Source organism: Coffea arabica, chromosome 8c, assembly GCF_036785885.1.
Source record: "Coffea arabica cultivar ET-39 chromosome 8c, Coffea Arabica ET-39 HiFi, whole genome shotgun sequence".
In the NCBI taxonomy this organism is placed as follows: domain Eukaryota; kingdom Viridiplantae; phylum Streptophyta; class Magnoliopsida; order Gentianales; family Rubiaceae; genus Coffea; species Coffea arabica.
In genome coordinates, this window is record NC_092325.1 from 4,241,117 (window position 1) to 4,311,724 (window position 70,608).

Sequence of the window (70,608 nt, forward strand, 5' to 3'; positions counted from 1 at the left end):
AGGAAAGCTATAAATTGACTATGTGATTTGCTTATTTGTAAAATTAAGTTAGGGTAAGAGATTAAGTTTAATTTGTTGAATTTAGGGTATAATTATCTTTCCTTTACTTGATATTATGAGTATTTAGTGTAAATTGAATAATTGTATAATGATTATTTTCCAAATCTTGAGGAATTAAATTGGACAAAGTGCATATATTGTTTCACCTCTTGAATCATTGCATTTGATTATATGTGGATTGCTTGAGGACAAGCAATGATTTAAGTGTGGGGGAGTTTGATAAGTGATTAATTTACGTAATTATTGTATGATATTTTATATTATTTTTGGTCACTTTGGTTATATTATTGGAAGAATATGAATCATTTTGGCTATAATTGGTAAAAAATGCTTTTAAGTGGTTAAATGAGGTTTTTATCACTTTTTACTTGGATTTTGTGTATTTTGACAGTTTTGACACATTTTCGTATTTCGGCTATAACTTGAGCTACAATGATCGGATTGGGATGATTCTTGAACCCATTTGAAGATAAGAGATAGATCTACAACTTTGGTGAAGACATCCGAATCCAGTTTGAAGGTTTTCCAGGTCAAAAAGCCGAAGTACAAAGTCAATTGCTATTGGTCGAAACTGAAACAGGGCAATGAGCAGACAAGGGTATTTCAGTCATATCTCAGCCTACACAGATCCAAATGAGGTGATTCTTGATGCATTGGAAAGATAACTCAAAAGGCTACAACTTTCGTGTTTTACACATGAGCTGGTTCAGCCTCTAACATCAAGAAAAGATCGGTTGAAGTTGGGCCAAAAACAGAGCAAGTGATCCACACTCGGATCCACTATTCATCCGAACCCTCGGCTGTTTCTGGGTTAGTGGATCCGAGGCACTGTAGCAGCTCGGATCACTGGTCAGAAAAGGCTGCTTTATACGCGTAAAACTCAATTTCACCTCCACCAACTCACATGTGATGCTAGACATGTGAGAGACATTACCAGCTGTAAGGAGAAAGTGTAAAGCTTCATTTCTTGACCACCTTTCATCATTAAATAGCCAAATTCATTGCAAGAGATTAGGATCCAAGAAGAGATAGGAGAGATTGGAGTTCATAGCAGAAAAATAGAGTGAGCTACGGGAGAAAGCTTGAAACTGCAGAAATGTAGCTCTTTCATCTTCCTAGTGTTAGTTTAGCTTAGTATAGAGTAGTGTAGCTTTTCCATTCTTGTTTATTATCTAGATTAGGATGAAGATGGAGGATGAAGAAGGCAAGGAAGAAAGCTCATGTGACAAGGGTTGTATTCCTTCTAAACTCTTTATCTTTTGTATTTGATTCCAAGTTTAGTTAATATACAAGTTCTGGATTTTGTGTTCATTATGTGTTTCTAAAGTTTATACCTTGGGTTTGGTTGAACTTTCTATGATTGTTAGTGTTAATTGTTTGGTTATTTGATTGTTACGATTTGAGCAAGTTATTTAGCACTTTGGCTCTTTAAATCATGATTAATCTGGTACCATTGATTGTGATTATCTAAGGTGTTGTTTCTGCAATGAAAATTGAGATTTAACACTAGTTCAAGAAGTGCTAAACATAGGGAGTACACTCACGAAAGTAGAGGTGCACTTATGTGGTTTTTAGTGATTCATTTCATGTAATTTCATTGAAGAAATGAACTTGTAGCTAATTTCATAACCATGAAAATAGGTATGAATTAGTTATGAGTATAGTTGATTCACTACGAAAGTAGGTTTCACATGTTTAAGGAAATTACACCATAACTAGCCTAGATGTAGTATTCAATGATCCAAATATAGCACTTGCATGAGTAGTTAGGGATACTACAACCTAAGGAGCTTTTATTTGTTATTTTGTATAATTTCAGTAGGTTAAATTTCTTATAATTCATTGATAGTCTAAATAATAGAGAAGCTTTAGTAATACCGGTAATTGTTCACTCTTCCTTGTGGGATCGACCCGATATATACCCTAAACTACTAGTTGACCTGTATACTTGCAGTGAACGGGTGTAATTCGGTTTTTTTTTAACTTGCACGTATGTAAAATACCCGTCAAGTTTTTGGCGCCGTTGCCGGGGAAGATTTGGCAATATCGGTGTGAAGAGCAACTTTATTAGTTTAGACATAATATTAGTTATAATGTGAATGTTATTTTCTGTTATTTTTGTATTTTATGTGTATGTGTTTCATTACCTATTTTTCTTACTAATTTTGCTTTTGAGGTTGTTTAAAAGCAATTTTAGGTGATGAGAAGGGTAGGTCAATTTGGAGGACAAAGCTTGAGAAGTGGAAGATTGGCAATGGATGGTTACCAAGTGCAAAAATCCTTCAACAGAGGTAACCAAGAATTTACTGAATGTATGTCTTTTGAAGATGGTTTAAGGTGCTTAAAGGCAAAATTTGATGTAATTAAGTTACAAGTTCAAATGGACACCATGATGCATGAAATTGAGCAGAGGAGGAATGTTAATGTTTTTAATTCTTATCATGTGATTTGTGACTTGTGTGGAGGTTATCATGCTACTAATACATGTATGCAAGCACAAAATGTGGATTATTATGATGAATTAGAGCATTACAATCCTTGTTTTGATCAATATAGTGCTAATTGGAGCAATTCTCCTGCTTATGGTTGGAATAATCAATGTACTTATAGTGATAATTCATGTTTTTATGATTACCAACCTGAAAGTGTCCAATATGAATCAAAACCATCTTGGGAGTTGGCAATAGAGAAGTTAGCTAATACACCTCTACCTTGGGAGTTAGAAAGTGAACCATTAGCTAATGATTCTAATGCATCTTGGGAGCTAGCTGTAGAAAATTTTTCTAATCAATTTGATTTAGCCATAGAAAAGCTAGCAAATGCAACCTCTGACCGTTTTGATAGGATTGAGGAAATGTTAGATGAATTAGCTTCTCACTTTGGTGATATACATGAGCAATTGAATGTATTGTGTGAAGTTATTTCCTCTAATAATGTGCAAAATGATCCTAGCATGAATGGTGGGAATGTTGTATGTGAAAATGGGTTGCATTTTGATGAAAATGATGAATCTCAAGAGTGTTTTAATAAGCAAATATCCATTTCACATGATAATATCTTTGGAACTAACTTTGAACCTCAAGAGGTGAGTTTTAATGACTCAATTTTCACCCCTCTTGAGGAGTGCATTGAAAGTATAGGTTCTAAAGGTATTCCTGCTCAAAATACTCTCATGACATTTCCTTTGGTAAGTTCTCAAGTGGTGCATATTCAAGGTAATATCTATGAAACACTTGGAATATGTAAGTCACTTTCATTTCTCACATCATTAGATTATGTGGCTTTTTCTATGAAGTCACCTTTTAATGATCCACCACGGCCTAAAATGGTGGATTATTCGTTAACTAAACCTCCTTGAAAAATGAGGTGATATAGTCAAGCTAATGACTATAAAGAAGCGCTTGTTGGGAGGCAACCCAACGATTTCTTGTTTTTAGTAAGTTTTGGTTGTTTGATTAATGTTTTTGTGTGTTTTGTAGGTAGCAATGACAAGGAATCATGCGAATTATTTCAAGTGCAAAGGAGTTTATAAGGAGTGGAGACTAATGCGAAAAAGGGAAGCTTAACCTTTATTTTTTTTGAGTTTTACAATGCTTAATTTTATGTTATGAGGTTAAGTTAGTCATTTGAATGAAGTTGAAGTGCATTCAAGTGTTTAAATGTGTTCATGACCTATTTGCACTCTTTTGAACCATTTGAGCACCATCATGTGCTTTGGAAGTGTCGAGGGGACTATTCGATCCAAGAACTTCAACCCTCAATTTGGATTCTACATGCTTTTGATTTGATTTGAGGTGTTGAGATTCATGTTTAAGTCACTTTCCATGTGTGTAAAGTGTTGAATTGTTCAAAATTTCATTGTAGAGCACGAATTAGAGAGTGTGTTTCAAGTTGGGGCCAAACTGAAAATTGCAGAAAAATCTGCAATAAATGCAGAATCCACGGATCCGAGCTCGGATCCATATGGATCCAAGGCCTCGGATCCACTTCTGCAATCAGAGAAAACTTCGTGCCACGGATCCGAGCTCGGATCCATATGGATCCGAGGCCTTATTTTTTTTTTTTTTTCAACTTACACACGCACTCACACCTAAAACACACACTACTCACTAAACTCACTCTTTTCACCATCCAATCTTCAAACCAAGTATACCAAAACACTCCTTTTTCACTTGAGAGATGATTTCATAGCTAAAAATTCTTCAAAAACAAGTCTAAATTCGGATTTGAGCTTAGCAAGAACAAGGGTTTCAAATTTTTGAACTATCCATTTGAGGCCGAATTGGAGTGAAATTTTTGGGGGTTTCTTCACCATTTGCATCCATAATCATCAACCAACAAGTTTGAGGTAACAAATCTTCACCAAATGTTGTCATTTGAATTTTGCCAATTTTTATTTTTTTTATTTTTGGGGCAATTTCGAATTTTTTTTTTCTCATTTTGTGAAGTTTGGTGCTTTACATTGTGCTTATTGAACTTATTGATGATTATTGGTGATGTTTAACTCATGAGTTTTTAATTATTTGGTGAATTTTTGCTAAATTTATGCCTAATTTGGCTTGGTGACAAAGTTGCATATTAAGTGGCCAATGTAGTATTTTAATTAGCTTTGTGGGAGTTTATGATATTCATGTGAGTAATTTAGATTACCTAATGAATGAAAAGGGGCTTGGTTGAATAATTTCTTGAATTCTTAGGTAATTCTAAAAGAAAAGGTGAATTGAAGATGACCTTAATTGATGAAATTCATAAATGCGCTTATAATCCTTGTGGTTCAATGGTTTCTAGTATTTCATGAATTCTCAAGAAGGTCATTTATATTTTGGCTTGGTGTGTTCGCCTCCATTTTGAGATTGCTTTTGTACTTGCGGGGATTTGATCATTGATGACAAAATGTATAAATGGAACTTATTTTGTTCATGATTGTGGATTTTTTGTGTGAAATTAGCTTCCCTTTGCTTTGGATACTAATGCATATATTTGATTAGCAAAGATTAGCTCATTTCATGTTTTTATCCCTTGAACATTGTATGGTTCCACATGCTTGATCATTTTTCCTTTTTCCTTGAATTGCATGATTTTGTTGATTGCAACCTTTTATTTTTAAGAAATTTATTTGTTTTGATTTTGTCTTTTTCAGGGTGCAATAAGTGAACTCTCCATTCTTTCTCAAATACGGTTGGAAATTCGTCACTTGGCCATGGATTCTGATTACGCAAGTTCAATTGAGCAGTATTTTCTTTTACTCTTTATTTATTTTCCTTTTCTCACATTGAGGACAATGTGAAGCTTAAGTGTGGGGGAGGAAATTATTGAACTTGCATTTTAAGCCTATGTGATGATATTTTGTGGATTTAAATGTTTAGAAATGTTGGAATTGTGTTTGAAATGTTTGCCATGTGGATAATTTGCTTGAAATTGGGTTTGTTGGCAGGGAGTTTTCATCCATTTATAAGGAGAAACTCTGTAAAAAATTTTCTAAAATCTTTTTCAATATTTCACTATGGCCCAAAAGTTCTTCAAATTTTTGCATTTTCATTCAAAAAGGGCTAATTGTTCCAACCTTATTCTTCCAATTGTTGAAATGTTACATGTATTTTGGAAGGTTTAGTCCTCTTTTAACTTGAAAATAGTATTATGCAATTAGAATTTTTACATTTTAGAAAGTATATTTGGTAAAGTAAGGAAAATTATGCCTATAATTTTACATGTTTAATGAGATTTTTTCTCTTTACTTAATTTTGCAAGTAAGTGATTGATATAGTCGATAAAGGTTATACTCCTCCTTTGATTATTTCTATAAATATTTTTTTTCTATGAGGGAAAAATAAAGAAAAAAAAAAGAGAAAAATATAAGAGAAAAAAAAAAGAGAAAAGAAAAGAAAGTAAAAATTGTTCTACTCCAATGATTCTCGTACCGAGTAACCGGGCGTTGGCATCTACAAATGTCGACATTCGCATAAAAAGGTACTTGAATTAAGAGTATGCATTAGCAACTTGAATAAGTGAAATGTTGAGTAACCGGGGATCTTCACCTAAAAGTGTCGATTTTCGCGTAAAAAGACATTCTCACTATTTAAGTAAAATTTGTATGAATAAATCCCTCTTAGTTATAGAATTTTGAGAAAAAGATGATTATAGGAGGAGGAAAGCTATAAATTGACTATGTGATTTGCTTATTTGTAAAATTAAGTTAGGGTAAGAGATTAAGTTTAATTTGTTGAATTTAGGGTATAATTATCTTTCCTTTACTTGATATTATGAGTATTTAGTGTAAATTGAATAATTGTATAATGATTATTTTCCAAATCTTGAGGAATTAAATTGGACAAAGTGCATATATTGTTTCACCTCTTGAATCATTGCATTTGATTATATGTGGATTGCTTGAGGACAAGCAATGATTTAAGTGTGGGGGAGTTTGATAAGTGATTAATTTACGTAATTATTGTATGATATTTTATATTATTTTTGGTCACTTTGGTTATATTATTGGAAGAATATGAATCATTTTGGCTATAATTGGTAAAAAATGCTTTTAAGTGGTTAAATGAGGTTTTTATCACTTTTTACTTGGATTTTGTGTATTTTGACAGTTTTGACACATTTTCGTATTTCGGCTATAACTTGAGCTACAATGATCGGATTGGGATGATTCTTGAACCCATTTGAAGATAAGAGATAGATCTACAACTTTGGTGAAGACATCCGAATCCAGTTTGAAGGTTTTCCAGGTCAAAAAGCCGAAGTACAAAGTCAATTGCTATTGGTCGAAACTGAAACAGGGCAATGAGCAGACAAGGGTATTTCAGTCATATCTCAGCCTACACAGATCCAAATGAGGTGATTCTTGATGCATTGGAAAGATAACTCAAAAGGCTACAACTTTCGTGTTTTACACATGAGCTGGTTCAGCCTCTAACATCAAGAAAAGATCGGTTGAAGTTGGGCCAAAAACAGAGCAAGTGATCCACACTCGGATCCACTATTCATCCGAACCCTCGGCTGTTTCTGGGTTAGTGGATCCGAGGCACTGTAGCAGCTCGGATCACTGGTCAGAAAAGGCTGCTTTATACGCGTAAAACTCAATTTCACCTCCACCAACTCACATGTGATGCTAGACATGTGAGAGACATTACCAGCTGTAAGGAGAAAGTGTAAAGCTTCATTTCTTGACCACCTTTCATCATTAAATAGCCAAATTCATTGCAAGAGATTAGGATCCAAGAAGAGATAGGAGAGATTGGAGTTCATAGCAGAAAAATAGAGTGAGCTACGGGAGAAAGCTTGAAACTGCAGAAATGTAGCTCTTTCATCTTCCTAGTGTTAGTTTAGCTTAGTATAGAGTAGTGTAGCTTTTCCATTCTTGTTTATTATCTAGATTAGGATGAAGATGGAGGATGAAGAAGGCAAGGAAGAAAGCTCATGTGACAAGGGTTGTATTCCTTCTAAACTCTTTATCTTTTGTATTTGATTCCAAGTTTAGTTAATATACAAGTTCTGGATTTTGTGTTCATTATGTGTTTCTAAAGTTTATACCTTGGGTTTGGTTGAACTTTCTATGATTGTTAGTGTTAATTGTTTGGTTATTTGATTGTTACGATTTGAGCAAGTTATTTAGCACTTTGGCTCTTTAAATCATGATTAATCTGGTACCATTGATTGTGATTATCTAAGGTGTTGTTTCTGCAATGAAAATTGAGATTTAACACTAGTTCAAGAAGTGCTAAACATAGGGAGTACACTCACGAAAGTAGAGGTGCACTTATGTGGTTTTTAGTGATTCATTTCATGTAATTTCATTGAAGAAATGAACTTGTAGCTAATTTCATAACCATGAAAATAGGTATGAATTAGTTATGAGTATAGTTGATTCACTACGAAAGTAGGTTTCACATGTTTAAGGAAATTACACCATAACTAGCCTAGATGTAGTATTCAATGATCCAAATATAGCACTTGCATGAGTAGTTAGGGATACCACAACCTAAGGAGCTTTTATTTGTTATTTTGTATAATTTCAGTAGGTTAAATTTCTTATAATTCATTGATAGTCTAAATAATAGAGAAGCTTTAGTAATACCGGTAATTGTTCACTCTTCCTTGTGGGATCGACCCGATATATACCCTAAACTACTAGTTGACCTGTATACTTGCAGTGAACGGGTGTAATTCGGTTTTTTTTTAACTTGCACGTATGTAAAATACCCGTCAGCTCTTCTCCATAAAAGACTTTTTTTAAATACTTTCTTTGAATTAATTAAATTTAACTGGCGTACATAAGTCAGTGCTGCTCTTTCAGTGCGTAGTTCATCATAGTTAATATATTAGCAGGGCATAAATTTTTTTTAAGGCAAATTGTAAATCTTTATTGATATACTAAGGGAAATTACACGAGCAGAAGGTTGGCATTGCAAGTGCAATCCGACACAGTGGCACAAAGACAACTACCTAGATTCCGTGTGTAATGATTTTGTTTTTATTTAGAATTTGATGTATTTTTCCTCGAAAATTTTGTTTTGATTCTCACAGTATCCTTCAATCGAGATAATAACCGTGAATTTTATCTTTTCAATTTGTTGTCCATTCACTTTCTCAGAATATTATTTTTCCTATGAAAATAAATTTTGAAAACATGCATATTTTGTAGCTCAAAGACAATATCACATTATATTTAATTGGTAAAATGTACTTCTACCAATAGGCAAAAGATATTTAATTTGTAACTATAAAATTACGAGAAGGTCTTTTGTAAGGTCAGCATTCATGTGCAGATAAATTACTCAATTGTTCTACTATCTGGAAAGTAAAAGTGTTCGTGTTCATACTTAAAAAAATGTTCATTTTTAAATATGCCATTGACATATATATGCATCAAAGTAAAGGCAAATAATTTAATTTCTAAGAATAGCCAAACCACAACTTTAATAACATCTATGATTAGTGGAAGATGGCTTGAGATAGCGTAGTTATAAGAAATTAAGAAGTTTAGGAATTATGAGTGACTCAGTGCAATAATAACTAAAACTTCAACTATCTATTATGCCAAGGGAGATGGTCTCTCCAAAATTAGAAAGGAAATATAGAAAAATAAAATTTCGGGAGATGTAAATTTTCATCTTTCTAGATACATGTTTTTTTTGGAGCCAAATTGTAATAGTATTTTACAGATCGGGAAAGGAAAGTTTGTACAAAACTAATGGCCTCTTAAACCGTTGACCACCACAAAGACCTTTAAGTGTCTTTGTGGGGTGGGAGGTCAAGGTTTGACCCTTGCCTCCCATCACTTGCCACTAATATGTAGCTTCTCCAAATCCAAACGGGTGTGTATTGCACCTGTTTGATGTGATGATAGTTCAGTTCTAATCAATTTTCCTTGATTCAAATGAATCCTCACTTTAATAGATTAGTGTGAGTGTAGGAGTAGTGCCAATTGACAAAAAAAAAAAAAGAAAAAGAAAGGAAAGTTTGTGCAGGAAACACATAGAGTTACTTAACTCTATAGCAATAACTCTATGTTAGGGTTTTATTTTTTTTTTTGGGGTAATTAGCAATAACTCTATGTTAGGGTTCAGTATCTGCCCCATTTGAGCCATTTATTGCATTGGGTTTTATTTTTTTTTTTTTGGGGTAATTAGCAATAACTCTATGTTAGGGTTCAGTATCTGCCCCATTTGAGCCATTTATTGCACCATATGGTTACTAGTAGCAACCGGTGCCCGGTGTCAAAATCAATTGATCATTAGTGGAATAGTTCAAGATCTTATTAATGTTATTGGAAGCCATCTATTGCACCATGTGGTTACTGGTAGCAACCGGAGGTGCCCTTGGTCTAAAATTATGTGTGATAAAGAATTTGGATTTCTATCTCAAAATCAATTGTCCATGAGTGGAATAATTCGAGATCTTATTAATGTTACTGGAAATTCTTAAAACATTGAGGCAGGATATTTAGTTCCTTAACACCCCCTCAGATGTAACTTGACAAATGGACTTAAGCCAATATAGAAAGAACCAAGTTCCAGTGAAACTATAAACGAGGGTAATATTACCCTGTTTTGTCCTTGCGTCTGTTTGTTGGGTATTGCATTCGTCTGTTACCCCATTTATAGTTGCGTTTGTTTCTTTCGCCATACACTTTTCCTTTTATCTAAATTTGAGTTTCGCTTTTGTATTGTCTCTTTCTTGTTTTGGGACTTTAGGAATTTTGTCCTAAACTTTGTGTTCTTCTTTGTTATAGTGGAATTTGCTCACATCCTCCCTTGAAGGTAGGTCTAATTGACCAAACCACATAAATCTTTGTATCATTGTCTTTTATTATTTTTCTCCACATTTTATTATAGCCTTCGTTATTACCAATTTGATGGAGTCTCATGTTGCGAGACTGAGCTACTCTCTCGAGATGTTTCTCCATATTATTCTCTTCTTGATGGTGAATCGAAATGTCAAGGAGTTTGGTTAGTGTCGGATCAAGTGAGCCATGGATTTGGCAGGGGTCTAGTTGGTGTTATTAGACTAAGGAGCCAAGGGTTAGCAGGGATCCAGAATTCAATTTGAATGTTGAAGAAGAGTGGATCCGTGTTGTTATAACAGATGCAGCGGAACAGAAGAACAAACAAGAATAGACAGGAATAACTTGGGGGAAATCAGATTTTATTAGGGTTGTAATCAGAATAGTTTACAGACTAAAATAAGGTGTATATATATACAACCAAACAGACTGGACCCAAAATAGGCCCAAAACAAGACCCAAAATAAAACAGACACGGTAACTAATATATACCGTAAGCTTCGGGGGCGTTGCCCCCGAACCCCCACCAGGGGCAACGCTGCCCCCCGGGCCCCCCCAGCCGGGGCGCGTCGCCCCCTGGACCACCGACTCGCTGACCGGGCAGCGAGATCCCCGTACAGCTCAGCGGGGGTTGAAGATCTAATTCAAGGCATCTCAACAATCTCCACCTTGACTTGAATTTTTCCCGAAAAATGTAACAGACGCACTAATGAAGTGCCAGAAGTACTCAGAGAATTATCTCTAAGTACCATCAGAATGCCCATAAGGGCCATCAGAAACTTAGGACATTTAGCAAATCCAAACAATGTTTGAATTTGCTATGAGGGACCGGCTTGGTGAACATATCAGCAGGATTGTCAGCAGTGCCAATTTTCTTCACCTTGATCCTTGTCTCAGATCTCAAGAAATGATATCGGACATCAATGTGTTTAGTCCTCTCATGATGAACTTGATCCTTGGCTAAACATATTGCACTGAGACTATCACAATATATATTAGCCTGATCCTGATGTAGGCCAAGATCTCCAACCAGCCCCTTTAACCAAATTCCCTCTTTAGCAGCCTCCGTCAGTGCCATATACTCTGCCTCAGTAGTGGACAGAGTCACTGTAGGTTGTAGAGTTGCTTTCCAACTAACTACAGAATGCCCAAGAGTGAAAACATAACCAGTCATCGACCTCCTACTATCAACATCTCCAGCATAATCAGAATCTGAATAGCCTGTAACCAAACACTCTGTATCACCTCCATAGATGAGACCAACATCAGATGTACCCCTCAAGTACCGAAAAATTCGCTTCACTGCCAGCCAGTGCTCCTTCCCAGGATTAGCCATAAATCTGCTAACAACACTGACTGCATGTGCCAGATCAGGTCTAGTGCAGACCATGGCATACATCAAACTACCCACTGCACTAGAATAGGGAACCTTAGCCATATACTCCATCTCAGATTCTGACTGTGGTGCAAGTGTAACTGATAGTTGAGCATTCGTTGCACTCGGAGTATTCAAGGGTTTTGCTGTAGACATGCCAAATCTGGATAGTACCTTCTCAATATAGCTCTTCTGTGATAAGAAAAGCTTTTTCTGACTTCTATCCCTGAAAATCTCCATTCCCAAAATTTTCTGTGCTGCACCCAAGTCTTTCATCTCAAACTCTGCACTGAGAAGACTTTTCAACTTCTGTATATCAGCTTTATTCCTCGCAGCTATGAGCATATCATCTACATACAGAATCAAATAGATCATCGAACCATCTTCAAGTTTGTTGTGATATACACAACAATCATACTGACTTCTGTTGTAACCTAGCTCAATCATGTAGCCGTCAAATTTTTTGTACCACTGCCTTGGGGACTGCTTTAATCCATACAAAGATTTCTTCAACTTGCATACATAATCTTCTTTTCCCGGAACATGAAATCCATCTGGCTGAGTCATATAAATCTCTTCATCTAACTCTCCATGTAGGAAAGCTGTCTTCACGTCTAGCTGCTCAAGTTCTAAGTCCTGATGTGCAACCATTGCTAGTAGCACCCTGATAGAAGTGTGTCTGACCACTGGTGAGAAAATCTCATTGTAGTCTACTCCTTCTCTTTGAGTGAACCCTCTTGCAACAACACGTGCTTTATACTTGATGCCCTCAGCTGGAGAAATTCCTACCTTCCTTTTAAAGACCCATTTGCAAGTCACAACATTTCTCTCTGCTGGCCGTTTGACCAATTCCCAAGTGCCATTCTTGTGTAACGACTCCATTTCATCACCCATTGCAGCAAGCCATTGAGCTGACTCACTGTCTGAAATAGCTTCTCTATAGGTAGAGGGCTCGGGAGAATCCACCTCCTCAGCAACCTGAAATGCATAACCTACAAAATCCCGATACCTGCTGGGAGCTTGTACTCCCACTCTCCTTGCACGATCATAAGCAATACCATGCTGCTGAGTTTCTGACGCAGTATGGGATATAGGTGTCAACCTTTCTGCTGATGTAGGTTCTGGAGACTCTACTTCTGCAGGAGGTTCAGTTTCATAGGATAGCTGTTGATAATCACTAAATTGCTGCTGTGATTCAAAACCATTTTGAATGATTTTTAGCTCCACCTGTTTATCAACACCTGCACTTTCTTCATCACCTGCACTTTCTTCAACAACAGCCTTCACAGAGGGGTTAAGTATAGAGTTTTCATCAAAAATTACACTTCTACTAAGTATAACTTTCCTTTCTGAGGGTGACCAGATTCTATACCCTTTAACCCCATCTCCATATCCTAGAAACACTCCCTTTTTAGCCCTTGGTTCTAGTTTACCCTCACTGACATGATAATACGCAGTACAACCAAAAGCCTTCAAATTTGAGTAAGTAGGGGACATACCAGACCACACTTCATAAGGTATCTTGCAGTCTATACCTGTATGAGGTGCACGATTGATCAAGAAGCAGGCCGTGCTCACTGCTTCCGCCCAGAACCTCCTTGGCAAACCAGCATTGAAGAGCATACACCGTGCTCTCTCTAGAAGTGTCTGATTCATGCGTTCTGCTACACCATTTTGTTGTGGTGTGTGTCGAACTGTGTGATGCCGGGCAATTCCTTCATCTTTGTAAAATTCATCGAACTCCTTTGAACAGAATTCCAGACCATTATCAGTTCTCAGCCTTTTGATCTTCTTTCCAGTTTGATTCTCCACTAAGGCCTTCCACTGCTTGAAATTCTTGAAAGCTTCACCTTTTTCCTTCATAACGATTACCCAAGTCATCCTTGAATAATCATCAATTATGGATAAAAAATACCGACAGCCTCCTAAGGACTCAACTCGTGAAGGACCCCAACAGTCAGAATGGATGTAATCCAGTGGGCCTTTTGTCCTGTGAATCGCCTTCCCAAACTTTCTGCGATGTAATTTACCGAAAGTACAATGTTCACAGAATCCAAGATCAGTGACCTTGTGGCCTTCTAGAAGATCACGTTTAGACAGAATCTGCATCCCTCTTTCGCTCATATGACCAAGCCTAATGTGCCACAACTTGGTCATATCAGACCTGCGATCTTCAGAAGATGCAACAGCAGCAGCAGCAGCAGAACCTGTTAGCGTAGAACCTTGTAAGATGTACAGGGTGCCATGCTTAACTCCTTTGAGAACCACTAATGAACCTTTACTGATGCACAACTCTCCACTTCCTCCGCTGAACCTGAAACCCTTACTGTCAAGAGTACTAAGTGATATCAGATTCTTCGTCATTTTAGGGACGTGCCTGACTTCGTTCAGTGTGGCAATTTTTCCAGTATGTGTCCTGAGCTTAATCGAACCGATTCCAACAGCCTTGCAGACAACGCTATTAGCCATCACAACATTTCCGCCATCTATCTGCTCATATGTTGTAAACCATTCCCTATTTGGACATATGTGATAGGACGCCCCAGAATCAAGAACCCACACATCAGAGTGATGTGTTGGTTCATTTGCAATTAGGGCTAGGTCTTCTTCTGAATTTTTCGCTTCCTTTTCTGCAACTGAAGCTGAAGCGTGTTGTTTTTCTTGCTGTTTCTTCTTCTTGGGACAATCAGATTTCCAATGACCCTTTTCCTTGCAATAGTTACAGACATCATCCGGCTTGGGACCTTTAGAGAACTGCTTCTTATTTCCGGATTTCTTTTTTTCCAATTTTCCTTTACCACTACTGACAACTAATCCAGCAGCCTGATTATCTGTAACATTACCAGCCGCCTTATGGCGCAACTCTCTACTATGCAGTGCTGATCTTACTTCTTCTAAAGTCACTGTATCTTTACCGCCAATAAAAGACTGAACAAAATTCTCATACGATAACGGTAAAGACACTAACAGAATCAACGCGGCATCCTCATCCTCAATTTAACATCAATATTACGCAATTCAAGAAGAATTGTATTTAATTGATCTAAATGTTCTCGAAGAGGAGTACCTTCCTGCATACGCAGACCGAACAGACGTTGCTTTAGGAGCAACTTGTTGGTTAAAGACTTCGTCATATAGAGACTTTCAAGTTTAACCCACAAACCCGCAGCAGTTTCTTCACCGGCGACCTCAGTGATGACATCATCTGCCAGACACAGCATGATTGTCGAGTGAGCCTTTTCCTCCAGACTCATCGACTCTTCATCAACGGAATCCGATTTCTTCTTCGTCAGCGGATTCCACAGGCCTGCTGCTTTAACAGAGCCCGCATCTTGATCTGCCATAAACTGAAACTATTTCTCCCGGTGAACTTGTCGATCTTGATGTTCAAAGCAGACATGTTGTTGCGTGATCCGAGCCCTAGGACAAACCTAGAGCTTTGATACCAGCTTGTTATAACAGATGCAGCGGAACAGAAGTACAAACAAGAATAGACAGGAACAACTTGGGGGAAATCAGATTTTATTAGGGTTGTAATCGAAATAGTTTACAGACTAAAATAAGGTGTATATATATACAACCAAACAGACTGGACCCAAAATAGGCCCAAAACAAAACCCAAAATAAAACAGACACGGTAACTAATATATATCGTAAGCTTCGGGGGCGTTGCCCCCGAACCCCCACCAGGGGCAACACTGCCCCCCGGGCCCCCCCAGCCGAGGCGCGTCGCCCCTGTACAGCTTAGCGGGGGTTGAAGATCTAATTCAAGGCATCTCAACACGTGTATGGGAGAAGAGGTGACCTTAGGTGATAAGATGGAATTCTGTTGAGTATTAAAGTAGGTTCGAAGAAGGGCTTATAAATTTGGGTTTAATGTTGGAGTTACTCATGAAGGGGGAGATTTGTTAGGTTCATGAGTAAAAAGATTACGTCCCATATTGGTTCGAAAAATAGAGAAAGAGTGATTAATATGTAAGTAAGGGTCCAAGACCTAATGACTTAAGTTGTTGGGTCAAAATTGATTTCCTAACTTATATATTGAACTCTTTGATAGATTCTTTTGAGATATTTTTCCCTATCAATTGATACTTTTGTGATATTAGCTCGTTAGGACTCCTAAGAAAAAAAGGCGGAACAAGTTTACTAGTATTTTTTTTTTATTTTTTCATATATCGAATGCAAAATCAAGGTGGAGAGGTGTTAGCATTAAATAACATGCAAGTGGCTTTCCATCCTCCGTGTCTTTTGGTCAGATGCAATGGGCTAAGAAGCTAAATTTCTACCGTCCTACAGTCGTACTAATATGAAGGCCAAGTTTTGTTTTCCTTTGAAGTCGAAAATCAGCAATAATCTTGGTTCATATACTGTACAAATTTCAGTCGCAATTTTGCCTATAAAAAGAGGGACTTCAAAAGCCTTGGATTGCACCACACTACATTGCTTAAACCCCGAGAGACAGAGAGCTCAGGGAGATTTTTCCATTTGTCTCAATTTATATTTCTTTTTTGTATTGTGTCTTTCCTGTTTTGGAATATGTTTTAAACTTTGTATACTTCTTTATTGGAATTTGCTCACCTCCTGCTGTAGACATAGATTTAATTGACTGAACCACGTAAATTTTTATGTTATCATCTTTTATTATTTTCTTCACATTTTATTATAATTCTCGTTATTGTTTTTGTGGGTTATCAAATTAATTTTTCGTAACAATCCAGGCTGGATTCTAACACGTGAAATGTCGAATACCCGTAAAATGATATCTTCAACTGAAGTGGAGCAAAAAGATGATCACTTTAAAGAGTTTTTCCAGAGGTTGCAACCAAAGAAGCTTGTAGAAGGGGAGCTGCTGGCTAATTACCAAGGGGTTTGGTTTGCTGCAGATTTACTTCGAGCTACACTAACCTTTCAAAAGCACTTCAAAGCCAATGACTCTGACATTATTTTGGCCACCATGCCGAAATCAGGAACCACATGGCTGAAAGCCCTCGCCTTCAGTATTGTTAACCGTAACAATCATTCAGTTGATGAGAGCCCTATGCCCTCCTCCAACCCTCATTATCTGGTTCCTTTTCTCGAGATGTATCTGTACAAAGATGGTAATATTCCTAATATAGATGCTATGCCTTGCCCGCGAATCCTTGCGACTCACCTACCTTATCAATTCCTTCCAAGCACCATTTTGGATTGTTCCAACCGTCGAATCATCTACCTTTGCCGAAACCCTTTGGATGTATTCACCTCTTGGCTGCACTTTGTGCTGCAAAATGGTTTTGCATCAAGGCCATCGGCGTCTCTTGATGTACCTTTTGAAACATTTTGTCAGGGCATATACCCGTATGGTCCACTCTGGGACCATTGTTTGGGATATTGGAATGCAAGCTTGAAGGACCCTCAAAAAGTGTTGTTTTTGAAGTATAATGATAGCTGACTTCTTAGGTCATCCATTTTCAGCTGAGGAAGAGGAAGCAGGTTTGGTTGAAGAGATAGCAACGCTTTGCAGCTTCGAAAATCTTAAGAATTTTAACTGTAACAAAGAGGGGGAGATACAAACTGTTTTTAGAGCTAAGCATAATTCCTTTTTCAGGAAAGGAGAAGTCGGTGATTGGGTGAGTTTGGTTCCTCCATCCATGGCGAAACGACTCGAAAAACTGATGCAAGAAAAGTTGGGTGAATCAGGGTTGACACTGGATATCCATGGCAATTCTGTCTGAAGAAGATGAATGTTGGATAGGACGGATCCATGTTTCAACAGTTTTTCCTCAAAAAACAAAGAAAACAAAATAAAAGGCCTAACTCATTTACGTTCAAATTCCTAACTTTTGGATGTGTGATCTCACTTAATCCAAACAAGGATGTTTGTTTACACCACCCATTCGACTAATTCTTAATCATTAATTGTATTGGTTCACTGCAGACTAAAACCCCCAAAAAAAAAAAAACTTAATTCTTTTTTTTCCCCCTAAAGTGAGAAGGGTACTACTATCGGCAAACAAAAATTTGCGCACAATTCTATGAGCAAAATCATTATTTGATTGGTCCTCTCTCGAGGGTAGGAATAGTGGCTCCCACTTCTTCTAGACTTTTTCAATTTACGTAGAATTCAAACACAATTTACAAAACCATCTCCAGACTAGAAACCCCCAACAAGACTTAATGAGAAGAGTACTACCAGCATACAAAAGTTTGAGCACAATTCTAAGAGAAAATCATTAGCTCCATTTGAAGAAGTAAGAAAAAGAGTTAAACGAGTCAAAGTGGGAGTGAAATTTTTTATTGTACTCTAAATTGCTCAATTCCTTAGTTTGGAAAAGGCAATGCAAGTAATCTCAATTGGTCCACAAACTTTGCCATGAGTTAAAATTCTTCCCAAATAACTGGTACAATTTTGTAGCACCCACCATGTATTAACTTATTACAACTACAATAGAAAGTACATGTTAGTTTTTTCAAATTTGTACGTCTAGACATTATTATATTTTGAATTTTTGTGCTGTTGGCCGAATGTTGACTGTTAATAGCCACCGACATTGTAGCTGTCCCTGCCTCTTATCCGTAATGTGTCAGCTAGAAATGTTGGAAATGTTACATGTGCACAGATGTGTATGGTAAACATGGTGCAAAACAGAACATTTCCATCAAATTTAATGAAAGGTAAAGGATACTAACGCACAGCAATAAGCAACAATAACTTAAAGATCTTGAGGGTGGGAGCTTCAATCTTGATCTGTATTAGGGCATTTGTTTTATATTCTTAATTTTGCAGTTAGAACTTTTGAGCTTGAATTTCCAAAGGTGGCGGGATGGCAGAGAGAAATGCCCAGATGAAAAAACATGCATAACAGTCTAGTGCTCATCTTTACGAGATACATTTGCCATGGAATTCCATCGTCAACCCTGATTCACCGGAATTTTCTTAGGCCAGATCTTTAAGTTGGTTGGCCATGGAAGGAGTAAAGTGCCATTGACTGAATCTTAAGTTCGCTGAACAGTGTCACTGATTGGACCTAATCGAAATAAACTTGAAGATTTAGGCTATAAACTTTTTAAAATTAAGAGTTTAAAGTACAAAGTATCCGGAATACAAATTTAAGATACAAAGTGAAAAAATGATAAAAGTTTAAGGGTATAAAGAGAAATTAGTCCAATTAGGATTAACCCTTAAGCAAGGACCAACGCTCATCAGATTAATGACTTCCTTGGATCTTGTTTCATTTTCCTTGTCATTTTACGCACCAAGCCTGGCAAATTTTAGTAAAAGAATTTTTTTATATGAAATTCGTTTAAACCGTTTTAGTATTTTGTTAAATAAATTTTTTCATCCTTTAATTTTTAAATAATAACTTTATATCTCTTGAAGTATTGAAAGGTAGCCTCTAACTAGCATCTATTATCGTTCCTCTAACTTCTATGCCTTGCTACCTGATACGGATAGTACGGCGTATAATGATAATAATAATAACTACTCCTATTAATTTTTACTGCACCAATTTTAAAATTTTTTGTAATGTAAAACTTTACATCGAGATGCACATTAAAGACATACATTTTATGATCACCTGACTTGTGGTACCTCGCACATTAAAGCACCTACTTTATTATCTGTAGCCAGCTATGATCCAATGGAATTAATATAGAATCCTTTTCCACCAATTAAATATCACAAGACTTCAAGTATGGTTAGCCTCTCACTCTCATCGACTGTGTGATTGATGCACACAGATATTTGACATATGAAAGAGGGGTCTCTCTTAGTAGTAATATTTATTTTGTAACTTTTATTGATGATTTTGTCAGAAAAATTTTGTGTTTTGTTTTGAAATCTAAATATCAGGTTTCATATATGTTCAAAGATTTTCGTAGCAAAGTTGAGAGGGGCACTAACAATTTCTTGAGATATTTTTCCCTATCAATTGATAGTTATGTGATATTCAATGATGGAGCCAAGGGGGGCAGAGGGGGCCATGGCCCCCCCTAAGTTTTGAGAATTTTAATTCATAATATGTAAATATATGTGTAAAATAAAATTGGCCCCCCCAAATTTTTACAATTTTAGTGAGAGTTGATATATATATATATATATATATATATATGAATTAGTCATCTTTGAATGGAATGGCTTGCAAGCTTTTAATTTGACATGAATGTCCATTTGCCTATTACATTCATTGTTTGGCTCATAGGTTTCAACTTGCTTTATTTGCAGCTTCTAGAGAAGTAGCTTCTGTTCACCAATTCTTCTCCAATTTAGTTTTCATTATCAGCATTGTTACTGCATCTAGCAAACGTAATGACGAATTAAAGAAGGTTCAAGCAATTGAAGTTGCTACTAAGATTGCTAATGGTGAACTTGAAACTGGAAGGGGGATTAATCAAATTGGCACTTTAAAACGAGTTGGAGATACTCGTTGGGGTTCTCATTTGGATTCTATTTCTAGTTTACTGAAAATGTTCAATGCTACTTGTGTGGTTTTAAGTAACATTGCAGTAGATGAAAATCCATACTCTCAACGTTTGTTTTCACTTTGCATCTTATGAAAGACATTATGGAAGTTACTCATCTTCTTTGTATAGCATTGCAACGTAAATCTCAAGATATTTTGAATGCAATGCATCTTGTCCCAAGCACAACAAAGCTACTGAAGAATTTTCGAGATTCGGGATGGGATGATTTCTTGGTGAAAGTTAAATTATTTTGTAAGCAACATCAAATTGACATCCCATGTATGAATGCTCAATATATTGCAAGATGTGGTAGATCTCGAAGTAATCATGATGAGATTAGTGTGGAGCATTATTATCGAGTGGATATATTTCTTGCAACAATTAATTATCAATTGCAAAAGTTACATAGCAGGTTTAATGATTATATCGTGGAATTGTTTGTTTTGATTACTGCTTTAGATCCTAGAAATGGATTTATGCTATTCAAGATTGATGATATTTGTAAACTTGCAGAGAAGTTCTATCCGAATGATTTTATAGAGTAAGAACTAGTACATCTAAGAATAGAACTTCAACATTTTGAGCTCGACATTCCAAATCATCCTGAATTGCAAGAATTATATTAATGAGTTATGTCAAGACTTGGTGAAGACAAGAAAATTAGTGATATATCCTTTTATTAATAGATTGATTAGACTTGTTCTTACTCTTTCTGTATCAATTACAACTACAGAGCGGGCATTTTCAATTATGAAAATAATCAAGACAAAGCTCCAAAACAATATGGAAGATAATTTCTTCAATGATTGTCTAATTGTGTATATAGAAAAGGAAGTTGCTGAAAAATTTAGCAGTGATTCAATCATAGATGAATTTAGTTCTATGAAAGAGCGTAGAGCTCAATTTACTTCTAAAAAAAGATGTTGAAATTTCAAAGTATGTTAACATAACTTTTATCTTTTTTCAATTGAAAATAGTTACATTTATATTACATGGTTATATATATATATTGCATAGGTGACATATTGGAGAGCAACTTCTTATAATGTGCAAATTGGATGGTTTGTGATGTTATAAAATATTTAATCAAAGGTTATCTTTTTTGTTAATTTTTGTTATGACTGTACCGCATATTTATGAATAGACGTACCTTTATAATTAAATTTAATATTTGATATTTTTAGATGTCATATATTTAAATAGAAGAAAATTATTTTGAACATAATATATTAAGATAATTTTATTAGGAGAAAATTTTGGCCCCCCTAAAAAAAAATCCTGGCTCCGTCACTGGTGATATTAGCTCGTTAGGACTCCTAAGAAAAAAAGGCGGAACAAGTTTACTATTTTTTTTTTTATTTTTTCATATATCGAATGCAAAATCAAGGTGGAGATGTGTTAGCATTAAATAACATGCAAGTGGCTTTCCATCCTCCGTGTCTTTTGGTCAGATGCAATGGGGTAAGAAGCTAAATTTCTACCGTCCTACAGTCGTACTAGTATGAAGGCCAAGTTTTGTTTTCCTTTGAAGTCGAAAATCAGCAATAATCTTGGTTCATATACTGTACAAATTTCAGTCGCAATTTTGCCTATATAAAGAGGGACTTTCAAAAGCCTTGGATTGCACCACACTACATTGCTTAAACGTCGAGAGACAGAGAGCTCAGGGAGATTTTTCCATTTGTCTAAATTTATTTATATTTATTTTTTGTATTGCCTCTTTCCTGTTTTGGAATTGGTCCTAAACTTTGAATGCTTCTTTATTGGAATTTGCTCACCTCCTCCTGCCGTAGACATAGATTTAATTGACTGAACCACGTAAATTTTTATGTCATCATCTTTTATTATTTTCTTCACATTTTATTATAATTCTCGTTATTATTTTTGTGGGTTATCAAATTAACTTTTCGTAACAATCCAGGCTGGATTCTAACACGTGAAATGTCGAATACCCGTAAAATGATATCTTCAACTGAAGCGGAGCAAAAAGATGATCACTTTAAAGAGTTTTTCCAGAGGTTGCAACCAAAGAAGCTTGTAGAAGGGGAGCTGCTGGCTAATTACCAAGGCATTTGGTTTGTTGCAGATTTACTTCGAGCTACACTAACCTTTCAAAAGCACTTCAAAGCCAATGACTCTGACATTTTTTTGGCCACCATGGCAAAATCAGGAACCACATGGCTGAAAGCCCTCGCCTTCAGTATTGTTAACCGTAACAATCATTCAGTTGATGAGAGCCCTTTGCTCTTCTCCAACCCTCATTATCTGGTTCCTTTTCTCGAGATGCATCTGTACAAGGATGGTAATATTCCTGATATAGATGCTATGCCTTGCCCGCGAATCCTTGCGACTCACCTACCTTATCAATTGCTTCCAAGCACCATTTTGGATTGTTCCAACAGTCGAATCATCTACCTTTGCCGAAACCCTTTGGATGTATTCACCTCTACGCGGCACTTTGTGCTGCAAAATGGTTTTGCATCAAGGCCATCGGCGTCTCTTGATGTACCTTTTGAAACATTTTGTCAGGGCATATACCCGTATGGTCCATTCTGGGACCATTGTTTGGGATATTGGAATGCAAGCTTGAAGGACCCTCAAAAAGTGTTGTTTTTGAAGTATGAGGATCTAAAAAAGGATATCAATAGCTCCGTGAAGAAGATAGCTGACTTCTTAGGATATCCACTTTCAGCTGAGGAAGAGGAAGCAGGTTTGGTTGAAGAGATAGCAACGCTTTGTAGCTTCGAAAATCTTATGAATTTGAACTGTAACAAAGAGGGGGAGATACAAACTGTTTTTAGAGCTAAGCATAATTCCTTTTTCAGGAAAGGAGAAGTCGGTGATTGGGTGAATTTGGTTCCTCCATCCATGGCCAACCGACTCGAAAAACTGATGCAAGAAAAGTTTGGTGAATCAGGGTTGACACTGGATATCCATGGCAATTCTGTCTGAAGAAGATGAATGTTGGATAGGACGGATCCAAGTTTCAACAGTTTTTCCTCAAAAAACAAAGAAAACAAAATAAAAGGCCTAATTCAGTTACGTTCAAATTGTTTGTTGCTTCAATTACAATCATAAACCCAAGTTTGTAATAATTCAATGTGTGTGTTTGTTGCTTATTGTAAGACCGAAATTATCAGTTTTGGACAATGTTAGTATATATCTACGCACATGCGAGTTTTTTTCAAGTAGTTATTTACTAAAATGGCTTGCCACCTTTTTTCCGGTTTGTAATATCTCAAATTCCTGATTTAAGGAATTAAATCAGAAATTAATTGAATGTTTACATAATTGGAATTAATTACAATTAATTGACCTAATTATTACCTGAGCAACCATTATCACATTTATGCCCCATGTTCAGCCGATTACCCTAAACAACTATCACCATAGTTGTGCTTCCATGTTCAGCCGATAGCCTTTCTTCGTTTTTTGTTTCACCTCTTTGGTTTTATTATGGCTATTAAATATTATGGGATTTAATAAAAGATTTAGACATGTAGAGATTAGAGTTTGATAAGAAGAATGGCATTTCTTTCCAAGGACACGCGAAAAGAAAGGGATATACCAGCAACTTATTGTTCATAGCTTCATATTGCCCAACTTGCTGGCTTCTCGAACTAGATAATTAATTTGTAGGAGAAGTTATCATAAATGAAAAAAAAAAACATTTACATGTTCTTGTTGAATGGCAGACTTGATTAAGGTAGTTTTGTGATCCAAAAGTTGCACGAAGCCGGTAAAAGCATGGATGATCTTTCTTTTTGACCTTTCAAACAAAAAGCTGGTCCATGATATGGTGACCCAAATTCTTTTGGACGCTAGACATAATGAAAAGTTGAAAACATCCACTTGGAGTTGCTCTGACTGGTGACAGTTGGTGTTCCACCCAATAAAACAATTATCTCAATCCACATTCGATACGAACAAAAAAGTAGACTAATCAAAGGAATTGAAAAAAAGGATTAAATTCTTCATTAAATTGTAGATCGAAAGTTTGAATCTCATTTATAGTGAAAAAAAATTTAAAAATGAGTTAGAACATTTTTTTAATTTAGTCAGGTCTGTAAATTTGTTAATTCAATTTACAGTCTAATAAAATAGATTATGTTGTATAAATAGTATCGTTCAAAAAAAAAAAAGAATTAAAGATGGGGGTGTTAAATAAGTAGTGCTCCCTACTCCATCCTAGTAAGAAATTAAACTTGGCATACAGGGGTATTACATTAATTAGCATTTGATACCTTCCTAGGAAAAAGAGGCAAGCATATATTCTCTTCACATGCTTGTTTCTTGGTGGGAAACCTTTTTTTAGAAAAAAATTTTATTAAATGTCAGATGAATGTGTAAAATATAAAATTAAATTGGTATAAATCATTTTTTTTAAAAAAATTGAATGATAAATGGAGCGGGGTGGGTACCCGGTAACCCGACCTTATCTCAGCAGATACTCGATTATAGGGTACCCGCTGATATGCGGGGCGGGTAAGGGTCAGAAAACGGCTTACCCGCAAGGCGCGGGTCGGATCAGCCAAATGGTGAATGGGTTGGATACCCGACCCGCGTCCACCCCTAACTGCTACTGACGAACTTGAGCAAGAGATGTTGTCAACTTCACCATCACCACCACAAGATGAGTCTAGAAGATCTACCAGAAAGAGGAGACATTCTAGTAGATATAATCCTAATGAGTATGTGTTGCTAATATATGGAGAGGAACCTGAGTTCTACAATGAGGTTCTAGAGTACGAGAGAAAAGAAGATTGGTTGGAAACTATGCAAGAGGAGATAATGTCCTTACATAAGAATCACACCTATGACCTGATGAAATTGGCTACGAGCAAGAGAGCACTAAAAATGGAATAGATTTTTAAGTTGAGGACTCAAGAGCACAACTCACTACTAAAGTAGAAGGCAAGATTGGTTGTGAACAAATTCAGTAAGAAGGGTGATTTGAAACGCGATTGAGATGAAATTTTATCAGTTTGCGCGTACATTGCTTTTGTTTGGGAGGCAAGTTTTTTTGGCCTATTTTTAATACACAAAATTTTTTTATAACTTTGTCTCTAATAACTTTCTAAAACACTCTACGATTTTTCAAAATATACACCCCAAAAAGTCAAAAATACACAAAGTTTTTTCTTTCTTTTTTCTTTTCTTCTTCTTCCTCTGTCGTTTCAACCCATCAATATCGGCTGGCATTCCGCAAGCACCCTTCTTCGCCCTCCCCCCCTCCCCCAACACCATTTTTTTCTCTCGCCCCATCTCTTGTCCTTCCGCTTTTCCTTCCTTCTTTCTTCCTCCCTCACTCCTCCTCTCCTCTCCTTTCCCCCTTCCTTCTCTTCCCTCTCTCCCTCACCTCACCCCTATTTCTCACAAATTCATAGATGCTGTGATTTTTGTCACAGACACAATCTAAATGTCTAAAGTTTTAATAAATCGAGAAAGTTTTCACCCTTTGAGATTTTAAGGGATAATATTATCCAAAATTTAATGATAAACTTAAGATGAAATTGAGAGATTTATTTATATTAGAAGGCTATTAATGATTTGTAGACTTCTATGACCCTTAAAATTACAGTGTATATAATATTTTGATACATAAATGTGCCCTAACTCTTAATACCTCGGCCAAATTACACAAACAATGACGACACAGATAACTTAAAAATAAAGATTTAATATAGAATTTTAGTATATTTAAAAAACTTCAACTTATCTCAGGTCAACTAATTCGTTTCACAATGACTTTTCTTCACTAACCAAATGCCACGAGAAATATCCATCTTTTATCACAAGGATAGTCTTTTGCATAATTGGAATATTGAAAAATCACATAATTTTCAAACCATCCTTAGCATTATTATGGGATCATGTAATTCTAATGCTCGACTCAAACTCGATTAATAGAGCTGTGAAGCTAGTACCACCCATTTGTTGGAATTTTTTTGCTTTGGCACTATTATTAGTTATCCATAAAACTCTATAATGGTGTGTTCCATAGCGAGATAGACACATCCTAGATTACAATTTTTTTAATTTTGATTAAAAGATATTTTCACGAGCACTTCAGGTTTTTTGCCTCTTTTTTCTGAGTTATAGTCCGGCAAATAGCTTCCAAATTCGATTAATTTTCATATGGACTAACCAACGTAGTTCCTTTTCATTTTTCTTGTTCCTTTTTTTTTTTTGAGAGAAGAGGGGGGGGGGGGAGTGTTCGGAAGACCGGGCCATATTTAGACTGACACATTATAAATGGTGTCCAGATGTATAGGTAGCTCAATAATTGACAAAGCAACTGAATGCAAGTCACCTTCTCTTGTCTGCAACAAAGTCGGCAATAAATAATCCTTAAAAAACAGTAAGGATGATTGACAAAAAAGAAACAAAAAAGTGGCTATAAATACTAAATATTGTAGCAGTAACAAGTTTAATTTGATTCAGAGTTTCAGATGATTGAGACATAGGGATGGTAATGAGGCAGGTGGCTCTGTTTTTAAACTCGGTTCGGACCGGCTGATCCGACTAGTTGAATCGGGAATGTGTCAATTGTTCGGTCTGAGTTAATCCTAAAAATTGGACAATAAAAAATTCTGTCAAATCATGTCAAAAATCGAGTTTGACTGGAAAATATAAACCAAGTCTCTTTTTGTTTTGAAATGTCAAAATATTTTTAATATTATGTTTTGACCCCTAAGTTATTAAAAATTTTTAATATACTTCAAATATTTCATATTTTATAAATGTTGTCTTAAATTTTGGTGTTATTTTTCAATTAAATCCATAATTTTAATTCTAAATTTGTTAATGCTCATTAAATAATATAAATTGCTACTTGATTGATCTAATTTATTTGTATTTTTCTGTTAAATATATTTGAGACATCAAATATATATGCAAATGCCCTGCGAGAGAAGCAGGGCGGGGTGGGGAAGGGGCTTGGTGTGATTTCCGAGAACGACAAATAAATTTATTCTTATTCTAGGATTGATCCAACCATCAATGTACATAACAATTGAGTTTTGCTATAAAATCATTAATCCAGAGTTCAAAAAAGTAACCAAACATTGGATTACGCTTTGCTTGCAACCTTACTCCATTTCTTTCTTTTATAAAAAGGTCCAACTTTATTTCATTTGATTGTCCGTGATCCCAAGATTTTCAAAAAGTAGGATTATATTTAGAAATTCGAAGACGAAGCTGATATTGGTCTGTTTGGTTAGCCTGATTTGTTTTAAAAAAAAAAGTCAAATATTAGTTAACTTGTACCATAAACATAATTTTCAATCACATTTTTACCTTACACACGTCATACTATAAAAAGTGTTATAGAGTGTTATTCCAAATAATCTCTTATCCAAACACATTATTTGTCGTGGGATGAGGAATGGATGAGATAATTGATATTATGATTTTTTTAAAAAGTTATTTTGACTTAAATTTTGGTAACCGTAAGATTAAAGTTAAACTTACGAAACATAAAATTAATTTTTTTTTGTATGTAATTTTCAACCTCAAGCATAATACTCAAAAGAGACTATAGCATTTTTACATGAATGATCCAATATGAGCCAAGCCTAACATAATATATATTGCATGGCATTAAATGCAAAGTTAGACATCAATTTATCGTGAGCAGGGAGTAAGTTGGGATCTACTAGAATCTTTATATTGTATAAGATCAAGTTTCCGAAACCTTCACAAGTCCAGCTGGGTACCCTTTCCTTGACTAACTTTTATGTATAGAACTCAGGTATGTAGAAATTTATCAGGAATAGAGGTGTTTGAGGACACTTTCTGATTTGATTGTATTTATTGATTGTCTGGTTTGTAAAGTCCTAGGAAGGCCTTGTTCCTTCAATAGCATGTTTTCTCTATCCTGTCATGAAAAGTATGTACAGCCATTTGCTAGCTATGATTTCTTGCATATCTCTGCTTCTTGTTGGTTTTCTATTACTGTTTTGAGTGTGTGTAAAATGATATCCGATAATTTACTATTCGAGTTAGAGATAATATTCAGTCAAAAAATTCTTTGTTAGCTTTTGGCTCCATGACTTTGTTAGGAAGACATGTTAAGCCACTCCGTCAAAAGCTAGTAATATTTTTGTTTGGCCTTGAGTAGTTTGTTAAAAAGGTATTGACCTCACTAATACTTAACTAGCTAACTTCTAAGCTAATTTGGGATATTGTCCTTGTTATGTTAATTTTCTGCCTTATTTGTTCTCGTCTTGATTAAGATTCTAATCGTGATTGAGTTTTGTTGTAGGTAAATATAAGAGAGTTTATTTTTTTGCTCAAGCTACTTGTTACCTACTAATTATTATACTACTTTATGCAGACTTGTATTGCTTGTTCAAACTCTTTTGGCCTCTAATCCACAGCTACTAATTGATTGAAGAACAATGAAGACAAAGTTGTGTTTTGCTCTTGAAGTGTTTCGGCAGTAGCTGCTAGCTAAGTTTAGGACTTAGATTTATTTTTGTAAAGCTGTAGCAGGATGTTGAACTTAAGTATGATATTTTGGCATTTCGAATGTAATGGATGTCTTCTGTTTTTAATTAACAGGCTTTGTTGTTATTTTTCTCAATTCGTAAATTGAATTGTTGGATTGATTAATTCCAGTATAATTTTCTTTATCAAACTACACGGTTACAGTATATCGTCACTAATTAGACTTCTCCACTGACAATGAAATGTTGTCACTAATTAGTATCTCTAAACTTAAAGCCTACAGTGATGACAAAAAGTTGTCAATATCACGTCTATTTTAGTGACAAGCGTGAACCAAAGTTGTTAGTAATTAGTCAATACAAGCAACAATCATCAAGAAGTTTCAGTGACAATGTTACTGGGGCCATCAAGGGGCCATCAAGAAGTTTCGTTCTTCTAGCTTCTATGCCTCGCTACCTAATACGGATAGTACGGCATATAATAATAATAAAAACAATAATAATAATAACTACTACTATTACTCCGTCCGTCCCACTATGATAGTCATGTTTTTCTTTTTTGTCTGTCCCAACTTGTAGTTCACTTTTCAATTGAAGAATGTAGTTGTCTTTTAATTTCTCTAAAATACCCTTATTTAATGTAAGTTGTCATTACTATGAACTATTTTATTTAATATAGATTGTTAGTATTGAATATAACCTATCCCATTTAATGCATTTAGATTTTCCAAAACATATTGATATATGAAAAGCCAACTTTATTTAATGTAAGGGTATTTTAGGAAAATAGCAATCTAAATTTGTTTTTCAACAAAGTTAACTACTTTTTCTTAAACTGTGTGAAAAAAAAATTAGGACTATCAAAATGGGACAGAGAGTAATTTTTACTGTACCAATTTTAAAATTTTTTGTAAGGTAGAACTTTACATCGGGGTGCACTTGAAAGAGATACACATTATGACTACCTAACTTGGGGTACCTCGCACATTAAAGCACCTACTCTATTATCGAATGGAACTAATATAGAATCCTTTTCCACCAATTAAATATGACAAGACTTCAAGTATGGTTATCCTCTCACTCTCGACTGTATGATTGATGATTACGTGGCAAACTTTTGAGTAACAATATGAATGACACAATTCACAGTTGAGTTGATCTGTCCTAACTTGGATGTCTAGATAGTAATATATTAAAGGACAGTTGATCATCTTTATATAAACTTCAGCATTTCATTACTAATTGGTGCAGCACATAAGTATTGACTCAGAATTTGCAGGTATCAATCCAAAAAAAAAAAAAAAAAAAACACACACACACACACACACACATAGAGATTTTCGTTCAAGTAATCCAGGAGATGTCATCTTCAACTGAAGTGGAGCAAAAAGATGATCACTTTGAAGAGTTTTTCCAAAGGTTGCAACCAAAGAAGCCGATAGAAGGGGGCTTGCTGGCTAATTACCAAGGGGTTTGGTTTGATGCAGATTTACTTCAAGCTACATTAACCTTTCAAAAGAATTTCAAAGCCAATGAGTCTGACATTATTTTGGCCACCATGCCGAAATCAGGCACCACATGGCTTAAAGCCCTCACCATCAGTATTGTTAACCGCAACAATCATTCAGTTGATGAGAGCCCTTTGCTCTTCTCCAACCCTCATTATCTGGTTCCTTTTCTCGAGATGTATCTGTAGAAAGATGGTAATATTCCAGATATAGATGCTATGCCTTGCCCGCGAATCCTTGCAACTCACCTACCTTATCAATTCCTTCCAAGCACCATTTTGGATTGTTCCAACTGTCGAATCATCTACCTTTGCCGAAACCCTTTGGATGTATTCACCTCTACGCTGCACTTTGTGCTGCAAAATCGTTTTGCATCAAGGCCATTGGCGTCTCTTGATGTACCTTTTGAAGAGTTTTGTCAGGGCATATACCCTTATGGTCCATTCTGGGACCATTGTTTGGGATATTGGAATGCAAGCTTGAAGAACCCTCAAAAAGTGTTGTTTTTGAAGTATGAGGATTTTAAAAAAAAAGTATCACTAGCTCCGTGAAGAAGATAGCTAACTTTTTAGGTCATCCATTTTCAGCTGAGGAAGGGGAAGCAGGTTTGGTTGAAGAGATAGCAACGCTTTGTAGCTTCGAAAATCTTAAGAATTTGAACTGTAACAAAGAGGGGGAGATACAAACTGTTTTTAGAGCTAAGCATAATTCCTTTTTCAGGAAAGTGCCATTGACTGAATCTTAAATTCACCAAACATTGTTACTGAATGGACCTAAATGAAATAAACTTGACGATTTAGGCCATAAACTTTTTAAAATTAAGAGTTTAAAGTGCAAAGTATCGAGAATACAAATTTAAGATACAAAGTGAAAAAATGATAAAAGTTTAAGGGTATAAAGTGAAATTAGTCCAATTAGGATTAACCCTTAAGCAAGGGCCAACGCTCATCAGATTAATGACTTCCTTGGATCTTGTTTCATTTTCCTTGTCATTTTACGCACCAAGCCTGGCAAATTTTAGTAAAAGAATTTTTTTATATGAAATTCGTTTAAACCGTTTTAGTATTTTGTTAAATAAATTTTTTCATCCTTTAGTTTTTAAATAATAACTTTATATCTCTTGAAGTATTGAAAGGTAGCCTCAAACTAGCATCTATTATCGTTCCTCTAACTTCTATGCCTTGCTACCTGATACGGATAGTACGGCGTATAACGATAATAATAATAACTACTCCTATTAATTTTTACTGCACCAATTTTAAAATTTTTTGTAATGTAAAACTTTACATCAAGATGCACCTTAAAGACATACATATTATGATCACCTAACTTGTGGTACCTCGCACATTAAAGCACCTACTTTATTATCTGTAGCCAGCTATGATCCAATGGAATTAATATAGAATCCTTTTCCACCAATTAAATGTCACAAGACTTCAAGTATGGTTAGCCTCTCACTCTCATCGACTGTGTGATTGATGCACACTGATATTTGACATATGAAAGAGAGGTCTCTCTTAGTAGTAATATTTATTTTGTAACTTTTATTGATGATTTTATCGGAAAAATTTTGTGTTTTGTTTTGAAATCTAAAGATCAGGTTTCATATGTGTTCAAAGATTTTCGTAGCTAAGTTGAGAGGGACACTAACAAATAGTTAAGTACTGAGGATCATTTGAAAACTAATGCAAGTCTCATGGGATCAAACTAGAAGTATCAATTGATTTTGATCATAGGGGAGCTGAAACAGAGCAGTGAGAGAATATTGATGAAAGTGATACTGCTACTAGGGGCGGGCAAAATTATCCGCTAACCCGAAAACCCGTCATATCCGATCCGATCCGATCCAAAAATTAGGATATCCTATTTTTATTATTTGATTGGGTCGAAAGAGGATCGGATACCCGTTAAGATGCGGGGCGGGTTAGAGTCACATAATTAAAAATCCGCGGGTACCCGATCCGCCCCGAAAATATATATTTTTTATTTTTATACACACACTATAAAATAATAAGTTAGAACTAAATAAGTAATTTTATTGAACAAATTGCATTACAAATATGAGAGACTATAGTTTATTTACAAGATTCATTTGTAAAGGCCATGATCTTATATTTTATAGAAAAAAGTTTAATTAATGTGAAACATATATATATATATTAAAAATTGTGTTACTTATTTCAAACTTTTTATTGATTTTGAATTCTTTTAATTTTTTTCCTTTATCTTATATTCTCTTCACATGCTTGTTTCTTGGTGGGAAATCTTTTTTTTAGAAAAAAATTTTATTAAATGTCAGATGAATGTGTAAAATATACAATTAAATTGGTATAAATCATTTTTTTAAAAAAAAATTGAATGATAAATGGAGCGGGGTGGGTACCAGCTAACCCGACCTTATCTCAGCGGGTACTCGATTATAGGGTACCCGCTAATATGCGGGGCGGGTAAGGGTCAGAAAATGGCTTACCCGCAAGGCGCGGGTCGGATCAGCCAAATGGTGAATGGGTTGGGTACCCGACCCGCGTCCACCCCTAACTGCTACTGACGAACTTGAGCAAGAGACGTTGTCAACTTCACCATCACCACCACAAGATGAGTCTAGAAGATCTACCAGAAAGAGGAGACATTCTAGTAGATATAATCCTAATGAGTATGTGTTGCTAATATATGGAGAGGAACTTGAGTTCTACAGTGAGGTTCTAGAGTACGAGAGAAAAGAAGATTGGTTGGAAACTATGCAAGAGGAGATAATGTCCTTACATAAGAATCACAGCTATGACCTGATGAAATTGCCTAAGAGCAAGAGAGCACTAAAAATGGAATAGATTTTTAAGTTGAGGACTCAAGAGCACAACTCACTACTAAAGTAGAAGGCAAGATTGGTTGTGAACAAATTCAGTAAGAAGGGTGATTTGAAATGCGATTGAGATGAAATTTTAACCATACAATTCTCTTGTCGAGCTCTACGCATCTACTGATTTAGATGTTGAATTTTCTCTTCATTTGGTAATACCTTTCCAAATCCACTTCTTTGACATTTATAGTTTGGGAGATGAATTTGTTATAATTTTACTTGATTGATATTGGTGATATTGTTGTTATCCGGATATTTTTGGTAAACCTGTGTGTTCCCATTACTGTGATATTGGAGATTTTTTAACTGGACTAGGTCCCATGATTTTTTCAAATTGGATTTTCTATGTTAAAAATTTTGGTGTCACGTGTCTTTTGTTTTTTTTTTTTTTTTGCATTTTATTATTATTATTGATATTATTGTTTGGTGATTTAGTTTGTTCCTATCTTAACTGATACTTGAAAAAAGTAATTTGTTCTGAATTAAATATGATATTATATGCCTGCACCAGTACCCTTTTCCATCACTATCTTGGATGTCTAGATAATATATTGACGGACGGTTGATCATCGCTATATAAACTTCAGCATTTCATTATTAATTGGTGCAGCACTTAAGTATTGGCTCAGAATTTTCTGGTATCAATCCAAAAAAAAAAACACACACACACACACACATAGAGATTTTCATTCAAGTAATCCAGGAGATGTCATCTTCAACTGAAGTGGAGCAAAAAGATGATCACTTTGAAGAGCTCTTCCAGAGGTTGCAACCAAAGAAGCCTGTAGCAGGGGGCCTGGTGGCTAATTACCAAGGCGTTTGGTTTTATGCAGACTTGCTTCAAGCCACATTAACCTTTCAAAAGCACTTCAAAGCCATTGACTCTGACATTATTTTGGCCAGCATGCCGAAATCGGGAACCACATGGCTTAAAGCCCTCACCTTCAGTATTGTTAACCGCAACAATCATTCAGTCGATGACAGCCCTTTGCTCTTCTCCAACCCTCATTATCTCGTCCCTTTTCTCGAGATATATCTGTACAAGGATGGTAATATTCCCGATATAGACTCTATGCCTTGCCCACGAATCCTCGCTACTCACCTCCCTTATCAATTCCTTCCTAGCAGCATCTTGGATTGCTCCAATTGTCGAATCATCTACCTGTGCCGAAACCCTTTGGATGTGTTCACTTCGTTGTTGCAATTCTTGCTGCAAAATGGTCTTATTTCAAGCCCATCGATGTCTATTGATGTACCTTTTGAAGAGTTTTGTCAGGGCATACACCCGTATGGTCCATTTTGGGACCATTGTTTGGGATATTGGGATGCAAGCTTGAAAAACCCTCAAAAAGTGTTGTTTTTGAAGTATGAGGATCTAAAAAAGGATGTCAATAGCTCCGTGAAGAAGATAGCCGACTTTTTAGGATATCCATTTTCAGCTGAGGAACAGGAAGCCGGTTTGGTTGAAGAAATAGCAATGCTCTGCAGCTTCGAAAATCTTAAGAATTTGGACTGTAACAAGGAGGGGGAGATACACGGCGCTTTTAGAGTTAAGCATAGTTCCTTTTTCAGGAAGGCAGAAGTTGGTGATTGGGTAAATGTACTAACTCCTTCCATGGCCAACCGACTTGAAAAATTGTTTCAAGAAAAGCTTGGGGAATCCGGGTTGACGCTGGAAATCAAGAGCAAATAGATCACTATGCGTGTTTCATGTGAGATTTCTCATTAGATTGTCATGCATGTTTCATGTGGATATCTCTCTCCCCTCTTGGACTAGTTCAGCAAATCTGATCAACGGTTCAGCTCCAAAAACGAGAAAACAAAAGAGAAGACCTAATACGCTTATCTTCAACTATTTGTTGCTTATTGCTGTGTAATGGTTGTATCAGTTACTTTTCATTCAGTTGTTGTATGACTAAAATATCACATATGCGTGCACCAAAATATCTTTATCATTTTGACTGGGTTCATTCCCTTCCTTGTTTTTTTCAAGCCGAAATGATAAATATGCTCATAGAATCGTGCTCAAAATGTTTCCTGATAGTAGGACTATTCTCATTTGAAACTCCAAGAAAAAAGGACAAAAGAAAATATTTGGGACTTAAGTCACATAATGGATTTTAGTCAGGAGAACTTTTTGTAAATCCTGTTTTGTGTTGTTTTTAATCACTAACGATGAAGTGTATTGTGGTTTTGCTATTTAGAGTTTTTGTTTATCTGAACTACAAGTTTTTTTTTTTTTTTTTTTTTGGCTTTCGTGCTTTGTTGGGGTGCCTTCACAAGCTCATGAATAATCTGTTCAACCATGTTACCATATACATCAACATATGTAAGTGTTCTTGGGGATTAAACCGTTCACCATATGTTTCCAATTTTGACTTTGACTCGATTATCTCCTTTTCTTACTTTTCCAAATGCAAATGACGTCCTCACAGAATTGTAGCTCAAAATTTTGTGTCATAATGGTAAACATCTCATAATGGTGTGTGTGATAATGGTACAGTCGGTTATCTCTCTTTCTTACTCTTTTTTTTTTTTTTTTTGGTGATAGGCTCTCTTTCTTAGTTCTATCAATTAATTTAATGAAAAGGTAGTGCTTTATATCAGTTTGCGCGTACATTGCTTTTGTTTGGGAGGCAAGTTTTTTTTGGCCTATTCTTAATACACAAAATTTTTTTATAACTTTGTCTCTAATAACTTTCTAAAACACACTACGGTTTTTCAAAATATACACCCCAAAAAGTCAAAAATACACAAAGTTTTTTCTTTCTTTTCTCTTTTCTTTTTCTTCCTACGTCGTTTCAACCCACCAATATCGACTGGCGTTCCGTGGCGGAGCTAGAAAAAAGTCTTAGTGGAGGCAAAAATAACACTAAAATTTTTTATCTACTCTTTTTCTAGTTTCTTAAGCAAAAATAAATAAATAAATTCACCAACAAGTACAAATTATACATATATTCCCTTAAAAACATAAAAAGACAAACTCAAAATTATTAATGTAATAATAATTTTATTTCAAAAACAAACTAAACTATTTACAATTGCTCACGACAAGTTTTCATATTTTGATAACGGTTTATAACTTTCTCATTTTGAACTTCACAAAGTATATTTTTCTCAATATAAGTAACTAAACTAAATTTTGTGACTCATTTTTTCACATCTTTTCTAAAAAACCTCTGGGGCACATTTAAAATTATATCAAAATTGTATAAGTATTATAGAAATTTAAGAGTGCAGTGGGGGCCGTGCCCCCACCTTCAATCCGCCCCTGCTGGCGTTCCGCAAGCACCCTTCTTCCCTCTTCCCTCCCTACAACACCATTTTTTTCTCTCTCCCTCTCTCTAGTCCTCCCACTTTCCCCTCCTTTCTCCCACCTTCACTCCTCCTATCTTCTCCTTTCCCCCCTCCTTCTCTTCCCCCTCTCCCTCACCTCACCCCTATTTCTCACAAATTCATAGATACTGTGATTTTTGTCACCGACACAATCTAAATGTCTAAACTTTTAATAAATTGAGAGATTATTCACCCTTTTAGATTTTAAGGGAAAATATTATCTAAAATTTAATGATAAACTTAAGTTGAAATTGAGAGGTTTATTTATGTTAGAAGGCTATTAATGATTTGCAGACTTCTATGACTCTTAAAATTACAGTGTATGTAATATTTCGATACATAAATATGCCCTAACTCTTGATACCTCAGCCAAATTACACAAACAATGACGACACAGATAAGTTAAAAATAAAGACTTAATATAGAATGTTATTATATTTAAAACACTTCAACTTTTATCTCTGGTCAACTAATTCGTTTCACAATGACTTTTCTTCACTAACCAAATGCCACGAGAAATATCCATCTTTTATCACAAGGATAGTCTTTTGCATAATTAGAATCTTGAAAAATCACATAATTTTCAATCCATCCTTAGCATTATTATGGGATCATGTAATTCTAATGCTCGACTCAAACTCGATTAATAGAGCTGTGAAGCTAGTACCACCCATTTGTTGGATTTTTTTTGCTTTGGCACTATTATTAGTTATCCATAAAACTCTATAATGGTGTGTTCCATAGCGAGATAGACACATCCTAGATTACAATTTTTTTAATTTTGATTAAAAGATATTTTCACGAGCACTTCAGGTTTTTTGTCTCTTTTTTCTGAGTTATAGTCCGGCAAATAGCTTCCAAATTCGATTAATTTTCATATGGACTAACCAACGTAGTTCCTTTTCATTTTTCTTGTTCCTTTTTTTTTTGGGAGAAAGGGGGGGTGAGTGTTTGGAAGACTGGCCCATATTTAGACTGACACATTATTAATGGTGTCCAGATGTATTTTTTTTTTCTGGCAACGATAGATGTTGTATAACTTACAACACCTAGTCTAAGGGAAGGGGCAGGGGGATGGTCAACTAAGACCAGCCACATATTGTGGCCAAATTGTGGGAGGCAGGGGTTGATCCCCTAACCTTCAGCATCACCATTATGGTGATGACCACTGGACCAAATGGCCAGTGGCAATGGTGTCCAGATGTATAGGTAGCTCAATAATTGACAAAGCAACTGAATGCAAGTCACTTTCTCTTGTCTGCAACAAAGTCGGCAATAAATAATCCTTAAAAAACAGTAAGGATGATTGACAAAAAAGAAACAAAAAAAGTGGCTATAAATAATAAATATTGTAGCAGTAACAAGTTTAATTTGATTCAGAGTTTTAGATGATTGAGACATAGGGATGGTAATGAGGCAGGTGGCTCTGTTTTTAAACTCGGATCGGACCGGCCGATCCGACTAGTCGAATCGGGAATGTGCCAATTGTTCGGTCTGAGTTAATCCTAAAAATTGGAAAATAAAAAATTCTGTCAAATCAGGTCAAAAATCGAGTTTGATTGGAAAATATGAACCCAGTCTCTTTTTTTTTTTTGAAAGGTCAAAATATTTTTAATATTATGTTTTGACCCCTAAGTTATTAAAAATTATTAATATACTTCAAATATTTCATACTTTATAAATGTTGTCTTAAAGTTTGGTGTTATTTTTCAATTAAATCCATAATTTTAATTCTAAACTTGTTAATGCTCATTAAATAATATAAAAAGCTACTTGATTGTTCTAATTTATTTGTATTTTCCTATTAAATATATTTGAGACATCAAATATATATAAATATACCTTTATTAATATTAACATGTTATTAGGTATTTTATGTGAAGGCCCCCCACTTCTCCCAAGGGCAAACCCAAGGGTATTCGCGGGACGCCTGTCCAACTCTCGCCAGGACTCAAGACAATTCGAATCGAACTTAACGATACATACCAAAATACTACAAGTCAAAATAAAGAAAAGTCACTTCCTTAACTAAATATTCAAATCTTACATCATGTTCACAAAAGGATACATCGAGTCCCAAAATACAACCATTAAAAGTCAACTACACATTTACAGCCCAGATTCCAATCAAAAGTATAATCTAGTCGGCTTTTCCAAAATCTTCCAATCCAACCTGTTAAGGAAAACAAACTAATGGGATGAGCCAATACTTAGTGAGGCCAGGAAACACACATGCAAACATATAATCCAAGTAGCCACAAATTACATAGTAAGTAAAGTTATAAAGTTCGAATAATTCACATTTCGAATAGGAAAAATAAACAGAAACAATTCAAGGATACTGTAGCTCTCAGGAGCTAAATTCCACGTAGTCGAGTCGAAGTCTTGATCACATTTCACGTTGACACTCTGTCAACCACATAAGTATCAAATCCATAGATACACCACTTTTCTTCGAATCCCGTCACCGTTACACCCCTTACTGGGCCCGCTCATCAAAGTTTTTTATAATACTCGAGTATATCATGGCAATATTGCACGAGTAATGCCAAGCAAGATCTCTCCAATAGATCATGCTCTACGAATATCTCATGGTTGGCTAAGCTTATCGACCAAGCCCATGCTGGCTCGATTCGCAAAGTTAACCAACGAGTTTGGGCGTCCCCCGAATACGAATACGAATACGAATATAAATACGAATACGAATATAAGTCAACGAGCAACGCTCAAATCGACGATTCCAAATAGGAATCACAAATACGGATCACATATACGAATCAAAACAAATACGAATCACATCCACATTACCATGTACAAGTCGGATATGAATTCATATAGCAAAATTCGAATATAATTTCATTTGAAAGAGCACGAGTGCGGTAAAGTACACTCTCGTCTCAAAATTTCAAATTTTCATAACGGATAAGAAACAGATAACCACTTAATATCAAATTCATGCACTTGACACTCACCAATCGAAACAAGGGAGTAAGTGCGTAAACGAGCCTTTAGGTGTTCCCCTCGAGATCCTCTTGTAGGTCTCCTTGAGCACCTGAGCAAATAGTAATTGTCTATTACACACTATCGCTTAAAACCCCTAATTATCGAGGAAGATTGCACACTTGTACAATCTAAAAAAATTTCACGAAAATGAGCCTTAATTACTCGTAAATCGAGGCTAAAAAATGAGGTTTTAAAATACAAGTGAAATCTGATTTTCATCTTTGAAATCAAGTGTAAAACGGTTTAGCAATATCGAAGGAAAATAGAGAGTTCGCAACCCTCAATTTCCTTTAAGTTCGGAAATTTCAGATTTGTCACCCATATTTTGAAAAATCGTATCTCATTCTCTACAATTCCAAAGTTGAAAAACTTAGTGCCATTGGAAACTACTTCCAAATTACTAAAAGTTCCTAGAAGACACTTTTCCATGATTCTAATTGGAAAATATTCGAAATTTAGCCCAAAATTGCTGTTTTAGAAAGTCAAGACAGATTTGGGTTGATTTTTGACAAAGTTTGAAAATTCGGCAAAATTCATACAATTAAAGCTAGCCTCTGAAATTTGGAACTCTATTAGAGTTGTAATCCAGGTTTAAAACAAAATAAGTGGAATGAGAATTGAAGTTTCGAGCACCAAGATATGGTAGCTCAAAGTTACCCAAATTTCCTTGTTAAACAAGGGTTTTCCAAAATCACGTCACGAACTTTGGAACTTTAGTTGAGCAATGAAACGGCCTCGGAATAATACCAAAATTAGCAGTATAATACTACCATATAAGGGTTGTTCCTCTACCAAATTTCATGGAGAAATAAGCACAGAAAGTGGGTTAACAAAACCGTTGAAATCACAAGAAATTCTAAGGCTAAGTTGCCTTTGAACTTCCGTTTTGTCGTTTCCAAACATTTGGTCAAGGAACATCTCAAACATGGTTCATTCCATTAGAAAATGTCCAAAATATTTTCAAGGTACATTCGATAGATGATTTACAATAAGAAACTTTGGATAACAAGTCCCAAACCGTAGTTAGTTTCAAATCTGTCCAAAACACTGTTTTCGTTCACAAAGTCAGTTTTGAATTTCAATCATAAATCACTCAATTCAACTTGGAATTGAGAATGGTTGGCGGCGTTAGAAAATAGACTCATAAGGCTATATTTTCTCAGAAGAAACTATTTTCAAAATCTATCCATAACAAGCTCATACGTGAGCATCAAATCACAGTTCATAATCTGCCTCCCAGTGACAAACGAAACAGGACAGCAATTTTTAAACGAATGGTTTGGCTCACTCGAGAGGAACCAGAATGTGTCTTTTATACCAAATGAAAGCTGGGAATGTCTAGTTTCCATTTCCACAAACGGCACTCAAATCTGACATCGGAGAGATGAATTATAGCCGAAACAAGATGACTGTCTGTTAGTGACGGGAATCATTTTCCAGTTTTCAAAACTTTGGAAATCACTTCATTTAACCAACTAAATCATATTATTTTTCCATGAAACTTTTTACACAATCAGTATAACATGTAAAAAACATAAACAAGCCATTAGAACCTCAAAATCTTGCACAAAAGTGGTTGAACAAACCAGGGGCAAAATGGTCACTTTTTCCCTTTGCACCTCATTTGAGTTTCCATCAATAACCCAACATTAATCCACCAATATAAGCACTAAACCAACATTACTTTCATCATCAATCACCAAATCAGTCCATATACCCAAGGTGGGAGTTTATAGAGCCCACACGACCAATTTTCCATCACAAACAAGCTACCCATAAACATGTAAGGGCTTAAACGTGCATTACTACTTCCATGAAGCAAGATTTGGAGAGTTGATCGGGCTCACCTTCTTAGATGCACAAGGACAGAATTTTCGGTCCCCTCTTGGTCCAAGAAATTCGTGAAAACAGCCCCTCCTTCTTAGCTAGATACAAACTCCAAGGGTTAAGCTAGTGTAGTTCAATTTTTGTGTGATTTGGTGATGTTTTGTGCAAGAAATGAAGCGGAAAAATTTGGAAGCTTGGAGTTGTTCTTCCTTCCTCCTTGGCCGCTGGAATGAGAGAGGGAAATGAGAGTGTTTGGCCGGCACTTGAGGTGAGAAGAGAAGGGTTTTGATCTGGTGTGATGCTCCCTTGAGAAGCCTAAGAATGTGTGGCCCAAAATGCTCCAAAAGTCAACTAAGGAGAGTGCGTGTACGCGCGAGTTTCGTGCTCATTTCCTCTTGGATTTGTTTCACTTGTGCATTAAACCTTTAATGCACTTATATTCATACTATTATTATTCACTCTTAATAGTCAAAAAATAAAGCCCTTAAGTCCCTTAATTGATCGCTCGCGTAAAAACGCGTACTTCCAATTATACGCGATAGAGCGAAATTTCTAAGAAATTCTTATAACGATAGTATTACTAACTAATAATTGAGCACTTAAGCATAAAAATACCTATTTTGAAACTAATATACAAGTCTCCAATTTTTCAAACTTTTTGTATCTTCAATTCAATTATTTACTCCAATCACGTATTCACTATTCTCACTTTACGAGTTTTCAAAAATTAAATTTTGAAACAAATCACTTTAAAAATATAATTAAGCTATAGAATCATGTAATTAGGTCTAAATAGACTAGAAAATAATATTCAGAACAAATGGGCAATTAAATATTTAAATAAGCTCGAAATGGAATTTAAAATAATAAATTTTACTAGTCCTCACATGAGTCGAGTTTTAACTCCTCAAATCTCAAATTAACTTTTCTTAATCTACTATTGCTCATTCTTACTTCTCCAAAATTAATATACTCTCGATTCAAATATAGTCTCGAAAAACGTGTACTCGTTGTTCCGAACTAAACGAGTTTTCAAAAAGTAAATTTTCTAACAAAACGTTTTAAAAACATAAGAGAGGTGTTTTTTCATATAAATGGATTTTAAGTAGTCGAATTAAATAATTCGGAGAAATTGAGTAAATAATACTTAAATAAACCAGTAATATATGACAAAAATAAGAAAATTTTCGGATCCTCACATTTTACATATAATATTTTAATTTTTAAATAATTTTTATTTATGACATCATCCGATTCAATCCCAATAGAATCTGGTTGAACCCATTAACCCCTAACCTCTGAGCTCGATCGAGTCGATATTCAGTCCAGTTCTGAAAACATAGGCTACAGGCACCCATCTCGCTGGGGGCTAATGGAGCAAGGGGATGGAGCACCCCACTTAGAAATGGGGCGGGGGGGCGGGGACATGCTCCCTCGCTCCGCCACCTCGCCCTGCCACCCACTAAAAAAAATAAATGTATAAATAAATATATATGTATATAATCATATATATAATATTTAATTTAATTAGTTACAAACTTATGATGATGATATTATTAGTTATATGTATTATATAATGCATATTAGTATATATAATATAATTGATATTATTAATTATACTAATAATTATATATGTCTACTAATAGAAATTATTAATTAATTATACTAAATTTACTAATACATTTATACTAAATTCTTAATTACACTTAATACAATAACACTTTTTTCTCAAAAAAAAAAATACACAAGTACAATAATGAATTAGTGATTGTATTTGCGCTAAAAGTGAAAACTTGACTACTTTAGTTATATTTATTCCATTATTGTATTCAAATAGCTTTTGTTTGATTGTTTTTATAAGTTTAAATTGTGAAATTACAATAAATAACAACTTGATGATATGTTAATATTTTAATATTTTAATATTTATTTGCTAAAATTTGACTATAATAAAATTATATAATAAATTTTTATTAGTTTCGCAAATGTCCCTGCAAGAGAAGCAGGGCGGGGCCGGGAAGGGGCTTGGTGAGATTTCCGAGAACGACAAATAAATTTATTCTGATTCTAGGATTGATCCAACCATCAATGTACATAACAATTGAGTTTTGCTATAAAATCATTAATCCAGAGTTCAAAAAAGTAACCAAACATTGGATTACGCTTTGCTTGCAACCTTACTCCATTCCTTTCTTTTATAAAAAGGTCCAACTTTATTTCATTTGATTGTCCGTGATCCCAAGATTTTCAAAAAGTAGGATTATATGTAGAAATTCGAAGGCGAAGCTGATATTGGTCTGTTTGGTTAGCTTGATTTGTTTAAAAAAAAAAAGTCAAATATTTGTCAACTTGTATCATAAACATAATTTTCAATCACATTTTTACCTTACACACATCATACTATAAAAAGTGTTATAGAGTGTTATTCCAAATAATCTCTTGTCCAAACACATTATTTGTTGTGGGATGAGGAACGGATGAGATAATTGATATTATGATTTTTTTTAAAAGTTATTTTGCTAAATTGAATTCTAATTAAAGGTTAATATTCTAAGCACTTTTAAAATGTTCGAAAATGTACTCATTTGTTTCATTTGTTTTTTTCTCTTCTTATGATCTGTTAATATATGTTACATAATACTAGTAAATAATAAACAAAGAAAATAAAAAATAAAAATTCTTTTATTTTATTTTTTTTATTTTGTCGACACGGTAGTTTGTTCTATTCTATATCTACACCTACTCTACTAAGAGGGAAGAGATGGATTCAAATGGGTCAAGAGAGAATCTGAAGGGAACTGTGAAATTTTCAAAAAATACTAAAGGTGAATGCAAATCAAGAAATTCAATCCCAAATCTCTTGACCTGCACCAAGAAGAGCCTTAAAACTCTTTCGGCAGCCAACGACTTTAAAGCAAAGGTGGTTGGTTCTTTTACGCTGTAGTACTTGGTAAGTGCCTGATCTGTTGCACAGTGAGAAATGGACCACGTTCCCAAGTCAGCGACTGAGAACTGAAAACTGAGAAGTAGCTACGCAGGCTTGAAGTTTTAACAAATTGAGTCAACAAAGAGCAGTAATTGTTTTATTGCCCTTGCTGCTTTTATTCCTTGTCGTTGTCCCAACAAAGAGGAAATAAAAAAAAAGAAGAAGATACTGATCACTTGAATCCGAATCTGCGAATCCCAGAACGTACTTGAGCACAACAATACCATCTGCATCTTCTTCTCTCCATCCTTGCATCGGTTATTAGTAAGTTAATCTATCCCTTTTTGTTTATCAACATTTGGAGGAATTATGCTTAGAATTGCTTTTGAGAAGACTTAATTCAATTGATATATAACCAAGAGATCAATAAATCGCATTGAATCCGAAATTTTTTGGGTTTTTGACATCAAACCATTCGATCATCCAACCATCAATTTACCCCAGTTGAAGTATTCAATCTGCCGTGTCTGTTTCATTGTTACATTTCTTGCATTTCAGTTTCTTGGTCGTAGGATATATGGTTGTTGGCCAAAAGAGAAAAAAGGAAGAATCTTTTTCTGCTTTTCATTTTGGATGTGATATTGGGTTTTTGATGTAAACTTTATTGTTTCTGCCTTATTATTTTATGAAATAGAATTAGCTGATTTTAACATGAATGATATTTGAGCAGGATTGCTTCTGCTCCTGGAAAGGTTTTGATGACTGGAGGTTATCTAATTTTGGAGAGGCCTAATGCAGGGATTGTCCTGAGCACAAATGCACGATTTTATGCCATAGTGAAGCCACTTTATGAGGAAATCAAACCTGAGAGTTGGGCTTGGGTGAGTCTTTTTTTTTTTTTCATATTGTGAACTTTTCTTTCAGTAATAAGTATTTTCCACTTCATTCTTTATTATGCAAGTCATAAGTTTGAATACTATTTGTCCGAAGTTTACTCCCTGAGAAGAATGCTTGGTTCAGTAGAGGATAAAGAAACCCATATTATTTAAGAAAGTTAGAAGCCCTATGAAGTAATTAATTTGGTGCCATTTGATAACCAAATGATAAAAGGACTATGTCTTATATTAGGATGGGCTTTAACGAGGTTACTTGAATTGATCTTTTATTTGAAGCAGGCATGTTTTACCTAAGTTTCTTCATTCTTAATCAACCTCTCTCTAGTATGTAACTGTATGAAGTGTCTTTTTTCTCTACCTATGTATCTTTAACCATAATCAATTTATTTCGCAGAATTTGAATAGAGTTTGTTCTTATTAACTTTTAGGCATGGACAGATGTAAAATTAACTTCTCCACAGATGTCGAGAGAAACTATATACAAATTGTCCCTCAAACATTTAACTCTTCAGCCTGTGTCTTCAAGGTAAGTCTATCTGTTTTCACGCCTTACGTTGGTCGAACTATATCTGCTGATGTCTTTCCATTTAACTTCAATCATTTTTGTTTGCAATTTTACAATTAGATATATGTATGCTTTTGTGGAATTCTGGATTGGATTCGTGTTTTAAAAACCACATGCAAAGGATTCATGTATTAAATGGAATTCACTGGAGTAATGCCTTATGTTGTTGGCTTAATAGCAGTGCCTCAAGAAACCCCTTTGTAGAACATGCGGTCCAATATGCAGTGGCAGCAGCTCATGCAAAATTTGGCAAAGACAAGACAGATGCATTACAAAAGATACTTTTGCAAGGTAATGTCTGACATTTCACTCTTCATATTTGTTCGTTAAGCTGAATGAATATAAATGAATCCAAGTTGCTGATGGATTAGTCATGCAGGTCTTGATATTACGATTCTAGGATGCAATGAGTTTTATTCATATAGGAATCAGGTATTTCACGTTTCCTGTCATGTATCTTCAAGCCGTGACAGCTTAGTGGTGTTTAGTGATCATTTCCTTCTTGTCCCTCTTAACACAATGGCTGTCTCTAAATTAGTGGTTGACTTGAATCATATCTATGCACCAAAAAGCAATTTGCTAGTTGTTCGAGTGCCAGGTTTCATAATAATAAAAGCTTACTCAGTTTGACTCTTGCAATTGATGTTCTCTTAGCTTCCTTCGGCACAATCATCTATTACTTATATCATTGTGAGGTTCCTGTTCATGTTTAGCAAAGATTTGTAGTTCAATATCTTCTTGAGGTAGTCATGCTTTCCAGTTAACTAACCAATATAAGAATGGATTTTGTTATTTGGATCTTATTGTTTCGTATATGTCACTGTATACTTTCATAATTGAATGAAACTTTTCTAAGATCAACTTATATATGTGAGATTCTGAAGTGGAACTTTCCCTTGCAGATTGAGAAACGACTACAAAAAACTAAATTAGATCAGTCTTTTATATTAGGAAATTTTAGATATTTGAAGCTGCTGACTCTATCTAATTGAAGAAAAATGATGTACTTACTAGATTTACCAGACCCACTGATTTTAGGAACTCGTGTTAGCAAAATTTATTTTCTTTAGAACATTGATGTATACTTGTGAATTTGAATCAACCTCTGTTTCCACATAGGACTTGATAAAGTTTTTTTTTTGGCTTTCGTGCTTTGTTGGGGTGCCTTCACAAGCTCATGAATAATCTGTTCAACCATGTTACCATATACATCAACATATGTAAGTGTTCTTGGGGATTAAACCGTTCACCATATGTTTCCAATTTTGACTTTGACTCGATTATCTCCTTTTCTTACTTTTCCAAATGGAAATGACGTCCTCACAGAATTGTAGCTCAAAATTTTGTGTCATAATGGTAAACATCTCATTGGAATAGAAAAACTGAAATTTGGGAATTAACTATGGTGTGTGTGATAATGGTACAGTCGGTTATCTCTCTTTCTTACTCTTTTTTTTTTTTTTTGATAGGCTCTCTTTCTTACTTCTATCAACTAATTTAATGAAAAGGTAGTGCTTTATATCAGTTTGCGCGTACATTGCTTTTGTTTGGGAGGCAAGTTTTTTTGGCCTATTTTTAATACACACAATTTTTTTATAACTTTGTCTCTAATAACTTTCTAAAATACTCTACGATTTTTCAAAATATACACCCCAAAAAGTCAAAAATACACAAAGTTTTTTCTTTCTTTTCTCTTTTCTTCTTCTTCCTCCGTCGTTTCAACCCATCATTATCGGCTGGCATTCCGCAAGCACCCTTCTTCGCCCTCCCCCCCTCCCCCAACACCATTTTTTTCTCTCACCCTATCTCTTGTCCTTCCGCTTTTCCTTCCTTCTTTCTTCCTCCCTCACTCCTCCTCTCCTCTCCTTTCCCCCCTCCTTCTCTTCCCTCTCTCCCTCACCTCACCCCTATTTCTCACAAATTCATAGATGCTGTGATTTTTGTCACAGACACAATCTAAATGTCTAAAGTTTTAATAAATCGAGAAAGTTTTCACCCTTTGAGATTTTAAGGGATAATATTATCTAAATTTTAATGATAAACTTAAGATGAAATTGAGAGATTTATTTATATTAGAAGGCTATTAATGATTTGTAGACTTCTATGACCCTTAAAATTACAGTGTATATAATATTTTGATACATAAATGTGCCCTAACTCTTGATACCTCGGCCAAATTACACAAACAATGACGACACAGATAACTTAAAAATAAAGATTTAATATAGAATTTTAGTATATTTAAAAAACTTCAACTTATCTCAGGTCAACTAATTCGTTTTACAATGACTTTTCTTCACTAACCAAATGCCACGAGAAATATCCATCTTTTATCACAAGGATAGTCTTTTGCATAATTGGAATATTGAAAAATCACATAATTTTCAAACCATCCTTAGCATTATTATGGGATCATCTAATTCTAATGCTCGACTCAAACTCGATTAACAGAACTGTGAAGCTAGTACCACCCATTTGTTGGAAATTTTTTGCTTTGGCACTATTATTAGTTATCCATAAAACTCTATAATGGTGTGTTCCATAGTGAGATAGACACATCCTAGATTACAATTTTTTTTTGGGAAAATTCCACTTTACTCTCCTGCGGTTTAACCTTTTTTTATATAACCCTCTGACGTGCGCAGGGTATACATATCAATTTAACCTCATTCTAATCAAGTTTTACATTTATAAACTCCTAAACACCCCACACGCGATTTATCGCAAGTATACGAATCGTGAGCGAGTATAGGGTATTAAGGGTCGATCCCACAAGGAAGATTGCAATTACCGGTACTACTAAAGCTTCTCTATTATTTAGACTATCAATGAATTATAACAAATTTTACCTACTCAAATTATACAAAATAACAAACAAAAGCTCCTTAGGTTGTGGTATCCCTAACTACTCATGCAAGTGTTATATTTGGATCATTGAATACTACATCTAGGCTAGTTATGGTGTAATTTCCTTATGCATGTGAAACCTACTTTCGTAGTGAATCAACTATACTCATAACTAATCCATACCTATTTTCATGGTTATGAAATTAGCTACAAGTTCATTTTTTCAATGAAATTACATGAAATGAATCACTAAAAACCACATAAGTGCACCTCTACTTTCGTGAGTGTACTCCCTATGTTTAGCACTTCTTGAACTAGTGTTAAATCTCAATTTTCATTGCAGAAACAACACCTTAGATAATCACAATCAATGGTACCAGATTAATCATGATTTAAGAAGCCAAAGTGCTAAATAACTTGCTCAAATCATAGCAGTCAAATAACCAAATAATAAACACTAACAATTATAGAAAGTTCAACCAAACCCAAGGCATAAACTTTAGAAACACATAATGAACACAAAATCCAGAACTTGTATATTAACTAAACTTGGAATCAAATACAAAAGATAAAGAGTTTGGAAGGAATACAACTCTTGTCACATGAGCTTTCTTCCTTGCCTTCTTCATCCTCCATCTTCATCCTAATCTAGATAATAAACAAGAATGGAAAAGCTACACTACTCTATACTAAGCTAAACTAACACTAGGAAGATGAAAGAGCTACATTTCTGCAGCTTCAAGCTTTCTCCCGTAGCTCACTCTCTATTTTTCTGCTATGAACTCCAATCTCTCCTATCTCTTCTTGGATCCTCTCTCTTGCAATGAATTTGGCTATTTAATGATGAAAGGTGGTCAAGAAATGAAGCTTTACACTTTCTCCTTACAGCTGGTAATGTCTCTCACATGTCTAGCATCACATGTGAGTTGGTGGAGGTGAAATTGAGTTTTACGCGTATAAAGTAGCCTTTTCTGACCAGTGATCCGAGCTGCTACAGTGCCTCGGATCCGTATGGATCCGAGCTCGGATCCACTAACCCAGAAACAGCCGAGGGTTCGGATGAATAGTGGATCCGAGTGTGGATCACTTGCTCTGTTTTTGGCCCAACTTCAACCGATCTTTTCTTGATATTAGAGGCTGAACCAGCTCATGTGTAAAACACGAAAGTTGTAGCCTTTTGAGTTATCTTTCCAATGCATCAAGAATCACCTCATTTGGATCTGTGTAGGCTGAGATATGACTGAAATACCCTTGTCTGCTCATTGCCCTGTTTCAGCTTCGACCAACAGAAATTAGCTAATGTAATTCGGCTTTTTGATTTTGAAAACCTTCAAACTGGATTCGGATGTCTTCACCAAAGTTGTAGATCTATCTCTTATCTTCAAATGGGTTTAAGAATCATCCCAATCCGATCATTGTAACTCAAGTTATAGCCGAAATACGAAAATGTGTCAAAACTGTCAAAATACACAAAATCCAAGTAAAAAGTGATAAAAACCTCATTTAATCACTTAAAAGCATTTTTCACCAATTATAGCCAAAATGATTCATATTCTTCCAATAATATAACCAAAGTGACTAAAAATAATATAAAATGTCATACAATTATTACGTAAATTAGTCACTTATCAAATTCCCCCACACTTAAATCATTGCTTGTCCTCAAGCAATTCACACATAATCAAATGCAATGATTCAAGAGGTGAAATAATATATGCACTTTGTCCAATTTAATTCCTCAAGACTTGGAAAATAATCATTATACAATTATTCAATTTACACTAAATACTCATAATATCAAGTAAAGGAAAGATAATTATACCCTAAATTCAACAAGTTAAACTTAATCTCTGACCCTAACTTAATTTTACAAATAAGCAAATCACATAGTCAATTTATAGCTTTCCTCCTCCTATAATCATCTTTTTCTAAAAATTCTATAACTAAGAGGGATTTATTCATACAAATTTTACTTAAATAGTGAGAATGTCTTTTTACGCGAAAATCGACACTTTTAGGTGAAGATCCCCGGTTACTCAACATTTCACTTATTCAAGTTGCTAATGCATACTCTTAATTCAAGTACCTTTTTACGCGAATGTCGACATTTGTAGATGCCAACGCCCGGTTACTCGGTACGAGAATCATTGGAGTAGAACAATTTTTACTTTCTTTTCTTTTCTCTTTTTTTTTCTTTATTTTTCCCTCATAGAAAAAAAAATATTTATAGAAATAATCAAAGGAGGAGTATAACCTTTATCGACTATATCAATCACTTACTTGCAAAATTAAGTAAAGAGAAGAAATCTCATTAAACATGTAAAATTATAGGCATAATTTTCCTTACTTTACCAAATATACTTTCTAAAATGTAAAAATTCTAATTGCATAATACTATTTCCAAGTTAAATGAGGACTAAACCTTCCAAAATACATGTAAAATTTCAACAATTGGAAGAATAAGGTTGGAACAATTAGCCCTTTTTGAATGAAAATGCAAAAATTTGAAGAACTTTTGGGCCATAGTGAAATATTGGAAAAGATTTTAGAAAATTTTTTACAGAGTTTCTCCTTATAAATGGATGAAAACTCCCTGCCAACAACTCCAATTTCAAGCAAATTATCCACATGGCAAATAGTTCAAACACAATTCCAACATTTCTAAACATTTAAATCCACAAAATATCATCACATAGGCTTAAAATGCAAGTTCAATAATTTCCTCCCCCACACTTAAACTTCACATTGTCCTCAATGTGAGAAAAGGAAAATAAATAAAGAGTAAAAGAAAATACTGCTCAATTGAACTTGCGTAATCAGAATCCATGGCCAAGTGACGAATTTCCAACCGTATTTGAGAAAGAATGGAGAGTTCACTTATTGCACCCTGAAAAAGACAAAATCAAAACAAATAAATTTCTTAAAAATAAAAGGTTGCAATCAACAAAATCATGCAATTCAAGGAAAAAGGAAAAATGATCAAGCATGTGGAACCATACAATGTTCAAGGGATAAAAACATGAAATGAGCTAATCTTTGCTAATCAAATATATGCATTAGTATCCAAAGCAAAGGGAAGCTAATTTCACACAAAAAATCCACAATCATGAACAAAATAAGTTCCATTTATACATTTTGTCATCAATGATCAAATCCCCGCAAGTACAAAAGCAATCTCAAAATGGAGGCGAACACACCAAGCCAAAATATAAATGACCTTCTTGAGAATTCATGAAATACTAGAAACCATTGAACCACAAGGATTATAAGCGCATTTATGAATTTCATCAATTAAGGTCATCTTCAATTCACCTTTTCTTTTAGAATTACCTAAGAATTCAAGAAATTATTCAACCAAGCCCCTTTTCATTCATTTAGGTAATCTAAATTACTCACATGAATATCATAAACTCCCACAAAGCTAATTAAAATGCTACATTGGCCACTTAATATGCAACTTTGTCACCAAGCCAAATTAGGCATAAATTTAGCAAAAATTCACCAAATAATTACAAACTCATGAGTTAAACATCACCAATAATCATCAATAAGTTCAATAAGCACAATGTAAAGCACCAAACTTCAGTATACAGATCAACTAGTAGTTTAGGGTATATATCGGGTCGATCCCACAAGGAAGAGTGAACAATTACCGGTATTACTAAAGCTTCTCTATTATTTAGACTATCAACGAATTATAGCAAATTAAAACCTATTGAAATTATACAAGAAAATAGCAAATAAAAGCTCCTTAGGTTGTGGCATCCCTAACTACTCATGCAAGTGCTATATTTGGATCATTTAGTACTACATCTAGGCTAGTTATGGTGTAATTTCTTTATGTATTTGAAACCTACTTTCGTAGTGAATCAACTATACTCATAACTAATCCATACCTATTTTCATGGTTATGAAATTAGCTACAAGTTCATTTCTTCAATGAAATTACATGAAATGAATCACTAAAAACCACATAAGTGCACCTCTACTTTCGTGAGTGTACTCCCTATGTTTAGCACTTCTTGAACTAGTGTTAAATCTCAATTTTCATTGCAGAAACAACACCTTAGATAATCACAATCAATGGTACCAGATTAATCATGATTTAAGAAGCCAAAGTGCTAAATAACTTGCTCAAATCATAGCAGTCAAATAACCAAATAATAAACACTAACAATTATAGAAAGTTCAACCAAACCCAAGGCATAAACTTTAGAAACACATAATGAACACAAAATCCAGAACTTGTATATTAACTAAACTTGGAATCAAATACAAAAGATAAAGAGTTTGGAAGGAATACAACCCTTGTCACATGAGCTTTCTTCCTTGCCTTCTTCATCCTCCATCTTCATCCTAATCTAGATAATAAACAAGAATGGAAAAGCTACACTACTCTATACTAAGCTAAACTAACACTAGGAAGATGAAAGAGCTACATTTCTGCAGCTTCAAGCTTTCTCCCGTAGCTCACTCTCTATTTTTCTGCTATGAACTCCAATCTCTCCTATCTCTTCTTGGATCCTCTCTCTTGCAATGAATTTGGCTATTTAATGATGAAAGGTGGTCAAGAAATGAAGCTTTACACTTTCTCCTTACAGCTGGTAATGTCTCTCACATGTCTAGCATCACATGTGAGTTGGTGGAGGTGAAATTGAGTTTTACGCGTATAAAGTAGCCTTTTCTGACCAGTGATCCGAGCTGCTACAGTGCCTCGGATCCACTAACCCAGAAACAGCCGAGGGTTCGGATGAATAGTGGATCCGAGTGTGGATCACTTGCTCTGTTTTTTGGCCCAACTTCAACCGATCTTTTCTTGATATTAGAGGCTGAACTAGCTCATGTGTAAAACACGAAAGTTGTAGCCTTTTGAGTTATCTTTCCAATGAATCAAGAATCACCTCATTACCCTCCTATGGTTTTAAAAACTATACATAACCCCCTTATGGTTTGGATTAAAGTGTCAAAGTGACGGGAATGACCATTCGTAACGGAGTCACCTAAAATGTCAAAAATACCCTTATGTAAAGTTGAAAATTATTTATTAACCAAGGGGGGTTATGTGTATATTTTGAAAACCATAAGGGGGTTATATAGTAAAATAAAAAAATCATACGGGGTTAATGTGTCATGTATTTATAAAGGTAATTTCGATATTTTTAGAAATTCCGTTACGAGTGACTATTTTCGTCACTTTGACACTTTAATTCAAATCATGAAGGAGTTATGTATAGTTTTTGAAACCATATGGGGGTTATGTAAAAAAATGCTAAACCACAGGGGGGTAAAATATAATTTGCCCTTTTTTAATTTTGATTAAAAGATATTTTCACGAGCACTTCAGGTTTTTTTTTTTTTTTCACCCGATTACAGTAGCTTTGCCATTTTCACCCGATTCGCTCACTTCCTTGCTTTTTGAAGGCGAACTGATAAATATGCTCATGTAATCGGGCTCAAAATGTTGCCTGATAGTAGTACTCTTCTCATATGAAACCACCAAAAAAAAGGACGAAAGAAAAGAATTGGGACTTGACAGGTGCCGAACCTGTACAATAATAAATACCTACTCGAGAAAAATACAGATTTTGTATATAGCGGTGAGTAGGGTCGAGTCCACAGGGATTGGGGATAATTTGTTTCTTCTAGAGTCCAAAGTATGGGGGGTTTTGGATTAAATGCTAACTAAATAAATTAACTGCAGAAAATATTTAATTAAAATAAATGATTGGGGAAACTCTAGCCAAGGGTACACATCAGAAATGGTTCATGCACTGATCATTGATTCACAGATAATTCCAACATTTAGTAACAGATTAGTTATAGTTGTCATGCACGCGATAAACAACCAACCCTTCCTTAATTTCTTGATAGCTAAGGTACGACCGTTAGCTATTTCTCTAACCCAAAAATAACCCCAGGTACGACCGTGGAATTTAATTTCTAAATTGCATTAATAATTAGAAAGGCCCAATCCTAACCAACAAACACGCTACGAGGGTTTGTTTAAGCTAGATCATATGCTCCCCTGACATAAACCCAATTACGCCAGTTGCTACTGAGGTAGAGATAACGAACAATTACGGATTCAATTACCCCTATTTAGCAAAATAGCCTATATGAATAATTAATTATTGCGCACTAATCAATCATACACAAGAGCTATAACAGTTAAAAGCAGGAAACATATGAATACCAATAAATGGAGGAAACAATTAAAATAAATTCGATCTCACAGTAATTGTTGAACCAAGTCTTCAATTGTCCCCTTGACTAGAATTGAGAGGTTAGTCCTCCATTAATGGAGAACAACCATGCGAAAAAGCTAAGAAAAGAAAACTAAAACTATGCTAAAAGCTTAAACTAAAACTATTGATTGATAAGAGTTCTCAGTACGTTTGTCTCCCTTTTTAAAGCCAAAAGGAAGTCTAATGCTATCTCTAGTGGTCTCCACACCAAATTCAAAGTCTTGTACGTTTCTTTTCCTAGAGTCCAAATGACTCATGCTTCTTATCCGTGGTCCCCACACATGTGGACAAAACCTCCAAAGTACTTGTTGTTCCAAGTCTCTCTACGTTGCTTTCTTTGAAAAGCCCAAATGACTAAATGCCTTGCACTAGCTTGTGGTCCCCACCAATTCAAGAGTCCAGGGTCCTTAGAAGTCTCCATTTTCCCATAAAAGTCCCTACTTTTTGGTAATTTTCTGCTTTGTTCCTGAAATTAAGCTCCAATACCAAATATAAGTAAATATTAATAATTAAAACAATATTTGGCAAGAATAAAAGGGGAAATTAACAATAAAATTACTAACAATTAACACCCTATCAATTCCCCCCACACCTAAATCATGCTTGCCCTCAAGCATGGGAACAACAATTGAACACCAAAATTTGACCATGGCTGTTACTCCAACTACCGTATTGCCAAGACACCAAGAAAATCATATATCAAACGACACAGGTCAAGATCCAAGAAAAATCACCCCGGTTAGCATCTAAACTACCAACTCCTCCAATTTAAAGCAAACTAATCTAAGAAAAAGGAATGGTTGCTCACATTTATCAGCAAACGGTCCAATTACTAACCAAAATCTCGACATTAAGATCACAAATAGGCAAGCTGACTTTTTTTTTATTTTTTTTTATTTTTTTTTAATACTAACACAAACTTTACTTTACTCTTTTTCACATTCTTCCACTTTTTTTTCCAATAAATGACAAAAGACTTAGTTTCTAGCCATTAGAGCCTTTTGACGCGAACTCCAACATTTGATAGATGGAGGAGCCCGGTTACTCAGCTCCAATCGCTACGGGACCACGCACTCATAGCAATCACTACCTTTTGACGCGAGAATCGACACTTTAGGTGAAAATCCCCGGTTACTCAGTAGTGATAACTAGCGGAGTACAGTCACCCTTTATTTACAATCATATAGCACGATATCTAAAAGCAACACAAGATTAACAGCAGCCAGCCTCAAATTTCCAGACATGGAGAACTAAAATTAATAAATGGACCAATTTACATGAAAAATGCTAACAATCATTCCCCATGCCTAGAGAAGTTAACCAAAAATAAGAAAAGTTAAGCAATTATTGATATTCACCAAAGAGATGTTCCTGAACTCAACTACATCAACTTGATATCCTTTTATTACTAAAACTTGGCAATAGCAGAATTAGAAACAGCAATCCAGTATCAAACTTGGTATTCACATAAAACTGATCACTAGTAAAAGTAAAAAGAAAATAAACGAAAAAATAGAACAAATAACAACGAAAATAAAGGAAAAAAAACTAAAAACTGAATACCAGAAATACCAACTGTACCACAGCTCTCCCCCCACACCTAAATCCGACATTGTCCTCAATGGAGATCATAAAGTAAAGAAAAGCGAATAGGACAACTACACTTCCCTGAATACGTGGTGGAAGGTCTTGGGCAGCTATGGAATAGGTGGGAACGGTGGAGTGAAAATGGTGCTACGGTAGTGCGCGGCAGTGAAAGATTGCAGAGGGGAGGAGAGCTCCGACGTGCGTCTTGATCCAGGCGAACTAGAGTGCAACAGAGAACATCAAACCAGCAAATTTCCAAACAATGCAGCAGTTTCAATCAATGGCCGAGGACGTCCAACAATGTGCTTGAACGCAGTCAATTCCAACGAATATGGCGATCAAACAGACTAGAAGCGGTAATAGAGTCTAAATAAATCAACAAATCGCAACAAATGAACTCAATTTTACCCAAAATCGCAACAAATGTCCCCTAAAATTCAGCAAGTCTAGTAATAGCAGGTTAGAATTTAAGCAATAACAACTTAGTCACAAGCTCTGAGCTTTCAGTCAAGCAGCCAACCAAGGAGAACGAACAAATGCAGTCAAAATAGGCGAAATTCTCAACAAAGCAGCTATTACAAACAATAAGCAATGGTGGTCCGAATGTTAGTCAATGCAGAAATAATGCAACTCAAAATCGCTGCAAGTACTCCAATGGGCTTAGCAATTGAATTGATAAGGACTAAATACTCCCACACAAGGCAAATAGAGGCAACCTACTTCAATAAGCAATGGAAATGGCATGGGAGCCATCCAATGCACCAATTAAATGCAATAAACCCCAACCAAAGGCAGCTCAATAGACTCCAGGCAGAAAGTACCAAATGATACTCACTTGACACCAAAAACGATCCCAACAAAGCAGCAAGATCGAAGGATACTCAGTCACAGATGCTCAATCATATCGAAATAAGAAATTGTAAGCAAATTAGCACAACCAGTACCACTGGTGTATACACAGGAAAGAAGGGAACCACATGGCCAACCCAATTAATAAAAAGCACAACTGAGGCACCCCAAAGGCTAGAAAAGTACCCTAACAACACAGCAAATTGAATGAATATGCACTGGGTCTCCAATTCAGTCAAAATAAGATCAAGGGGCACGATACAGAAACTAACAAAGCAGAACTCAAGTGATACCAGTAGGGACCCCAACAGAGCAATGAATTCAACCAATTGGAGCAAGTGAAACTCAACAAATGTCACCAATTGGACATTCAATTACCCACTTCAAGCGACCAAACCTAGCAATTGGGCCAAGCAATAGGCAATTCTAGCAACCACCGTTTAGGATTTGAGATACAATTTAAGCACTAAAACCCAAGAATCAAGTAGGCAGTCAAGCATAAAGGAATAAGAAATTTTAGTCAACACCACATCCAGTACCTCCGCTGCAGGTTCAGGAAAAAAAAATTAAATCAAATGGCCAACCCACTGCACCTGATAAATCCGAACACACCAAGTAGCACCAAAAATGAGCAGAAATCAAAACAACAAGCAATTGGAAACTACCTCCTAAATCAACCCCAACAATTCCCAAACAAATGAACTGGCACAAGAGCCGTCAAATTTTATCTCCCAGATGCAATAGAAATCTCAAGTAGTCAAAACCCAAACAATATTCAACAATATAATCAATACCAGAGAGCACCCCCAAATGAGGTAGCAAATAAATTGAATTTCACCCAAAATTAGCCCCGGAAAATGCCCAAATCACCTCCTGCTTGTATCCATCAAGACACCCAAGAAACAAAAACGTAAATTCCAGCAATTTAAGGACCAGAGAAATACTAATCAAGGTGGAAATTGGAATACCTCCACCTGCCAATTTTGGGCAGGTGGTGACGCGCGGCAAGGAGGTGGCGATGGTGGAGCTGCTGGAGGTTGGCGTGAGGTGAGGTGGAGCTGATGATGGCCGCGGGAGAGAGAGAAGTGAGGTGGGGGTGGCGTGTCTGTGGACAGCGACGCGCACAAAAGGAGAGGGAGTTGGTGGTCAGCGGCGTGCAGTGAAGGAAGATGGAGGTGGCTGCTGGCGGTGGAGAGTCGTGGAAGTGCGGCGGCACCTGGTGGCGTTGGAGGCGCGCGAGCTCAGGAGGAGCTGGGCGCGCTGGTAGCGGAGCCGCGCTGTGGGTGGACGGCCGCGGGCAGAGCTTAGGAGGAGGCGCGCGAGCTGGTGGCGAGGCGGCGGGCGGCGGCGGACGAACAAAAGAAGAGAAGGAAAAGTGGAAAACTGGGGAACGGCAGAGAAGAAGAAGAAAAGGAAAGAAAAGGAAAGGAAAGAAAGAAAAGAAAGGAAGAAAGAAAAAGAAGAAAGAAAGAAAGAAAAAGAAAAGAGAAAAAGAAAAAAAATAGTTTTTGGGATTTTTTTTTTTTTTTTGCACACTCAAATTTCAAACTTCGAATTGTGAGAATCAAAACTGAAGGTGTAAAACGGAAAATGTTTTTATTTTGAATTTTTGAAATTTTCTCTTTTTTTTTTTTTTTGGTCTTCAAACACCGCGTGGGCACGCCAAGATTGCACTTCCTGCCACAGTAGAGATTGCACTTCCTGCCACAGTAGAGAAAAATATGAAGACCATTACTACTCAACTGAGAAACAAAAAAAATGAAAGAAGTGAACAACGAAAAATAATAAAATCAATATTTGGGTTGCCTCCCAAAAAACGCCCTTCTTTAATGTCTTTGGCTAGACATTGTTATGTCTTGTTCATGGAGGATAAAATCTTGTGGCTCGCTTCAATGCTTCATTTTCAATGTGATCCTGATAACCCTCATAGATGGAGTAATCCTTCAGCACACGAGCTACGATCTTCTGTGAACTAGTAGATGGCTCCAAACCGGTCAACAATAATCTGGATTCTTCACTCACTCCTCCACCACGCGCATTTATCGGTTCAAGATATTTCGCCATCTCCACTCTCAACTTATTTCTGCCATGAGACTCAAAAACTTCCGGTATAACAAAATCAATCTCATTAACAGAAATCATAGAGTAAGAGTTAGGAAAATGCGGGTTAGGGAATGGAGGTGGTGTCACCACATTTGATGATTCTTCACTGGATTCTTTCACTTGAACGGGTTGCAGTTGGGGTTCCATTTCTTCCTTTTCGGCTTCTTCTTCAACTGCATCTGTACATCTCTCTTCTTGAAAATCTTGCAGCTCCTCATCACTAGTCAGGCAAATTGCACTCTTATTTTCTTCAAAATCAACAATGGTTTCCGAGGGCAATTCTTCAAATTGAGAAGCCAATCGATTTATTCTGGATGTCAATAGACACATTTGATCTTCCAGATTACTCATTGCCTCCTTCATCATCTCATTTCTCCTTTGTGTCTCCTGTTGGAATTGATATGTATTAATAGCTATTGATTCAACTATTTCTTCAAGAGACATACCTGACATAGATGATGATTCTTGAGACTCATACTGCTGAAAATTCATTGGCCCTGTTGTATAATTATAACTGGAGTTATCCCACCATCCTTGATCATACCCGTTTGGATTAGGGTTATACCACGTTTGAGACCAGGGTGAAAAATCTCCATAATTATTGAATGGGACACTCAGATTATCTTGATATTCGGGGCACATACCGGTTGAATGATCCCTGGCATAACAAATTTTACAGGTTGCAGCAGCCATTCTTTCTCTAATAGAGTTTAGTGCCTCTGAATATGCAAACTTAGCAAAAAAAGAAGCCTCATTGCCTTCCCTGGAAACAAAATCCAGTCTATCACCAAAATACGGAGTGTTAGAAACCATAAACTATATAAAAAAAAATAAGAGGAAAAAAAAAGAAAATAAAATAAAAAAATGAACTAAAAAAAGAAACAAATTAATCTGGCATCAGTCCCCGGCAACGGCGCCAAAAATTGACAGGTGCCGAACCTGTACAATAATAAATACCTACTCGAGAAAAATACAGATTTTGTATATAGCGGTGAGTAGGGTCGAGTCCACAGGGACTGGAGATAATTTGTTTCTTCTAGAGTCCAAAGTATGGGGGGTTTTGGATTAAATGCTAACTAAATAAATTAACTGCAGAAAATAATTAATTAAAATAAATGATTGGGGAAACTCTAGCCAAGGGTACACATCAGAAATGGTTCATGCACTGATCATTGATTCACAGATAATTCCAACATTTAGTAACAGATTAGTTATAGTTGTCATGCACGCGATAAACAACCAACCCTTCCTTAATTTCTTGATAGCTAAGGTACAACCGTTAGCTATTTCTCTAACCCAAAAATAACCCCAGGTACGACCGTGGAATTTAATTTCTAGATTGCATTAATAATTAGAAAGGCCCAATCCTAACCAACAAACACGCTACGAGGGTTTGTTTAAGCTAGATCATATGCTCCCCTGACATAAACCCAATTACGCCAGTTGCTACTGAGGTAGAGATAACGAACAATTACGGATTCAATTACCCCTATTTAGCAAAATATCCTATATGAATAATTAATTATTGCGCACTAATCAATCATACACAAGAGCTATAACAGTTAAAAGCAGGAAACATATGAATACCAATAAATGGAGGAAACAATTAAAATAAATTCGATCCCACAGTAATTGTTGAACCAAGTCTTCAATTGTCCCCTTGACTAGAATTGAGAGGTTAGTCCTCCATTAATGGAGAACAACCATGCGAAAAAGTTAAGAAAAGAAAACTAAAACTATGCTAAAAACTTAAACTAAAACTATTGATTGATAAGAGTTCTCAGTACGTTTGTCTCCCTTTTTAAAGCCAAAAGGAAGTCTAATGCTATCTCTAGTGGTCTCCACACCAAATTCAAAGTCTTGTACGTTTCTTTTCCTAGAGTCCAAATGACTCATGCTTCTTATCCGTGGTCCCCACACATGTGGACAAAACCTCCAAAGTACTTGTTGTTCCAAGTCTCTCTACGTTGCTTTCTTTGAAAAGCCCAAATGACTAAATGCCTTGCACTAGCTTGTGGTCCCCACCAATTCAAGAGTCCAGGGTCCTTAGAAGTCTCCATTTTCCCATAAAAGTCCCTCCTTTTTGGTAATTTTCTGCTTTGTTCCTGAAATTAAGCTCCAATACCAAATATAAGTAAATATTAATAATTAAAACAATATTTGGCAAGAATAAAAGGGGAAATTAACAATAAAATTACTAACAATTAACACCCTATCAGGACTCGTGTCTCATATTGGACTTTAGTCAGGAGAATTTTTTGTAAATTCTGTTGTGTGTGTTTTTTTTATCACTGATGATGAAGTATATTGTGGTTTTCCTATTTAGAGTTTTTGTTTACCTGAACTATAGGTTAATTAGTTTTTGGCTTGGTAGCGACAGAATCCACCATTACTTGAGGGGACTAAGCATTTCTTGGTGACATGAGCTTCAGTGCTTTGTTGAGGTGCCTTCCTAAGCTCATCAAATGGATTAGGGGCCTTGCTGTCTGGTTCTTAACAAAAGTATCTTTATCAATGCAATTCTATGTTGATAAATCAATATTCAATGTGATAATGAATATTGTTGTATGCAAAGAGATTAAGAGTAATGACATTTTCAGAATCTCTTTCCTATACCAACTTTTCTTGCCAACCCTGGATTGTTAAAGTTGTGAACATGGAAAAAAAATGGTTCGATGTTTTTCATTTAGTAATTGAAGGGGCTACAGAGCTTCCGGCTGGATATTCTCTTTACATCAAGAATCTAGAAAGCAAGATTTTGCTCATCGTTGAGAGGATTTCAAATGCAAATTTGTGTCCATACTGTACAATGGTTATAAACCACACATTAGTTTGGGGGACCAGTTGAGTAGTTTCAAATTGTTTGCAGATAATACATGCTAATTGCTCATAAATTACCCAGACATTGATTTTAATTGGAGAAGGAGAAGAAGGGGTGAAACAAGTGAGGTCAGGTCTGTGGGCCTTTTAGTTTTCGGTGTTGGTTTGGTTTTAAGGATCGGGGTCAGTGTAGGTATCTCTATTGATCGCAATTGCTTTTTCTTTAAAAATTCTGTGTTCTTCTTTTTCAACATATACTTTTGCCTCAGTATTCCATATCAGCCAATGACTTCCTGGATAAAATTAACCAAAAATATGGCTGAAAGTTTTGCATTTGATTGCAGATATTGGACTTAGTTTTTTTTTTTTTTTTGGTGATCCAGAGGATATGCTAGCCCCCCACACTCGAGTCACTTTGGACCTGAGGTGACACACCAAACCAGAGGATATGCTAGCCCCCCACAACGTACCCAGATTAGACGGGAATTCAAGTCTAGAAAAAAATTTGAACTCAGGCCTTTGTTCAGTTCAAGAGCCCGCTTTACCACTAAACTACCCCTTGAAGGCTATTGGACTCGGTTTTCTTTTGTGTATACAAACAAAAATCTTCGCTAAAGTTTCTGATTTATCCGTTTCTAATTGTGATTATTCAATATTATCTCTGTTTAATTTTAGGATGCTCAATAATATTTCACATTGATAAATAAACACATTAAGCTCTTAGGACAATATGTTTTTGCTATAAAAATGTTGAATAATGTTAAGAAACTCTTTTGCTTTAAATCGACTGGTCTCAATTAAAGGAATTATACTAATGTTTTTTCATTTTGATCTTTTCTTAATAGAGAAAACTTGTCATTTGCTAACAAGTTTTCTTTCCTCTTGTTGTATCTTGTGGTGGGAGCAATTAAAACTTTAAGGATAGTGTTTGATCTTGTCTCAAGAGTTGTTCATTCTTCCCGTTTTATTGTGAGATTTTTGTTTAGAAAAATTTCTGCACTTTTAATGTGCACTTATATTCCCTCCTCGCTTCGGATTGAAAGAAGGATTGGAGCCAATCTTACTTACCAAGAATGCAGGCGTTATTTTTTCATGGTTCTGATGACGTATGGGCATTTAATCCAGAAAAGGAGTCCGTCTTGGACATTGACCAGTTACGAACAAAACCCAGAAACTTCTCAATCCAGTACCATGCTATGCTTCCGTGTATGTAACTATGCATGTTGAAAGTTTATCTTGGGTGAACTTTAATCCCTTTTAGTTCTTTGCACTTTTAGACTCCTAGTACTTATTCTAGTATCTATTGTAATTTCAAGATCAGGGCAATGCGCATTACCTATCAAGTCAGGGTATGTATTGTATTGATGGTTCTTATAAATTGCCTATCAATAACCCGCCAGTCAACAGCGGATTCAAACCTAGTGCTCTTAACACAAGGGCCAATTTTCTACCCAGTTTAGCCGCATGATGTTTTAGAGAGGCACCCAATTGGCTGTTTTATTGTGGAATTGAGCCTAGTTCTATTAACAATATATTGGGTTTTTCTGCATAGATTGTGAACGTAGTTGTGTGTTAGTCTATAAGTGTGATAACCTCAATTCTTGAAGATTTGAACTACCTTTTAGGGTGAGAAACCTCGATAACACTAAGAGTGGCATTAAAGCATGATTAAAACAATATTTTGCTCTATTAAACAGCTAGCTTTTCTCATATGATCAGGTTGATGATCAAATCTCACCTCAGTTCGGATTGACAAACGTGTTGGAGCCAATCTTTTTTTTTTTTTTTTTTTTTACCAAGAACGCAGATGTGTTATTTGACAATGTTTGGAATGATGTATGGGCATTTAATCCAAAATAGGAGTCAGTCTTGCATCTTGTTAATTGAATGGCCAGACAAAAGCCGTAATAAACTTCTCAATATAGTACTATAATGCATTTGGATGTGTGTTGGTTGAAAGTTTAGCAGTCTTTTTGTGATACGATTCATTAGAGGCTAATTTAGAGCTTTCGGTGAAACTTAATCCTTTTTAATACTTCTCACTTTATTGAAATTTTTTATGTAATTTTTATCATTAATGAAATAATTTTTTCTTTATAATGGTCTCAGCACGCAGCAACCAATTGGCTGCGCCATTGTGGAATTGGGTATGGAATATTTATGATCAATTATTTGGGTTTATCACACAGAAGTCGTAAAAATGTAAGGTGTTAGTTTATAGGTGTGTGTAAAGAGGATATTGATTACAAGAAGTTACCAAAAACAACTTTGACACAATTTTATCCTTATGATCAAGTCCAACCAAGAGTTCGATGTCTGGGACCTGGCACAAGTATACAACAACTTAACCTGATTATATGTTCAGATCTCGTAATGTAGCCAGTTTCAGTGATACACTTGACAAGTTTCCAGTTGTCTGGTTCGCTTATTTAGACCAACCAAAAATGGAAGAGGGGCAGGAACGGTACCGTTCCTGTCAATTTACGGCCAAGATTTGGCCAAAAAAAGTTGTACGATCCAGATTTCATTTTGTATCTCGATTTTAATAATATGTGTGGGATCTATAAAATTTTGTTCTAAAATTACACGTTGTTAAAAGTAAATTACACTATATACAAATAAAGTTATGCCATGTGCAAAATGCACATAACTGCTAGGAACGGTTGCACCTGCTCCTGGTCCACCAAAAATACTCATCTTTGAAATTCGTGCTACCAGGCTATGTCTTGTCCATCAGAATAGTAGATGGATTTTGATCTGTGTTTTAAAACTCGGACCGGATCAGCCAGTTCGACCAGTCGAATTGGCCGGTCCGAGTTATGCTAAAAAAACCGAGTAAGTAAAAACCCGGTCAAATCCGGTCAAAAACCGGGTTTGACCAGGAAAAAACCGAATTTTTTGGTTCAATCAGCATTTAAAAAAAACTCAAACTTTTTCAATATTATGTTTTGACCCCTAAATTATTAAAAATTATTATATAGCTCAAATATTTCATACTTTATCAATGTTTTCTTAAAGTTTAGTGTTATTTTTCAATTAAATCCATAATTTTAATTCTAAACTTGTTAATGCTCATTAAATAATATAAATTGCTACTTGATTGTTCTAATTTCTTTGCATTTTCTTGTTAAATATATTTGAAACATCAAATATATATAAATGAATATACCTTTATTAATATTAACATGTTATTAGGTATTTTACATATAATATTTTAATTTTTAAATAATTTTTATTTATGACGTCATTAGATTCAACCCCTATTGAACCCGGTTGAACGCATTAATCCCTAACCCCTGAGCTTGACCGAGTCGATACCTGGTCCGGTTCTGAAAACATAGATTTTGATTATATCCTATGCAACGGTAGCTTGATTTGAAACTGATACAATTCCAATCCTAATAAAGTAACAACACAGCCTTGATTTTTTTTTTTATGGGGGATTTGTTGTCATGCCCTTTTAGTTTACTAGTAATACGATTCAAATAAAAAAAAAGTTTATTAGTAATATGTGACGTGCTTTGCACGTGAATATATTTTTTGCAATATAACATTTTTTATATACTACATTTTTTTTTGATAAATTTTGATTGTTAATATAACATATTCTAAGAAACTTTGATAAAATTTTGTAATTGCCAGCCATACAAAATGTAAGCATATAAAAAAAATTAAACATTTGTCTTACATTCGACCATACATTTTTTAAGATGGAAATTTAGCTAAGTTATTGTCTATTTTACTAGAGTTGCAGTAGAAAGTACGGATTAATTTTTCTGCAAAATATAAAGATTTATCCATACGAGCAATGAAAGAAGACGAATCCAAAGTGAATTTAGAGGGTGCCACTTTTTTCTAAGTATTGAAAGCCCAAAATCTTTCCCGAAATTTGAGACCGCATGCAGCACAATGAGAAAGACGTTTCTACTAGGGGCGTGAATCGAAATCGAAATCGGTAATTCGGAATTTTGAAATCGAAATTTTTTGAAATTTTGGTATCAGAATTTTCGACCGATTTCGATTTTGAATTCACCAATTCCGAATTCAATTCCGAATTCATTAAATTCTGATTTCACCGAATTCATGAATATAAAAATTATTATTATTATTATACAAATATTATATTACATATATATAAAAAAATATTATATATATGTGTGAAAACGAAATTGAAATCGAAATAGGAATTCCGATTTCACCGAATTCATCAATATAAAAATTATTATTATAATATAAATGTTATATTATATATATATATGAAAAACAGATTTGAAATCGAAATCGGAATTCCAAATTCCGATTTCGATTTCGAATTGTGAATTCGAAATCAAATTTCTAATTTGAAAAATTTCATTACCGAATTCGACCAATTCGAAATCGGATATTCCGATTTCCATTCCGAATTACCGAATTCAAAATTGCAAATTCAATTCGAATTCGGTCGATAAATCGAAATTTTTCGATTTTGCACAGCCCTAGTTTCTACGAGTATTTCAATTTAAGTATTTAATAAGTTTAAATTAATGGCGCGACTAACGGTTGCCAGTTAGCAATCATTTAGAGAAGTAGTATACTATTAGGCGTTAAATTTTTTTTTAAAATATAATTTATTTGGAATAGTGTTTAAATGTAAGGGGTACAATAATTATAATTGTGCATATGCAAATAATAAGTTAGATATGTAGTTTAAGTATTAGAATAATTCTTAAACTTGTATATGATAAGTGATTAATTTATGTAATTATTGTATGATATTTTATATTATTTTTAGTCACTTTGGTTATATTATTGGAAGAATATGAATCATTTTGGCTATAATTGGTAAAAAATGCTTTTAAGTGGTTAAATGAGGTTTTTATCACTTTTTACTTGGATTTTGTGTATTTTGACAGTTTTGACACATTTTCGTATTTCGGCTATAACTTGAGCTACAATGATCGGATTGGGATGATTCTTGAACCCATTTGAAGATAAGAGATAGATCTACAACTTTGGTGAAGACATCCGAATCCAGTTTGAAGGTTTTCCAGGTCAAAAAGCTGAAGTACAAAGTCAATTGCTATTGGTCGAAACTGAAACAGGGCAATGAGCAGACAAGGGTATTTCAGTCATATCTCAGCCTACACAGATCCAAATGAGGTGATTCTTGATGCATTGGAAAGATAACTCAAAAGGCTACAACTTTCGTGTTTTACACATGAGCTGGTTCAGCCTCTAACATCAAGAAAAGATCGGTTGAAGTTGGGCCAAAAACAGAGCAAGTGATCCACACTCGGATCCACTATTCATTCGAACCCTCGGCTGTTTCTGGGTTAGTGGATCCGAGCTCGGATCCATACGGATCCGAGGCACTGTAGCAGCTCGGATCACTGGTCAGAAAAGGCTGCTTTATACGCGTAAAACTCAATTTCACCTCCACCAACTCACATGTGATGCTAGACATGTGAGAGACATTACCAGCTGTAAGGAGAAAGTGTAAAGCTTCATTTCTTGACCACCTTTCATCATTAAATAGCCAAATTCATTGCAAGAGAGAGGATCCAAGAAGAGATAGGAGAGATTGGAGTTCATAGCAGAGCCAAGAAGAGAGCAAGAGAGACATACGGGAGAAAGCTTGAAGCTGCAGAAATGTAGCTCTTTCATCTTCCTAGTGTTAGTTTAGCTTAGTATAGAGTAGTGTAGCTTTTCCATTCTTGTTTATTATCTAGATTAGGATGAAGATGGAGGATGAAGAAGGCAAGGAAGAAAGCTCATGTGACAAGGGTTGTATTCCTTCCAAACTCTTTATCTTTTGTATTTGATTCCAAGTTTAGTTAATATACAAGTTCTGGATTTTGTGTTCATTATGTGTTTCTAAAGTTTATACCTTGGGTTTGGTTGAACTTTCTATGATTGTTAGTGTTAATTGTTTGGTTATTTGATTGCTACGATTTGAGCAAGTTATTTAGCACTTTGGTTTCTTAAATCATGATTAATCTGGTACCATTGATTGTGATTATCTAAGGTGTTGTTTCTGCAATGAAAATTGAGATTTAACACTAGTTCAAGAGGTGCTAAACATAGGGAGTACACTCACGAAAGTAGAGGTGCACTTATGTGGTTTTTGGTGATTCATTTCATGTAATTTCATTGAAGAAATGAACTTGTAGCTAATTTCATAACCATGAAAATAGGTATGGATTAGTTATGAGTATAGTTGATTCACTACGAAAGTAGGTTTCACATGTTTAAGGAAATTACACCATAACTAGCCTAAATGTAGTAATTAATGATCCAAATATAGCACTTGCATGAGTAGTTAGGGATACCACAACCTAAGGAGCTTTTATTTGTTATTTTGTATAATTTCAGTAGGTTAAATTTCTTATAATTCATTGATAGTCTAAATAATAGAGAAGCTTTAGTAATACCGGTAATTGTTCACTCTTCCCTGTGGGATCGACCCGATATATACCCTAAACTACTAGTTGACCTGTATACTTGCAGTGAACGGGTGTAATTCGGTTTTTTAACTTGTACGTATGTAAAATACCCGTCAAGTTTTTGGCGCCGTTGCCGGGGAAGATTTGGCAATATCGGTGTGAAGAGTAACTTTATTAGTTTAGACATAATATTAGTTATAATGTGAATGTTATTTTCTGTTATTTTTGTATTTTATGTGTGTATGTGTTTCATTACCTATTTTTCTTACTAATTTTGCTTTTGAGATTGTTTAAAAGCAATTTTACGTAATGAGAAAGGTAGGTCAATTTGGAGGACAATGCTTGAGAAGTGGAAGATTGGAAATGAATGGTTACCAAGTGCAAAGCTCCTTCAATAGAGGTAACCAAGAATTTACTGAATGTATGTCTTTTGAAGATGGTTTAAGGTGCTTAAAGACTAAATTTGATTTTATGATGTTGCAAGTTCAAATGGACGCAATTATGCATGAAATTGAGGAAGGGAGGAATGATAATGCTTTTAATTCTTATCATGTGATTTGTGACTTGTGTGGAGATTATCATGCTACTAATACATGTATGCAAGCACAAAATGTGGATTATTATGATGAATTAGAGCATTACAATCCTTGTTTTAATCAATATAGTGCTAATTGGAGCAATTCTCCTGCTTATGGTTGGGATGATCAATGTACTTATAGTGATTATTCATGTTTTTATGATTACCAACCTAAAAGTGTCCAATATGAATCAAAACCATCTTGGGAGTTGGCAATAGAGAAGTTAGCTAATGCACCTCTGCCTTGGGAGTTAGAAAGTGAACCATTAGCTAATGATTCTAATGCATCTTGGGAGCTAGCTGTAGAAAATTTTTCTAATCAATTTGATTTAGCATTAGAAAAGCTAGCAAATGCAACTTCCGATCGTTTTGATAGGATTGAGGAAAGAATAGATGAATTAGCTTCTCACTTTGGTCGAATACATGAGCAATTGAGTGCATTGTGTGAAGTTATTTCTTCTAATAAATTGCAAAATGATCCTAGCATGAATGGTAGGAATGTTGTATGTGAAAATGGATTGCATTTTGATGAAAATGATGAATCTCAATTGTGTTTCAATGAGCAAATGTCCATTTCACATGATAATATCTTTGGAACTAACTTTGAACCTCAAGAGGTGAGTTTTAATGACTCATTTTTCACCCCTCTTGAGGAGTGCATTGAAAGTATAGGTTCTAAAGGTATTCCTGCTCAAGATACTCTCATGGCATTCCCTTTGGTAAGTTCTCAAGTGGTGCATATTCAAGGTAATATCTATGAGCCACTTGGGATAGGTAAGTCACTTCCATTTCTCACATCATTAGATCATGTGGCTTTTGCTATAAAGTCACCATTTAATGATCCACCACGACCAAAAATGGTGGATTATTCGCTAACAAAGCCTCCTTGAAAAAATGAGGAGAAATAGTCAAGCTATTGACTTTAAAGAAGCGCTTATTGGGAGGCAACCCAATGTTTGTTTAAGTTCATGTTATTTTGGAGTGATTTTATGTTTAAAGTATGAGTTTGAGTTATTTTGCTATTTTTCATTTGTAGGTTTTGAAAAAGTGACCAAATGAGGTGAAAAAGGTGAAGTTTGATCAAAGATCTCAATACCTCAAATTCAGTAATTATGGTTTTTGATGCATTAAAGAGGTTTAGAATGCATGTTTAGATCATTTTGCATGTGCGTGAATGGTTTATTTTGACATAGAAATGATCTAGGGTGTATTTTGAAGAATTGAGGTCAAACTGAAAATTGCAAAAATTCTGCAATAAGTGCAGATTCAATGGATCCAAGGCCTCGGATCCACTTCTGCAATCAGAAAAACTTCGAGCTTCTTGATCCGAGCTCGGATCCATATGGATCCGAGGCCTCGGATCCACTTCTTCAATCAGAAAAAATTCAAACAGAAAAAATTCGAACTTCTTGATCCGAGCTCACTTATCATGATCCGACCTCGGATCCTTTCAAAAACGACCTCGAATCCTTTCCAAAACGAAGCCTCGGACCACTTTTCCTCATTCTTCCCTCTTTTTCCTCCTTCAACTCCACTTTTCTTCTTGTTGGTTGCAAGCTTTTATTCTTAAGAATTGTATTTTTGTTTTTTTTTTTTCAAGGTGCATTAATTGAAGTCTC

General features: G+C 35.2%; 5 protein-coding genes and 1 long non-coding RNA gene across 6 annotated transcripts; 5 read left to right on the forward strand and 1 right to left on the reverse strand.

The window, feature by feature from the left end:
* The first annotated feature begins 16,464 nt into the window (after positions 1-16,464).
* On the forward strand, positions 16,465-20,716 carry LOC113706518 (uncharacterized). Its single transcript, XM_072063891.1, has 5 exons — positions 16,465-16,825; positions 17,166-17,426; positions 18,326-18,380; positions 19,910-20,238; positions 20,301-20,716. Exons 1-5 carry the CDS (start codon positions 16,465-16,467, stop codon positions 20,714-20,716), a joined length of 1,422 nt encoding a protein of 473 aa, XP_071919992.1.
* A 975-nt stretch (positions 20,717-21,691) lies between these two features.
* LOC113705495 (cytosolic sulfotransferase 15-like) lies at positions 21,692-23,462 on the forward strand. The gene is made up of 2 exons (XM_027227360.2): positions 21,692-21,989; positions 22,093-23,462. The coding sequence occupies exon 2, from the start codon at positions 22,113-22,115 to the stop codon at positions 23,121-23,123; it is 1,011 nt and encodes a 336-aa protein (XP_027083161.1). The 5' UTR covers positions 21,692-21,989; positions 22,093-22,112; the 3' UTR covers positions 23,124-23,462.
* Positions 23,463-29,981: 6,519 nt separating this feature from the next.
* LOC140013779 (cytosolic sulfotransferase 8-like) lies at positions 29,982-30,317 on the forward strand. The gene has a single exon (XM_072063892.1). It carries the CDS (start codon positions 29,982-29,984, stop codon positions 30,315-30,317), a length of 336 nt encoding a protein of 111 aa, XP_071919993.1.
* A 3,294-nt stretch (positions 30,318-33,611) lies between these two features.
* Positions 33,612-34,941, forward strand: LOC113706367 (cytosolic sulfotransferase 15). Its single transcript, XM_027228259.2, has one exon. The coding sequence runs from the start codon at positions 33,693-33,695 to the stop codon at positions 34,677-34,679; it is 987 nt and encodes a 328-aa protein (XP_027084060.1). The 5' UTR covers positions 33,612-33,692; the 3' UTR covers positions 34,680-34,941.
* Positions 34,942-38,328: 3,387 nt separating this feature from the next.
* On the reverse strand, positions 38,329-41,362 carry LOC140013248 (uncharacterized). Its single transcript, XR_011820326.1, has 3 exons — positions 41,173-41,362; positions 39,295-39,374; positions 38,329-38,495 (listed from the first exon to the last, which is right to left on the reverse strand). It is a non-coding gene; the product is annotated as an uncharacterized lncRNA (long non-coding RNA).
* Positions 41,363-44,132: 2,770 nt separating this feature from the next.
* LOC113707119 (phosphomevalonate kinase, peroxisomal-like) lies at positions 44,133-46,655 on the forward strand. The gene is made up of 5 exons (XM_072063893.1): positions 44,133-44,149; positions 44,806-44,959; positions 45,403-45,500; positions 45,721-45,830; positions 45,919-46,655. Exons 1-5 carry the CDS (start codon positions 44,133-44,135, stop codon positions 46,167-46,169), a joined length of 630 nt encoding a protein of 209 aa, XP_071919994.1. The 3' UTR covers positions 46,170-46,655.
* Positions 46,656-70,608: the final 23,953 nt, after the last annotated feature.

Bases quoted from the DNA above. Each gene is read 5' to 3' on its own strand.
- LOC113706518 (XM_072063891.1), top strand. From the start codon at position 16,465: ATGTCGAATACCCGTAAAATGATATCTTCAACTGAAGTGGAGCAAAAA. The intron at 17,427-18,325 runs GCAATTCTGTCT...ACATGTGCACAG, and splicing joins GTTGACACTGGATATCCATG to ATGTGTATGGTAAACATGGT. The intron at 20,239-20,300 runs GTTTGTTTTCAC...TTCTTTGTATAG, and splicing joins TGAAAATCCATACTCTCAAC to CATTGCAACGTAAATCTCAA.
- LOC113705495 (XM_027227360.2), top strand. From the start codon at position 22,113: ATGTCGAATACCCGTAAAATGATATCTTCAACTGAAGCGGAGCAAAAA.
- LOC140013779 (XM_072063892.1), top strand. From the start codon at position 29,982: ATGTCATCTTCAACTGAAGTGGAGCAAAAAGATGATCACTTTGAAGAG.
- LOC113706367 (XM_027228259.2), top strand. From the start codon at position 33,693: ATGTCATCTTCAACTGAAGTGGAGCAAAAAGATGATCACTTTGAAGAG.
- LOC113707119 (XM_072063893.1), top strand. The intron at 45,501-45,720 runs GTAAGTCTATCT...GCTTAATAGCAG, and splicing joins CTTCAGCCTGTGTCTTCAAG to TGCCTCAAGAAACCCCTTTG. The intron at 45,831-45,918 runs GTAATGTCTGAC...TTAGTCATGCAG, and splicing joins ACAAAAGATACTTTTGCAAG to GTCTTGATATTACGATTCTA.